At 42.3% G+C, this 72,089-nt stretch overlaps 1 protein-coding gene across 1 annotated transcript; it reads right to left on the bottom strand.

Annotated features, from left to right (window-relative positions):
• Positions 1-40,437: 40,437 nt before the first annotated feature.
• Positions 40,438-44,689, bottom strand: LOC139422080 (homeobox protein MSX-2-like). Its single transcript, XM_071173226.1, has 2 exons — positions 44,332-44,689; positions 40,438-41,745 (listed from the first exon to the last, which is right to left on the bottom strand). Exons 1-2 carry the CDS (start codon positions 44,687-44,689, stop codon positions 41,321-41,323), a joined length of 783 nt encoding a protein of 260 aa, XP_071029327.1. The 3' UTR covers positions 40,438-41,320.
• Positions 44,690-72,089: the final 27,400 nt, after the last annotated feature.

The raw sequence follows: 72,089 nt of genomic DNA on the forward strand, positions 1-72,089 counted from the left end.
TTGGTTAAATAAGAGAGGAAGAAAACAGCAGAGTGCAGTACCTCCCTGGCTGTGAGGGGCTGCTGAGGTCAATAGGGGTATATAGTCTTCCAAACTGCAGATAGTGAACAACAGGCTCACCACAGTATACAAAGCTCAACATCTTGGGCCAAATGGAGAGCAACGGCCACCAATAGAACAGGTTGTTTCACGAGTGAGGTACTATTTAGAATACTGAGCAGGTCGAGATAAGAGTTGTACCCTTGACAGTATGAATAACTCTAATAATGTGGGTGCCTGGTAGTATATTAACAATAGCCCATCACCCAGTTAGAGGAGAGATGGAGATATGGAGCCAAGTATTTACAGAGCAATTAGGGAGAGAGTTCAAAGAGCATTTAGAGAGCAGAGTTGCTGCAGTGCTGTGAGATTTAGTGGCGATAGTGATTTTCCAGGGTCGAGGAAATAGAAAACGATTATAGCAGGAATCAATGGCACTTGAGGTTAGCCCAAAGTTTTGCCCTCATCCATCTATTTCCTGCTGACCACTGAATTCTGTATTCTGTTTTCAGGCAGGACAAGCGAGGCTTAGGGGACACTCTCAGGATCAAAGAGAGAATTCCCGATTAGTGTCACTGAATGGTATTTAATGATGCTGTAATGGAAACACTGAATTCAGCATTCCTCGCTTTATTTATTGCCCAAGGGTCCCAATATCGACAGTGTGATGACCGGGGCAGGAAACCTAAGGTAAACAGTCATCTTGATCATTCTGAAACATTGGACACTGCACATAATCAGTCCGGTGGCATAGCATGTGCTCAAGATTAATCTGTTTCCCTCAGTTGCAGGGCCATGCACAGACCTTTCAGGGGGCAGGTGCTCAAAAGGAAAAAAGGGCACTGTCATAATTCATATCTCGATATTCATCGCATACTAACTGCCTCTGTAGAGATTTTATTAAGATTTAGATTTAGATTTTTTAGGCCTATTTATTTCTGCAAAAACACACTCACTCATCACAAATTATCTAAATGGCAGGCAGGCTTTCACACTGACAAACTGAGAATCTGAGATTTAAAAAAACAACATTGTCTTGAATCCATCAATAGCCTAGGCCTAGGTGTGTGGAGACACACATATTGTACAGTTTGAGGAGTAAATTATAATCCTAAAGACGTTTTCCAGTTTCACGGACTCACCCAATGACACAACTCACTCGCCGGCAATGATTCCCTCCTGCCAAAAGCCTCCCCTGTGTTGTTTAACTTTGTAAAACAATGTTCGCTCAATAGGCCTATTTGGAAATGTATCAAATATTTGAAAGCCTACAGCAGACAGATCAGAGTCTTCTCTTTTCAGCAGGAGCCATTTGCTTTCCAACCTGTGTTTTCCCACGATTGTACAATATTGCGAAAGGCCTGTTTTGCCTGAATGCTGTCCACCGACAGATTTGCTGCACATTCCCGACTGTAGGCTATGCCTTGTTAGTGTTAAGCTATTGATCCTCTGTGGCTAAGTTATAGGTCGCTATGCAAATTATAGGCCAATTCCAGCACCCTTCCCACGGTTATGATTCTATAGGGAAATAAATGATGAAATGTTGCTGCAAGTAGGCTTTCAGCCAACTGGAACGACGATTGATTATGATGTAAATCAAGTTTTATTAAGTCTTAATCAAGTTTTGTGTTGTTGTGGCAGCACTGTTGATATTTAAACTAGGTAGCTTGCTACACACACCCAACCGGTGATTACATTTCAAACCATGCATGTTTAGATGCTGCGCGTGCTTAAACTCCATAGAAGGTAGACTGGGGAAAAGGCACAACTGGGTGCATGTGAGCTCCAGACAGGACAGACCATCGGACAGGGTAGGGGTGGGAGTGGTGTACTTGGCGACATCACCACGACTTTGGAGCAGTTGGTTCAGAAGAAAAAAATAATCCTAATAATTATACCACCGCCCAAAAGGGCACTTGGCTAGTGGCAGGGCGAAGGGGCAGGTGCTCAGGCACAGGTAGACCTCTGTCTGTGCACGTGCCTGCTCTGTTGATGACACAGCAAGCAGCCAGTGCTGTCCTCAAAGCATTTTTTTTTCAGCATCAGAGAGAAGTCAAACTATTCAAACTATAATTTCTCACTTTTCTGTGTCTGTCACCCCCCCCCCCCCCCCCCCCCCCCCCCCAAAGGCCTCTCCACAATGTACAGTTTACTTTGAGGTCACTAGGATGTCAGGTTGATGCTGATGTTTCCTGACGTTGTTATTTTAAAGTCCTTTTTCAGTTTTTAGCATTTCCCATTTTCGTTTGTAACTTTGGAAGCTCCCAATGCTCTCTCAGAGTGAGTGCTTTCACATCTCAACAACAAACAACTTGCTGAAAAATTCTGTCCATTCTACGAATAAGATAAAATGCTTACTTTACAAGCCCTTTCCCAACATTGCAGACTTAAAATGAGAAAATAAAAACGAGGAATATGAAGCTACAGTGCATTCGGAAAGAAATCAGACACCTTCACTTTTTCCACATTTTGTTACGTTACAGACTTATTCTAAAATGGATTAACAGTTTTTTCCCCCCTCAACAATCTACACACAATAGCCCACAATGACAAAGCAAAAAATGAAAATGTAGCAAATGTATAAAATAATGTCAACTTCAATTTCACATTTACATAAGTATTCAGACCCTTTTACTCAGAATTTTGTTGAACCACCTTTTGCAGTGATTACAGTCTAAAGTCTTCTTGGGTATGATGCTAGAAGCTTGGCTCACCTGTATTTGGGGAGTTTATCCCTTTCTTCTCTGCAGATCCTCTCAAGTTCTGTCAAGTTGGATGGTCAGGGTTGCTGCACAGCTATCAGGTCTCTCCAGAGATGATCGAATGGGTTCAAGTCCGGGCTCTGGCTGGGCCACCATAGGACATTCAGAGACTTGTCCCGAAGCCACTGCTGTGTTGTCTTAGCTGTGTGCTTAGGGTCGTTGTCCGGTTGGAATGTGAACCTTCACCCCAGTCTGAGGTTCTGAGCACTCTGGAGCAGGTTTTCATCAAGGATCTCTCTGTACTTTTCTCCGTTCATCTTTCACTTGATGCTGACAAGTCTCCCAGTCCCTGCCGCTGAAAAACATACCCACAGCATGATTCTGCCACCACCATGCTTCACCGTAGGGATGGTACAGGCCAGGTGATGAGGGGTGCCTGTTTTCCTCCAGACCTGACACAGTTCAATCTTGGTTTCATCAGACCAGAGAATATTGTTTCTCATGGTCTGAGAGTCCTTTAGGTGCCTTTTGGTAAACTCCAAGCGGGCTGTCATGTGCCTTTTACTGAGGAGTGGCTTCCATCTGGTCACTACCATAAAGGCCTGATTGGTGGAGTGCTGCAGAGATGGTTGTCCTTCTGGAAGGTTATCCCATCTCCAATGAGGAACTCTGGAGCTCTGTCAGAGTGACAATGACCAAGACCCTTCTCCCTCGATTACTCAGTTTGGCCCGGCGGCCAGCTCTAGGAATAGTCTTGATGGTTCCAAACGTCTTCTATTTAAGAATCATGGAGACCACTGTGTTCTTGGGGACAATGCTGCAGACATTTTTGGTACCCTTCCCCAGATCTGTGCCTCGACACAATCCTGTCTCGGAGCTCTACGGACAATTCCTTCAAAGTCACAGCTTGGTTTTTGCTCTGACATGCACTGTCAACTGTGGGACCTTATATAGACAGGCGTGTGCCTTTCCAAATCATGTCCTATCAATTTAATTTACTACAGGTGGACTCCAATCAAGTAGTAGAACATCTCAAGGATGATCAATGGAAACAGGATGCACCTGAGCTCAATTTTGAGTCTCATAGCATAGGGTCTGAAAACGTATGTAAAAAGGTATTTTTGTTTTGTTTTTATACATTTGCAAACCTTTCTAAAAACCTGTTTATGCTTTGTCATTATTGGGTATTGTGTGTAGATTGATGAGGAACAAAAATAATTAAATACTTTTTAGAATAAGTCTAATGTATCAAAATGTGGAAAAAGTGAAGGGGTCTGAATACTTTCCGAATGCACTGTATATACTGTACATGGAGTCCCAGTACCATATCAAGGGTACGAGGTAGGTATATAAATTCAGGTACAGTATTATCACGGCACAGGAGAAGACATAGATCCAGACAGTTCAAAGTAACAAAAGTTTATTACAAAAAGAAGGGGTCGGCAAACGAAAGGTCAAGGGCAGGCAGAGGTCAGTAATTCAGAGCAGAATCCGAAAGGTACAGAGCGGCAGGCAGGCTCAGGGTCAGGGCAGGCAGAATGGTCATAACCGTGAAAACTAGAAATCATGGACTAGGGAAATAATAGGAGTACGGGAAAAACGCTGCTAGGCTTGACAAGACACGCACAAAGACAGGTGAAACAGATCAGGGTGTGACAAGTATAGGGTAAATTGACTGGACATCAGGATAGATAATAGTAATAATAGTTAAAAAGCAAAGTAGCAGCAGCATGTAAGATAAGCGTGTGTGTGCATTTGTGAAAGTTTGTGTGTACATGTGTGTTTGTGTGTGTTTGTGTGTGAGTGTGCATAGAGTCCTGTGAGTGTGCATGGTGTGAGTGCAAAATAGACTCCGATAGTGCGGGTCGCCATTTGATTAACGATTTAGCAGTCTTGGCTTGGGGATAGAAGCTGTCTCGGAGCCTGTTGATCCAAGACCCAATGCTCCGGTACAGCTTGCCGGACTGTAGCAGAGAGAACAGTGCTGGCTTGGATGGCTGAAGTCTTTGGCACCGCCTGAAATAGAGGTCCTATGGGCGGCCTGTCTGTTGGTGGCCCGTCTGGAATTCCAGGAGGTCCCAGGTTCCTGAGCTTGTTGATGAACTTTGAGGGGACTATGGTGTTGAACGCAGAGCTGTAGTCAATAAACAACATTCTCACATAGGTATTCCTCTTGTCCAGGTGGGAGAGAGCAGTGTGAAGTGCGAGATTGAGTCATCTGTGAATCTGTTAGGGCGTAATGCGAAATGGAGTGGGTGTAGGGTGTCTGGGACGATAGTGTTGATGTGTGCCATGACCAGCCTTTCAAAGCACTTCATGATTACAGATGTGAGTGCTTTGGGGTGATAGTCATTTAGGTATGTGGGGAACAGGAACAATGGTGGTCAGCTTGAAACATGTTTGGATTACAGAATTGGCCTAGGAGATGTTGAAAATGTTTGTGAAGAGACTTGCCAGCTAGTCTGTGCATGCTCTGAGAACGCACCCTGGTATTCCGTCTAGCCCAGCGACCTTCCGAGTGTTAACCTGTTTAAAGGTCCTACTCACATCAGCCATGGTGAGCGAGATCACATAGTCGTACAGAACAGAATGGCTCATTGTTGTTTACCTCGAAGCAAGCATAGAAGGCATTCACTTTGCTAGGGAGGTCTTTGTCAATGGGTAACTCATGACTGGGTCTCCCTTTGTAATCCATAATAGTCTGCAAGCCCTGCCACATTTGACGAGCATCGGAGGAGACGTTGTAGTAGGATTCCATCTTAATCCTATTTTGTCCTTTTGCATGTTTGATGATTCATCGGAGGTCGTAGCGAGATTTCTTATATGTGTTCATGTCCATGTCCCTTTCCTGGAAAGTGGTGGTTTTATCCATGGGTTTTGGTTTGGGTACGTACTTACAGCTACTGTAATAAACTCCTCGATGTCATTGGATGAGTCTGCTCCATCTGTCGGTCTAAGAATAAGTAGACCTATACAGAATAGAATGAGGTATAAACAAATAATATTTATTGAATAGAATATATTCTATAGAATCTTAAGATAAGTGAATATTAACATTAACATGAATAAGAAATTGTAGAAAATATAAAATATAACACTGAGCTTTGGCTCTGCTGCCTGGTAATTAGTTCAGTCCCAACAATATTATACAAATAGCTTTGTCTATGCAATGTAAACATACTGTAAGCCTATTGGCTATGGCTGCAGCTATATTTCTTAAAATAGTCCAATAAAACCTATACAGCTGTGTGATTAACTTTGGTTCCCTCTACAGCCTGGGCATTTTCAGCGTCAGCATGGGCACCAGTCTATCTGGACTGTCTGGAAGAAATTGAGGTAGTATATCACATAGTTAAGCAGTCATTTACACAAATGCACTCCTGCCATGCAATCTTAAATGTTACTAAGTGTGTAAACATTTCAATGTTTGAATTCAAATCTTACCATCGAGATATTCCTCTTCTGCACTTTCTTGAGGCAAAATCATCAATGATGTCATCACAGGACATGTGTTTCCCTACATCATGATTTATGCTCATGATGGCCAGACCACTCAAACGTTCCTGTGACATAGAAGACCTCAGGTAGCTTTTGATGAGCTTTAATTTTGAAAAGTTCCTCTCTGCCGATGCTACTGTTACTGGTAGGGTGACTGCAGTTCTTAGGGCTATCAAAAGGTTATGATAGAGTTCCTCCAGGTTTTTCTCACAGAGAAAGGAAAGCAGCTCAAAGGCAGTCATCTTATCTGATGGCAGATCAGGTAAATTCTGAATCTCGTGTGCCAGATCCATTCCACTGATGTCACATTCATCTCTGAAGTTTAGAGTGTTTTCAACTTTCATGCCGTGAGCCTTTAAAGATTCACTGGACATCTGTGAGGCAGTGCTGACGTTCAGCAGCATTCCATATTTGGTTTTCACCTGGTTGAGTGTTTCAAATCTCTCATCCATGGATGTCACAGCAGAGTCGACCACAATGCTGAAGTAGTTTTTCAGTGCATCAGTCACTGGTTCATCAGGAGCCTCGTAGCTGAAATGCCTCTTGTTGTTTCTCATTCTCCTCTCTTGCAGAACAGCCTCCACATTAATTTCTTCACAAATTATTTTGGCATATGTCTGGGCCTCAGGGAATCCAATTTCCCGGTATGTAGTATTGTGTCTTTGGCTATGCCGGATTAAGTGATATGACATGCTATTCTATAAAATAATTTCTCTGTAATTAATATTACCTGATTGAGCTAATCATGTAAATGTAATTAACTAGAGAGTCGGGGCACCACAAAATAATATTTATAGAGCTGTTATCTTCCGAATAAACTCTTAGACCTAGTAATATTATATCAATAGCAGTCAATATTAATCGTCACCTTAATTCAGTCACTTACTTCACTTGGTTATCTGCACGAACCCTGGCTAACAAGTTGAATCAGCAATACAAAATTGGGTTTATTATTTATTTACTAAATACCTAAATAATCACACAGAATTACACATACACATAATTAAATCATAACTTGATTACAAATTACGTCATAAAGGAAAACGTCTCTGGCGGGCGGAACAGATATGACAGCTGGTTACACAAAAGAAAAGGGTCTGGGTTTGAGTGAAAGAGCGGGAAGACTGAGGGACACAGGGAGAAGCTGTGCTATCGTAAATACAGATTCTTATGCATTCTAAATTACCGCCCATTTGGAAAAGGAAAATGCAATAAATATTTACTCTGAGCTGCGCTTCGGTAGGTTGGTGGTAGATGGAAGGCCGTGTTGCCCAACCGAGTCCTTTGTCCTTTGAGGAATGTCTCTGCTGGTAAATTGGATACGTTGTATTAACGTCGTTGTGTTGTAAACGGGATACTACTGTCTGTTCCTTCCTAACCTGCGTTTGCACCTGCTGTTGCTAACTCAAAGGCTAGGAGGTATCACTTCTGTAGTGAATAAGAATTCAAAGTTCATACCATTCACAACCAAAGCTCACGCTGATGTTGGCTTCGTTCTGTAGTTATTATCTGAACCATTCTGACATCGGACCGTCGTCCTTACATCCTCGGAACAAGAGGTTATATTGTAGTCAAGTATTTATATAGGAAGGGAGAGGAGGGCGTGTTTGAACAGTTTTGTAACCCATGTCCCTTCACAGGGGCGGGCCACTGATTGAGCAGAGCCGTAACTTTATGAAAACCCAAATCTCTCATTTGGAAGCTAAAATTACATTTCATCACTTCACCAATAATTTTATATTCAAACATTTAAATTGAACAACAATTCCATGTGAATCCGATAAATCTGATGTGTAGACTTTACACTGTAGAGTTTGTCATCTTATCATTGATGAGAATCATTGATGAGTCTCAGATGACAACCGAACTGACATCATATTCATTAAGTACCACTGCATATGTTCAATTGGTCGGATTACCAGAATATAGTTCATTTCCCCCCACATTCTGATGTTCCCAGAGTCTCTATGTTAACCAAGGGGTTTTCAAATGTAACATCAGGAGGGTAGAGAGAGGAAAAAGGGGGGAAGAGGTATTTATGACGGTCATAAACCTACCTCCAGGCCAACTTCATGACAGTAGTGTGGGGGGCCTTTGCATTTGAGATTTAATTCACTACGATATCCAACTGCATTGAGTCGGACTGGAGGTGCTTGTTCACCTTGTTTGTCATTGTCAGTATCTCACACCATACGACACAGCAAATCAAGAAGCGGTAGGACCCAACTTCCTCTGCAAGTGCTCGTGCCTACACTTTGGCCACAGGATCGTTGATCGTTTGTCTGGCTTCCAGTAATGCCTCCCGAACCTCAGAAGCCTGATACCTGATTGTACTTTGGAGCCTACTCTCCTATCTTGTCACTCCATGACTCCACGGTTATGTTCACGTGTTTCTTCAAAACACTCCATCTTTGTGTGCCAGCTGAAAATAAGGTGAAGAGCTTTTGCACATGCCCAAAAAACCCAACTGCATCTTTTGAAGATTTGGAAGCATCTGCAATGATAAGGATTAGAGTATGTTCTCCACATGGGATGAACACGGCTCTGGGATTTATTTTGAGCAGTCTGGCTTGTACTCCTTGGTGCTTTCCCTTCATGTTGGCCCCATTATCACAAGCTTGCCCTCTGCAATTTTCAAATGGAATTTTCAGCTCGTTCAGCTTATCTAAGATGACAGTGGACAGATTCAAGCCTGTTGTAAACTCAATATTCACAAAGTGGAGGAGTGCTCCTTGATCTCTGGCTTTCCCTTTAAATCCATGCTTCTCAGAACAATGTACATTTGCTCCTGGTCAGGTGTACAGTCCAAGATAATGGAGAAGTACTTTGAGTCTCTTACTTGAGTCACTACTGCTTCCAGAATTGTGTCACTCATAATCTGTGTCAGCTCAATCTGTGTGCACTTCTCAATGTAATGAGCATGTGTCTCTCCATCTTTTTAATTTTGCTGAGATGATTTTCCATAATGGGGTCAAATTTTGCCAGTAATTCAACCTCATTAAGGACGTTTCCATTATCTGGTTGGAAGAGTTTGTCTGATCAACCCCTGAATGCTAGGTTTCTTTCAGCCAGAGACAGGGTGATACTTATTAAACATGTAAGGACATGCCGCCATCTCTTTCTTTCAGCCTCCAAAATTGTCATTTGTGTTTTGTCAAGAGTCTGTCCCCGACTTAGGTGCAGATCAAGTTCTCTCCACTTAATCATATTGTTTGTGTCTTAAGGACTACCCTCATGGTGTTTCAGAATGGCGTTGATATTTGACCAGTCATTCACGCCTTCCTTTATTATGTTGTAGTCTTTTGTAGAAAAGAGCTAACAGCAAAAACAACATTGTTTTTGATTGAGTATGAAAGCCAGCTCCTGGTAATCACTTCCCCATTTAACAGCTGTGTCTATAATAAGCCTGAATGGAAACCTCTTCTAGACTTGTCTTTAGGGTAAGAAAAATCCAATCCTCATAAAGTCTGTTAAGACTGGGGGCCAATCTGCTGGGTCATTTGGTGGAGCAGCAACTGTTCTATTAGGGTCTGAGCTGCTTGTATCTGATGCTGGCTGTACACCTCTGGTTGTGCTAGTACTATCAGGAATCAAGGTAAGACCCAGATGCAGACACGTCGAATAGACCAATGGTTTAATATTCCAACAGGGGCAGGCAATAGACAGGTAAAGGCAGGCAGGAGTCCGTAAACCACAGGTGGGGCAACGGTACTGGATGGCAGACAGGGTCAGGGTCAGGGGCAGACATAATGGTCAGACAGGTGGGCTCAGAGTCAGGGCAGGCATGGGTCAAAACCAGGAAGGTGAGAAAAAGAGAGGCTGGGAAAAGCAGGAGCTGAGATCAAAAACACTGGTTGACTTGACAAACAAGACAAACTGGCAACGGACAAACAGAGACCACCGGTAGCAGGAGACAAAGGGCTGTGAGACATACAATACACATGAAAGGTGGGATGTATATGAAGGGTACGGGGTAACAGAAGACGAACAGCAGAGGGGCTAATAATCTTGGAGATGGGAAATGGGCCGATAAACCAGAGGGAAAGTTTGCGGGATTCCACCCGGAGGGGCAGATCACGGGGGGATAGCCATACCTTCTGCCTGAAACAATACCGGTGAACCGGGGTCCGATGGCGATCCGCTTGTCGTCAATACCTGGAGGTGGTCTTGAGGAGGGCCGACCGAGCTCTCCTGTAGGTAAGACGACAGCTGCGGACAAACATATGGGCAGAAGGTACGCCGACCTCTTCCTCTTGCTTGGGGAAGAGTGGGGGCTGATACCACAGGGAACACTCAAACGGAGATAGGCCCGTGAAAGAGCTGGGAAGGGTGTTGCGGGCGTACTCGACCCACACCAGCTGATGGCTCCTGGAGGTGGGGTTGGCGGAGACCAGACAGCGCAGAGTAGTTTCAAGGTCCTGGTTGGCTCGCTCCGACTGGCCATTGGACTAGGGGTGGAACACAGAGGACAGGCTGGCCGACGACCCAATGAGGGTGCAGAACGCCTTCCAGAACTGGGACAAGAACTGAGGCCTCGGTCGGAGACCATGTCCATGGGCAGTCCATGGATCCAGAAGACGTGCTGCACCATGAGCTGGGCAGTCTCCTTGGCCGAGGGTAGTTTGGGAAGAGGAACAAAGTGAACAGCTTTGAAAACCGGTCAAACACAAACAGGATGGCAGTGTTTCTGTCAGACGGGGGAGATCCGTGATGAAATCCAGGGATATGTAGGACCAGGGACAGTGAGGGACAAGCAGTGGTTGCAGAAGACCAGCCGGAGCATGCCGAGGAGTCTTATTCTGAGCACAGGCGGAGACAAACGCTGCGATATCCGGAACCATCATAGGCCACCAAAAGCATTGTCACACTAAGGCCAGCGTCCGGCGGGAGCCCGGGTGGCAGGAAAGCCTGGAGGAATGGGCGCACTCCAGGACCGCAGAGCGGACAGCATCAGGCACAAACATCCGGTTATCAGGGCCCCCCCCCCTCCAGGGTTCGGCTGGAACCGCTGCGCCTCCTGGACTTGTTTCCCTATACCCCAGTTGAGTGTCATCAACAGGCACAAGGTGGGAAGGATGGTATCGGGCTCCGGGATGGTACCTGTGGGGCTATAGTGGCGGGACAGTGCATCCGGGCCGGTACGAGAGGGTAGAAGTTGAACAGTGTGAACAGCAGGGCCCATCTGGTTTACCTGGAGATACTCCAGGTTCTTGTGGTCGGTCCACACGATTAATGGGTGTTCCACACCATACGGCCAGAGCCTCCATTCTTCCAACTCCATCTTCACCGCAAGATTCTCATGATTCCCCACATCGTAGTTATTTTGCGTGGCGTTGAGGCAGTGGGAGAAGAAAGTGCAGGGATGTAGTTTGAGATCCAGGGCAGAAAGCTGGGACAGGACCACCCCCAATCTGACATCAGAAGCATTGGCCTCCACCACAGACAGACAGAAACGCTCTCACCTTTCCGGGATCCATTTGCACAATCCCTGTGGTGATGATGAAACCCAGAAAGGGATGGTGGAACGATGGAACTCACACTTCTCTGCTTTTACAAACAGCTGGTTCTCGAGGAGTCATTGGAGAACCTGTTGGACTTGGAGCACATGTTCTTGGGTGGAACGGGAGAAGATGAGGATGTCATCTAGGTAGACAAAGAAGAACCAGTTCAACATATCGAGGAGAACATCATTGACCAGAGCCTTGAACACAGCAGGGGCGTTAGTAAGGCCAAATGGCATGACCAGATACTCGTAGTGACCGCTGGCCATGTTGAAGGCAGTCTTCCACTCATCCCCTTTCCATGTCAGCACCAAGTGGTAGGCGTTCCATAGATCCAGCTTGGAAAACACAGTGGCCCCCTGGGGTTGATCAAAGGCCGAGGAGATGAGTGGTAGCGAGTAGCGGTTCTTCACCATTCTGTCGTTGAGACCTCGGTAGTCGGGGCTTGTCCTTTTTCTCCACAAAGAAGAACCCTGTGCCGGCAGGAGAAGAAGGATGGATAAATCCTTCAGCAAGGGAGTCCCCAATGTGGGTCTCCATTGCCATGGTCTCTGGTCCCGACAGAGAGCACAGTCGTCCCCGGGCGGAGTCGTGCTAGGGAGATGGTCAATCCCGCAGTCATAAGGTTGGTGCGGCAGGAGCGAAGTGGCTCGGGCCGTGCTGAACACCTCCCAGAGGTCCTGGTACTCCGCAGGGATGGTAGAGAGGTCCGGGGCACCTTCCGGGGCCCCAGGAAGACATCCCGTTGCAGGTTGTGCTGACTTCAGGCAATGGGCGTGGCAGAACGGGCTCCAGCCCATGATGGCACCAGTAGACCATTTAATGAGGGGATTGTGTCGCTTGAGTCAGGAGAATCCCAATAACATGGGAATCTGAGGGGACCTGATGAGCAGGAACTGGATAGCCTCGCTATGGTTCCCTGACACACGTAGGTTGATGGGAGTGGGGTTGTGAGTGACTCGGCCTATAGAGCGCCCGTCCAGCGCTCTAACGTCCATGGGAATGGAGAGGGGCTGAGTGGGGACGTTCAGCTCAGATGCAGCTCAGATGCAAGGGATGCGTCCAAAAATCTCTCGTCGGCCCCAGAGTCAATGAGAACCCGGAGAGATTTGGACTGGGCTCCCCACAACAGAACGGCATGAAAAGGGGTGCAAGCAAGGGAAGCAGGAACGTTCTCCATATGGCCCACCAGAGTACTCGCTCCTACCGGTGAGCCTGATTTTTTTTTTTTAAAGGAAAAACGGACACGAAATGACCAAGAGTCCAGCAATACAGACAACTCTTCGTGTCGATCCTGTATTGCCATTCTGCTGGCGACAGCCCAGCTCTGCCAAGTGGCATAGGCTCAGGAAGCAGTGACTCGGCCGTCTTCGGCAGCCCTCGGGGCAGGTCGGGAAGCCTCGGGTTCTCTCAGCATCGACACCGTCGGGTGCTGCTGAGATGACTCATAAACAAGGTGGGATCCCTGGGCATACAAGCTAAATCCAATTTCCTCTCCCTCTGTCGTTCCCGTAGTCACCCGTCAATAAGGATGATCAAAGCGATGAGGGAATCGAGCTCCGTAGGTAACTCTCTGGCTGCAAGCTCGTCCTTGACCTCCTTCGAGACGCAATGCAGGGACATTTCGAACATTGACTCTTGATTCCAAGCACTCTCCGCTGCCCACCACATAATCAGCATTACTGCGGGAGTCCTGCCGAAGCTGGATTAGCTTCCGGGCGACCTCTTGCCCGGAGAACGGGGCATCAAAAACCTTCCTCACTTCTCCCACAAACCCCTCCAGACTAACGCATATGGCCGGCTGTTGTAGCTCAGGTGAGAGCCCTTCTGGACATGAGGTGGGCTATCTTGGAGCAATCCGAGGGAAAGGAGGAGGTCGGAAGCCTGAAGACAAGGGTACACTGAGCTAGGAATGCCTGACAGGTGATCGGCTCTCCATTAAAGCGTTCCGGAGGAGGTAAGCGGGGCTCCCGAGAAGGTGGAGTGGCAGCTGAGACGGCGCTAGCTGAGGAGCTGTGGGGTTACCACCGTGGTAGGCGGCCTCCCAGACAACCCGTGGAATTACTCCAGCAAACTGTCCAATGCCCGGCATTCAGCGAACGTTTGGACCCCCTCCACATGACCACGAAGCAATTCCTCGTGCCTACCAATGGTGGCTCCCTGAGTGAAGATGGCATTGTGCAGCTGGCCCGGGTCTGCTGGGTCAGCCATGGCCAGTTCGTACTATCAGGAATCAAGGTAAGACCCAGATGCAGACACGTCGAATAGACAATGGTTTAATATTCCAACAGGGGCAGGCTCATGGTCAGGGTAGGCAGAGGTCAAACAATCCAGAGGTAGGGCAAAGGTACAGGTCGGCAGGCAGGCAGGCAGGCTCAGGGTCAGGGGCAGGCAGAGTGGTCAGGCAGGCGGGCTCAGAGTCAGGACAGATAAGGGTCAAAACCAGAAGGGCGAGAAAAAGAGACTGGGAATAGCAGGAGCTGAGAACAAAAACAGAGGTATAAATACACAGAGGATAATGGGGAAGATGGGCGACACCTGGAGGGGGGTGGAGACAATCACAAGGACAGGTGAAACAGATCAGGGTGTGACAAGTACTTGCTGAGGCTGCCTGTACTTCACCTGGGTCTGTGTTAGTGTTTGCTGAAGCCGGCTGTACTGGGTCTGTGTTAGTACTGGCTGAGGCTGGATGTGGATCAACTGAGTATATGCTTGTACTGGCTGATGATCCAGCATCCCCTCTACTGACAAACCTGTAAATTATAGATAACAATACTATTATTAATTTTATCAGCTGCGTCAGGCCCATTTTAAACTGGCTCCCCCATATTTCCTTTTATACATTTTCAAATATAAAATACTATTAATAGTACAGATTGGTTGAATACTTGATGGTTAATATTTACTGAGAGATGTGCATCCACATTTTCCAGTATGCCCAGCTAATCAACGTTTTAAATTCAATATATAAATCAATAGTCAATGTCAATCCATTGCTTTCCATCTTGCATTAGTCCGGAGTTGTATCTAAACCTTGATTGAGAGACTAGATAATCATTGACTTGTTTTAAAATGATGTGTGCCTATGAGGAGTGCCATCACGCCCATATATTGTCTGGACTGGTCCCCACAGAGGTTGCTGCTGGAAAGCGCGAGTTCCATTTGTGCACGCGCATAAGAACGCATATGAATGCATGTTCAAGCGTGACGTGGTTATCTTTTCCGAGCTGCAGTTTATAAACACCATTGCCCATTGGCGTTTATCAAAAGTAATAAAAGCAAGACACATACCAGGGGATGCACTGCCCAGCAAGACAGACAGACTAGAGCTGCAAGCTAGCACATCAACTTAACGTTACTGTTATTTGCTGACATCAAACTTGGAGAGGAGAGAACACAAGTTTACCTGATTGCTGTTCCCGCAATTCACCATTTTCTTCTTCTCTTTTCGTGACCAGATGGATAGTTCCGTTTCATCCTCTCATCAAAGTTGTAAACATTGACACTCGCTTTGACACGAGGGGGAGGCGGGGCCCTTGCGTAATTTGAGGTGCCCTAGGCAACTAGAGGAGTGAGCGTATAGGGCCGCCCGACTCTGGGGCCTTTGATGCATTTCTGTGGGTAAAATAAAATTGGTCCATAGTTTTAGCTCCTCTTGTGGCACAGGAGACGTGTTGGTAAAACTTGGATAAAACGTTTGAACATTTCTCAAGTTAAAATCTTCATGGATGGATATGCGTTTCTGGGTGTCCGGTTTCATGTTTGTTTAGCCTGGTGGTGTTGGCTTCTGATGGGATGTTGACAGAAGTGATGAAAATAGATTAAATCTCTCGGAAGATGAGAGGGTCTGCAAATTTACCATGAAGTATTCTAGGTCAGGTGAGCAAAATACTTATTTTACACTGGAAGCAGCACACCAGTTGTTGTTGACAAAGAAATACATCCCTCCCACTGTAGATTTGCCCGAAGCTATTGTCTGATTGTGGGCGGCAAGTAGCCTAGTGGTTAGAGTGTTGGGCTAGTAACCTAAAGTTTGCTGGTTTGAATCCCTGAGCTGACAAGGTAAAAAGCTGGCATTCTGCTCCTGAAAAAGGCAGTTAACCCACTGTTCCTAGGCCATCATTGTAAATAACAATTTGTTTTTAACTGTCTTTCCTAGTTAAATAAATAAAATAAAAAATACAAATTGTGATGAAGCATGGAGAATGCACAAACTGTATATCCATCATGTCGCAGAGCCAGGTTAAGCATGGACTATTTGTTTTCTACGTCTCGTTTAAAGTGTACTCTCAATGACTCTCAATTTGTTTGTATTTGGGAAAATATACATAAATTCATGAGGTGGAAACAGCCAATATCACCAGTCACCCCATTTGGAATAACCCCACTTTACCTCCAGTGTTTAATAGCAACACCTTTAAGCAGAGGTGGGACCAAGTCATTGTTTTACAAGTCACAAGTAAGTCTCAAGTCTTAGCACTCATGTCCCAAGTCAAGTCACAAGTCAAGACAGGCAAGTCCAAGTCAAGTCTCAAGTCAAGACCGTCAAGCATCAAGTCAAGTCTCAGGTCCTAAACGTTGAGTTACGAGTCCTAAACAAGTCATAATGTGCTCTTCACCAAATGTAATACCATTTCATATTTAACAAGAGTAGTAGTATATTAAATGTATGCAAATCATGAATGCTATTAAAAATATATGTATTTATTACTTTCCAAATAAACTGTATATTTCCATTGAAATACAAGGGTAGCCATGAGAAAGATATCAATATGATAACAAAAACAAAATATAGTAGTGCTCTCTCTCTCTCTCTCTCTCTCCAGATATACTCTAGACACCTAAAACAATCCTGCCATAAAGTTACAATAATTTATTCAAAGGTACATCAAAACAACTGACACTGAACTTCAAGTAGGCCTACAATTTGAACACCGGCCTGAATGTCTGAGAACAAAATACAGATCCCAAAGATGGGAGATAAAACCTGAACATGAAGACTACGTGTGTGTGTGTGATGCATATACAGTTTCATTTTTTCTCTTATCTCAGGGCCCAATGATGCATTGCATTTGCAAAAGACCAAATTCGCTAAAAGTCTGTCAATCATTTGTGCATGATAAGGCCCACAGTATGATGCCACCATGCCTGAAGACACACGCCAACGGAGCACTGGACGCACTGCCAAGACCCTAATGGCCACACCGGACAGTGAAGGAAAAGCCTTCCTGTTCATTGCCCAGAACAAGAGGGCATTCTGTCCTTCACATATGTCAATGTAGTAGTGCTGGAGTGGTCCCAACAGCTTTCTTCTGCCTCTTACAGTGTGCTGCAAAGAGCCCTTCTTCTTGTCCAAGACTATGGTCCGCTCGCTCTTCCTCATCAACAAGAGGCACAGCTTGTTCAGTCCCTGTAGCATCTTGCAGAATCAGTTCTGGCAAAACATGTAAAAGCATAGCAGAAACAGAAAGGCCGGTATTAGAGTATTGGTGATGCAGTGGGTTAAACTGAACAAGTATTATTGTTGCAGTCAATTGGATTAAATTATGAGAAAAAGTTATATTAAACTCAATAATATTTACCTTTCACTCTTTCTGCCACCTCCTCTTTGACCTCCTCCTTGACCAGCACATGGTGCTCCACCCACATCAGAGAAAAAAACGGATCCAAGGTAGCTGCTTTCAGGTAGACTGTATCTGAAAAGGGGGCAGTGATTCCATTTTGTGTCCTGGCCATTTTCACATTGATGAAGATTCCAATAAATCTTTTGTTCAGGGATGCCTGGAGACTTCTGACCAGGCCACTTAGGAAATGGACTTGAGGCTTCCGCTGCTCCAGGTGGTGATTCAGGGACAGGACCGAGGGAACAACAGAACTGATTGTGACTATCTTCTCCCTCTGTGTCATATCTGTTGCTTCTCCAAATGGCTTCAGGATGTCCACCAACTCCCTCAACTTATTCCACTCCCGTACTGTGAACAACAACTCCTTGTGCCCAGCCTTTTCTAGAACATGACTGAGCTTTAGATGGTCACACTGGATAACTGCTTTCACTTGTCTCAGTGTTGAGTTACATCTTGTGTTGACAGCCGCAGGGATGCCTCTTTCACCAAATTCAGCCTCTAACACCTCTTTGAATGTTGTGCTTGTATGTAGCAGTGAGCTGATTTTTGATAACTTTGAAAGAGAAGGAGTCATCACTTTCGTTTCTTTCAAGCCATTTCCCACCACCAGCTGGAGAGTGTGGGCAGAACACTGCAAGCACTGTTTTTTTTTTTGCAATAGCAGCATCCACTGTTTGCTGGTCTTCCAGGGTTAGGTCATTCCAGAGCTCTGGGTCATCAAGGTGATCTTCTTCATGTACTTCATCTTCTTGTTCAAATCAAAAATCAAATCAAATGTATTTATATAGCCCTTCGTACATCAGCTGATATCTCAAAGTGCTGTACAGAAACCCAGTCTAAAACCCCAAACAGCAAGCAATGCAGGTGTAGAAGCACGGTGGCTAGGAAAAACTCCCTAGAAAGGCCAAAACCTAGGAAGAAACCTAGAGAGGAATGGGGAAGCACACTGTGAATGCTTTTATCATGTTGGCAGCATTGTCACTAATGATAAAGTCCAATTTATCTTTAATGCTGTACTCACCACATATGGCCTCAAATTGCTCACAGATTCTTTTGGCCGTGTGTGGGCCTTTGAAGCGGTCACAGGCCAAGAGATTGGACGAGCTGTGTCCTCTCTCCGTCTTTCTCCATACAGTGCACAGTGACACCAAGGAACCCCCTCATCTTTCGGTCAGACCAAATGTCCACTGTGACTGAAACATAGTCTGTGTTGCTCAACTGAGTTTTCAGTTTTGAACATCTCTCTGTAGCAAGGTTGTCTAAGTGACGAAAACTCTTGTTTTCCACAATAGACAGAGGCAAGTTGCAATCGATAACCAGGTCGGACAGTATTGCATTGTTGAAAGCTTTCTGCTGTACTGCCCTACACGGGTCTCCATGAATTTTGAGATTGGAGACTGTTGTGGTTCACTTGTGACACTTGTGTTCATCTGGTATTGTTAAAATCTGTAAGCATATAAAACAAATATTGAGCGGGGCTGTAGCACAATCTTGCCTGGTCTCAATCTTGGGTGCAATGATCACGTTCCCGCACTGGCTGACTGTGTGGAGGTTCATTGATTTAACATACTAGCAAAGTTATATATATTTACATATATATATATGTATGTGTTATCATTTCATTGTGTCTAGGAATTTATATCCATCCATCTCCACGAATATGTCTGTTGGGAAATGTAAATAACGGTGATCTCAAACAGAGAAAGTTTTGTAAGCTAGGTCTCATTGCTACAATTTTTTTTTATTGCTATAAATTGGATAGCCTCATATTCACCCTCAATATCAAACTGGAGGACTGCACTATCTAGCCATATGGATTTTGTATATTAAAAGTTAAACAAAAAAACAACATTTTTGACAAAATGTTGAAATCACATGTTGATCTTCTTGGGGAATGTATTGTATCGTGGGTGTTTTGTTTTTGTGTTATTTTGTGGGTTGCTATGGAAAAACAGTAAATTGTTCCCCCCAAAAAAGGATTCTGTTGATCGGAGCTAATCCATCTTAATTCAAGTGATTGCACATTTGCCAATAAAACCGAGTGCTGGATGATTTTCTCTACATCTCAATCTAAACAAGACGGTAGCCCTTGTCACCTTCTTGGGTAGTCCGTAGAGGGGAATAGGGTCCGCCGTAAACAAGGAGTCCAGAACAGCTGAGTGGAAATCGGGCTTAGTAGCTGACGATCTGATGTCCAAAGTGCTTGGCGGTCAACAAAAAGTAAATATTAACATGAAAAAAGTTGGGCCGGAACTCTTAAGAGGTCTCTTGAGTCTATACTCCTTAGAGAAGGCTGGCTCTCAAGCAGGCTTTGACAAAGGGCCCATTTTCCATCAGACTGTTTAGTTGTAATAACCTTGGTGGAGGTAGGAGGGCTTTGGTGCAGAAGGTATCAGAAAGGCCATTTTTATGGCAACATCAGATCACGGCTCTGTCTGACTCATCCATGCCTCAGCTGTCCATTTCGTCTAATTTATCAACACAGCAAATCTCTCTCACATGAGATTTGCTGTAGGCTGACTGCCCCAGGTTGTGAGCCTGAGGTTCATTGGGAACTACAACCTACTCTTCCTCCTACAACTGAGGAGATCAATTAACTGCTCTGTCTGCAGCTATCGTTGCAACTGCCAGTCAGGAGGGGGCAGGTAGGTAGGCTGGAATAAATTGTGAGGGCCTTCTACACCTTCAGAGAAGGCCTAACGATTAATACAATAATGGTTGTAGTTTATAAAAATACATTTAGTTAGAATTCATTTTCAATAATATTTCAATAATATTCTAATTATATGATTATTTTAATGAAATTCTGATTAATCTCTTCAATTTTTGTTGGAAAGGAAAGCGTTAATGCTGATGAGAAAAAAATATCCAATCAGGATTTTTTGGGGTGGTCTGGAGAGGTAAATCTAGCTAGCTAAGTCAACCATTGCCTAGGCCTTCAGTAGCTTAATATAAGGCATCTGCCATTCAACTGTATTAGAGCTAATTCACATTTTGACTTGTAATGGGTGCGACCATTTTTACCAAAAGTATGGAATCTTTTGACTTCTCGAAGGACAACAGGTCACTGAGCAACAACAAGCTGTAGTTCTCCCAAGGTCTAACTAGCTAGCATTTGTTGTAGGCTACTGTGCAGCGGCTGCAGCAGGTGTTATCGAAGAGGATGTTGTTGCTAATTTGTTAGCTTTGCACTTTTCAGATTAACAGCAAGAAATTGGGATTCAAAAGATCATCATCTGTTGAGTGGAACAGTTTTTTCTGTTATTGAAGCTCGCTTGCTGTTGTTAGCTATCTCTTTGAAGATATCTTATAGTTGAAGTCGGCAGTTTATATACACCTTACCCAAATACTCAGTTTATCAGAATTTAATCCTAGTAAAAATTCCCTGTTTAAGGACAGTTAGGATCACCACTTTATTTTAAGAATGTGAAATGTCAGAATAATAGTAGAGAGAATGATTTATTTCAGGTTTTATTTATTTTCTTCACATTCCCAGTGGGGCAGAAGTTTACATACACTCAATTAGTATTTGGTAGCAATGCTTTTCAATTGTTTCATTTGGGTCAAACGTTTTGGGTAGCCTTCCACAAGCTTCCCACAATAAGTTGGGTGAATTTTTGCCCATCCCTCCTGACAGAGCTGGTGTAACTTAGTCAGGTTTGTAGGCCTCCTTGCTCGCACTCGCTTTTTCAGTTCTGCCCACAAATGTTCTATAGGATTGAGGGCAGGGCTTTGTGATGGCCACTCCAATACCTTTACTTTGTTGTCCTTAAGCCATTTTGAAACAAATGTGAAATTATGCTTGGGGTCATTGTCCTGACTGATGTCTTGAGATGTTGCTTCAATATATCCACATAATTTTCTTTCCTCATGATGCCATCTATTTTGTGAAGTGCACCAGTCCCCCCTGCTCAAGAGCACCCCCACAACATGATGCTGCCACCCCCGTGCGTCACGGTTGGGATGGTGTTCTTCGGCTTGCAAGCCTCCCCCTTTTTCCTCCAAACATAACGATGGTCATTATGGCCAAACAGCTTTATTTTTGTTTCATCCGACCAGAGGATATTTCTCCAAAACGTACGATTTTAGTCCCCATGTGCAGTTGCAAACCGTAGTCTGGCTTTTTTTATGGCGGTTTTGATGCAGTGGCTTCTTCCTTGCTGAGTGGCCTTCAGGTTATGTCGATGTAGGACTCGTTTTACTGTAGATACTTTTGTATCTGTTTCCTCCAGCATCTTCACAAGGTCCTTTGCTGTTGTTTTGGGATTGATTTTCACTTTTCGCACCAAAGTACGTTCATCTCTAGGAGACAGAACGCGTCTCCTTCCTGAGCGGTATGACAGCTGCGTGGTCCCATGGTGTTTCTACTTGCATACTATTGTTTGTACAGATGGACATGGTACCTTCAGGCATTTGGAAATTGCTCCCAAGGATGAACCAGACTTGTGGAGGTCTACAATTTGTTTTATAAGGTCTTGGCTGATTTTGTTTTATTTTCCCATGATGTCAAGCCACTGAGTTTGAAGGTAGTCCTTGAAATACATCCACTGGTACACCTCCAATGGACTCAAATTATGTCAATTAGCCGGAAGCTTCTAAAGACATGACAATATATTCTGGAATTTTCCAAGCTGTTTAAAGGCGCAGTCAAGTTAGTGTATGTAAACTTTTGATTCACTGGAATTGTGATACAGTGAATTATAAGTGAAATAATGTGTCTGTAAACAATTGTTGGAAAATAATTACTTGTGTCATTCACAAAGTAGATGTCCTAACATACTTGTGAAAACTATAGTTTGTTAACAAGAAATTTGTGGAGTGGTTCAAAAATGTCTATGTAAACTTCCGACTTCAACTGTATGTGTGTGAAACAATGTTTTTTTTTTTTTTTAACTTTAGATCACTAGTTACTTAGTGTTCTGAACGTGACAAAGATGTTTGAAATGAGAAGTAATATTTCGATTGGGAAATGCTTGGCCTAATGGTTCTGTTTTTGTATTCCTATTATGTCTGAGTGAATTGGCTGCTTACGCTTTAAAATCATGCTGTGTGTGACAGCTGTCAATCTATTGGCCCTGTGTGTTTTACAAAATGTGTGCTCTTCAACTAGGAGTACACTGTTATTATGGTCAATGTCCTTACAGCATCACAAGCCTGTCACACTCACATGTCATATTTGACAATAGTGTGATTGTTCATGTTTTTGTTTTTTCTCTTGATTTTTGAGTTTGGTAAAAACGTGTTGGAAGACTTTTTTTCTAATAGCCACGAATCACCACTGCAGACATTTCTCATCGATGCTTGAATCTTTCTGCCTTGCATGTTTGCAATCTGGTAATGGGTTCAGGGAGTAGTCTCCCCCTGCCTCCTGAGCCAGGAGTTCTGATCCGTTTTTCTAATAGCCACGAATCACCACTGCAGACATTTCTCATCGATGCTTGAATCTTTCTGCCTTGCATGTTTGCAATCTGGTAATGGGTTCAGGGAGTAGTCTCCCCCTGCCTCCTGAGCCAGGAGTTCTGATCCGTATAAACCAGATCAATTTACTCTCTGCCTGCCTGTCTAAGCATTTGTGGGAAATTTAAGAAGCAGTTGGTGCTCTCAGAAATTATCTCTCTCTTGAACGATGACTATAAAGTGATCACTGCATGAAATAATGTAGAGTCATGATGGTCTTTCCTCTTAATATTTTTGAAAACGAGAACGAAAATGATTTTAATTACTTTATTGTTACAGTTGTGGGTGTGTTTAATATCCTCTGGCCTTCTCTCGGCCCAGTAGTGCTATTAAAAAGTTATGATGTAAGATTCTTTGCTGATCTAGCTACTGTACTCTAATACCCCGTGGGACTCACTCGTACTTAAAAAGCATATCATTATTAAGACATGCAGTTTGTGTGGTAAAGTGGACGGAATAATTTTTCCCTGGCCGTTCATCCTTAGGGGAGAAAGTGCTACGTTGAGGCATTTTTTTACATTCAGCGTCACACATTCTATATGGAACGACTGTGTGGAAGAAGGTGAGGACCAAGATGCAGCGTGGTAAGTGTTCATCATTATTTTAATAAGCTGAACACTAAATACAACAAGGAACAAAAGAAACAACCGAAACAGCTCCGTCAGGTGCAAAACACACTAAACAGAACACAGGGTGTGACAATATATCTACATATATTTCAGGATATTGTGTATCCCTGGAAATAATCAATTAATGTAAAAATAACAGTTTTGAAAGCATAGTCCCCCAAAAAAGTGTTCTCTTGAAACTACTTACCCTGGGTATGTTGAAAATAGCGTTGGGGTAAGTGGGTGTCCTGTGATGGTGCTGGTAGGTCAAAGTTTAATTCAGGGAATGGGGGTGTGGTATATACTGTATATGCCTACATTCAGATATAGATCTCTCTGTTCAATATCACATACCCTTCCATTTCTTTACCAGTTGTCTGGGACAGGGATGTTGTTTTGTGGTCCTCTGTGGTGCCTCCACAGGTTGAGTTGTCAACTAACCTGAATTCAACATGAAATCAACCAAAAATGTCACCGTGTCATTGGATTTAGGTTTAAAGTTGGGTGGGGAAAAAAAATGAAAGTCCCTTACGATGACGACTATTTTCAAATCCAATCAGATCCCCGCGTTGATTGAACGCCATCACGCTGATTTATTTTGTCATCAGACCTTGTGTGTCACTGCTGCTCTGCCAGAGCCTCTCTTTCACACAGGTTCATGTTCGTTTTCTTCTTTGTCAATGTACCGCTTCAGTGTCATTCAGTCCATGTCTTCATCCATTACTGCTGCTCAAATGGACTTCTTCCCTTCTCTCACTTCCTTGGCTGTTCTTTTGCATTTGTAGACAAGGGGCATGATGATGTCTGCTCTGTAACAATAACAATGCAGTTAAGTCCATATGCATGACACATTGCAAAAATACTATGCATATTATGCTTAAAACTGACAGTAATCATTATTTGTATGGGGTATTGTGGCCATTGGCTCAACCTTCCCCAGGGCAAACATTTTGTCTATATCAGCCCACACAGCTACAGAGCTACAGAGAGAGCACATCGTAGCCCCAGCTGATGTACAAAACAATCTTAAAAATATCTACTTTGGTTTAGATACAAGCGTCATGAAACCTACAACACAATACATTTATTTGACTTGGTCAAAATCATATTTTTGTACCTAACTTGCTTACCACTTTTTCAGTGTTGGTTCTTCCTTCACAGACTGAAATTATGACCTCTTGCTAAATATTTGGTAGCATTAATCATTTTGTCTGGTGTTTCCTAGAAAAAAGGGGTGGCTCAACTAACCCTTTAGCTCAACTTACCCCACTCCGCCCTATCATAAGCTACTTAAATGATCCATCATCGACTGATACCTCACGTATTCCTTTCTCTTTATTTCTCATTTCGAGACCCATTTCCATTCTAAGAAGCAGGAAGCAACTCTAAGTTATTTATGTTAATTATGGATTCCTGCCTTCCAATTAAAGTGCCAGGTTTGCCTCTGGCTACCCTCCTGACTTGACACAATTACAGCAGAGACGGTTTCTCCAAAGAGATGGGCACATCTTAGGTTGTGTTGGCTATTTCACTTTAAGTGATGTCAAAGACTTCACATTTGCATGGATAAAGCCAGCCAGGCAATGAGAGATGTATTCTAATGCCTCACCCCACATTAATAATACCTGCCTGGGAGCAAACAGCTCTTAAATACTGCCATAGAGCAAAGCAAGCACCGCTATTAATTATACATTATACATAATGACAGTGGAAAAGGTTGCTCTCTAAACGGACACAATCTCAATGTGACAGATGGGGAGGCATGGGGGCACAGAGCAGGGAGCACCGTCATGGTAGATAATCCAACATGTGAGACCACTGGCATGCCGATGAGATCTGACAGCTAGATTAGTGCAGGACTTGATTGTGAGCTCAGGATTGACCCCTAAAGTAGGACCCTGACTTCTTGGGTCAGTCATGCGGGAGGGAGAATTATCCTGCCTCCTCGTTTAATGACTTACTTCCTGTGTTGAGAGTGGAGGGGAGGTATGTGACAGACAATGGTTGCATCTCAAAGAGCACCCTATTCCCTACAGATGTAGGATCTTAATTTGATCACCCTGATTCAGGAGAAATGTCCTGCAATGCAGAAAATGTCAAACTTGTAGTGTATTTGAGGTTTAAAAAGGCTTCTGAGGTTGTAATTTCCACTTTGAAATTTCAGACTTGATTTTCCTTTACGAAAAATGTATCAACCCCTACACATTTCTGCATTAATTATAATCCAAATAATAATTCACATTTGCTGTTGCTGTAGGATTATTTTCCGGCTTAAGCAAACTGGCTCAAATTAAGATCCTACATCCTGTATACAGTCACTAATAGGGTGCCATTAGGGATGAAGACAGCTACTGTGTCCCTGGCAGTTAAGGAAGAGGAGTAAACAGCTATTCTAGCCTGTCTATAGGTAATCCAGGACACAATAGGTTAAAGGCTTTTTATTAAATCCAGCCTAAGAAAATGTCCAAGAAATTCTCACCAAATCCCATTCTATACCATACTTCTGTGTGGGTGTACCTTTTTTATGAAAATAACTTTCTATGGTGTAGAGTGTGTACCAAGAGCAGAGAGTGGGGGAAAAATCTCTTACTTATGAGAGTTCCATTTATCAGGTGAAGTTTTCTCCCGCCCTCTGTATGGACTGTGTTTTCCAGCCACCTTGTAAAAGCAGTGAAATACTTGGCAGTGACAGACCATAAGGAACAATGACCTCTAAGCTCCTTTCATTACATAGGCCTGTCCATTGCTTTAAGAGTTAGATGTCCCTTACAAAGAAAATACATGAAAAAAAAATCTGGTCTTAATTTTTCAAAAAAAAAATTCACATGTTTATTTTTCACAACTTCCAGCTACATCTTGTCTCCCATCCAGGGACCAACCAGGACAGACCCTGATTAGCTTCAGAAGTAAACCAGCTGTGGGATGCAGGGTGCTGTATAGGGCCATAAGCAAACAAGAAAATGCACATTAAGAGGTGACACTCCTAGTGGCCGGTGAAATAAATGACATTATTACGTGCTCCTCATGACTAAATGTCCATATGGGTTGTGCTATGTAGCTAAAACCTTTCGTTCTCTCAAACATAGAATTAGTGAACATAAAAGTTCAATCAGGAGAAACGACAGAAGTACATTTTAATGACCTAAAACATGACATTTCTACCTTTAAATTTTGTGGCATAGAGAAAGTTAAGATATCAGACAGGGGAGGTGATATAAATAATACTCTGAGTAAAAGAGAATGTTTTGGGATTTTCACCCTCCAGACATTATTCTCAAAAGGTCTTATTGATGAAATGCCCATGCATGTCATGTTTAAAATGTGAACATGAACTAATGCCTTGTCATTAACTGACAGTTTGTTCTTGCACTGTACCCAATGATTTATGAAAACATACTTGATAGGGCCTCATTGTGAAAAACAATCACAGATTTTCACATGTGGAGTTTTCTTACATTCCACATGTGAAAGTGAGAACTGCATATCCGATTTTCACATGTGAATGTTTTGAAGGTGTGAAACTGCAAATTTCACATGTGAAGCTGCAATTCACATGTGAGGTGTAAACATGTTATTCTCCTCACATGACAATGAGGCATTAACATGAGCTCTAAATTTAATACGTGGTGTCACGTGCGAAATTTAAGCTCAACATGTGAAATTAGCTAATTTCACATGTGAAAATGCAGGGTAGCAGTTAGTCCAGCAGTTAAGAGCGTTGGGGCGAGTGACCGAAAGGTTGCTGGTTTGAATCCCGAGCTGATAAGGTGACAAATCTATCGATTGTGTCCTTGAGCAATACACTTAACCGTAGGTGCTCCTGTAAGTCCTTCTGGATAAGAGTGTCTGGTAAATGAAAATGTGATCTTTGTAAGGGGTCATTTATGTGGATAATAAAAACAACCCCTACAGGAGATTGTGAATCAAACATTTCAGTTAATGTTATTCCATTATGCAAATAGTTTAATTCCATGTGGTGTAAAACTAGGAAGCTGGCATCTTCAATATGGTAATAGTGTTATTTTACATGAACTTGAATGCAATCTGGTCAGAGTTCATTGTGGGCTGAAAAACAACGCAACAAACGAGAATAACAATACCACTCTCGTCTCAGTCAAACTGTCTGATTAAAAATGAATATGCAACATATGAACTTGCATCGAATCCGATGCTGACCCACGATATCTGAGTCACACAGCCTTCCGAGAAAGGCTGTGTGACTCAGTATCGACAGGTGGGCGAGGCTTCAAGAGGTCAATCATCACCAGAACTCAGTCATCAATGCTTTTGTGCTGTCAATCCGCTGTCCATTATATTACGGCTTGATTACATGGACGTTCTCCACCTTTCTACGGTCTCTTTCTTTGTTCACATGCCGCGTGGCCAATGTAGCAGTCATAATCCACATTGCATGTGACAAACTGCAGTTCTTCCTCTATTATTGTCTCTACCAAGAGTCAGAAGAACTGTTCCTACTGTTTGAGTCCGTATAATATTTTTATGTTAGGGATTACGTTGCGGCCTGTGGTCTTTTCATGTGCAAATTCAGAAAATCCTGCATACATCCTTTTGCATTCATTTTCATATTTTGTGGTCTCCCTTCACCTCCAACACTGTATAATGAGAGACAGGGTAAATCCATGTGAAAGAATTCATGGCTCGGGGAAGAGGAAGAGTGTTATGAAGGGTAATCGTGTAAAAACATACATACTGTATGGGTCTAAAAAATCAGATTCTCGGAGCAGATCGAGAGTTTGGGACTACAAGATTCTTCAGTAGCTGCATTTTTGTCCAAATGTAGTTATTGACATAGCCTTGTTCGGTTCAATGTTCTCTACCTACATAGTACTCTAAATCATGCTGTTAGGTTCAAAAGAGTACAATATAAAAATTGCTGACACCATTTAAACCAATGAGGGGGTCAGAATTTTAAAGCCAATTATCTCATAATCACATTTTTGCAGTCTCAAGCTCTCGATATGGCTTTGATACTGGCGAGTACATTTGTGTGGACATAGTACATACAGGAACATGTGTGATCGTTGCATTTCAAGCATATCGCGAAAACAAGAAAGATTCAAACAGTTCAATTCTCTAGCAGTGTGTAATGTCAGTGTGTGAGCCTGTTTAATACCAGTCTATTAAATGCTAATCAGTCTCCTATAGTGCTGTACTTGCAGCCCCCAGCAAGTGAGAAGCCCTCCTTCTGCAGCATGGTGTGCAGTGCCAGGCCTGACCTTGCATCGTAATGTCACACTGCATTTGAGTGACATCAGTGATTGGAGAAAGGGCTCTGCCTGAGAGCACATATGGCACTTTGATCCATGTCACGCTACAGAGGGAAAGTGCCTTCTGCTGAGGAGTGTGTCTAGCTCCCCAGGTGTTACATTGGGAGTTTAAGAAGTAGAAATAAGCCTTGGTATATTTTTCAACATAGCATAATTTGCATATTTATAGATACAGTCATTTACATTTCAAAATCTTGCACAGTAATCCAACCTCACACGTACATGCTCCCAAGAAGGTAATCAGTCGTTTGTAATGGATACGACTGCAAGCCCTCGTCCGAAAGATCATCTTATCTCATTTGCAACTCATTGATGATTCATTATTCATTCATTTGCTGTTTTTGGAAAAAGCAACATTTTATTCATGTTTGATTAACAAACTCAGTGGTTCTCTGATGTCTGCTGGCTGGAGCCTCCTTCACGTTGTTTACTCTTGTTGTTCTTCTGCCATCTACTGGTCAAACAGTGTTACGCCACCATACATCTCCCTGAGCGTTGCACAGTGTGCTTGCTGCGTTAGCAGCGTGGCACCATGGAAGATGTTGTCACCAGTCCATACAGTAGATGACACCTCGTATTAGACCTTCACATCAGTGAAATCAGTGGTGTATTTGTGGGCGTGTTAGCATAAGTGGCCAATTAGCCAGTCCCTCAGTCCACATCCTCTGCTGTATCTTTCACACCTCCCTCTCCATCCACCAATGTCCCAAAGGTCCATTACCACCTCACATTGAATTCTGGGAAACATTATCTCTGTGCATTAGTTAGGTAGTTCTTCTGTTGACAATTCTAGTAAATCTATTTCAAATGGACAGTGTCCTAGAAATGAATCAATTCATGTCAAATCTTTCCGCCAAATTATTTGGAGAAAGAACTAATTAAATGTCACGGCATCAAATAAATCAGGTTTGACATTTAGGTTGCCTACGCAGCAGCAAGGGGAACTGCCCCTCCCTACCCTCAGGCTATGCTCAAGTCATACACCCCAACCTGAGCAGTCTGTTCTGCCACCTCCGGTCTCTTGACCCTCCCATCACTAAATCAAATCTAATTTTATTGGTCACATACACATATTTAGCAGATGTTATTGTGGGTGTAGTGAAATGCTTGTACGATGGGGTCAGCTCCCGCTCAGCCCAGTCAAAGGTCTCCTCTGTCCTTGAATCCCAATGGTGCTTCCCTGCTCACCTTCTCAACCTCTTCACCTCTTCACAAAGTATCTTGATTAATCCCACAGCACCAAACCCCCATTCACCCCCCCCCCCTCCCCGCCTATAAGAAACAACAAAGACTAACCCTTGCCTTTCTTGCACTTCACTTTTTCCTACTAGCACTGCCTTTGCTGATAGCTACTTTATTGAGGAAAAATGCACTTACTATAACTGAGGTATGTGGTTGTCTCACCTAGCTATCTTAAGAATGTACCAACTGTAAATCGCTCTGGGTAAAAGCATATGCTAACTGACTAGTGTCAATGTAAAATGTGTAAGGAAATGCTATACAATAAGTTCCATTGCATTCCGCCTCTGTGAGATGTATTGTATAATCCCATGCGTGTGTTTAATTGAGCACTGAGGGGGGTTAAGTGGTGAGTGAGTGTCGATAGGAACCTGACATACCAGAGCATGGTATAATTACAAGGATTTGTTCATTTTCTCTAGAGAAAGAGAGGGAGATCTGCATTGGTTTTCAATTCTTCCGAGACTGAATAAAGCTAGCAACCATTGGGATGGTTCCCCTCTCAAAACCCTCTCCAAGCTTAGTGCCATGACATCTTGAATCATCTCTACATTAAATATGATTCATTGTATATTATGTTACAATATTACACCAATTAAGCCCTATGCACTCTGTCTGTACAGATCATGAGCTCATTTTCCTGTGATTTGCATGATTTTTATTGATTTGAATTATATTTTACCTTTATTTAAACTAGGCAAGTCAGTTAAGAACAAATTCTTATTTTCATGATCAAGACACAACACCAGTAATACCAGTAACTTTACTGAACCATGTGGATCGTGATGAAGTCACACTCAATCTGGAGTGTTTGAATGAATTATCAGGCTCGAGGTTCCTGCATATTTTTTAGTTTGTTGTTGAAAGTCTCCAAACCACATCTGCGTCAGAGTTTGGCCAAGCCTGTCAGATAAACTGTCTCCTTTCTCAACAAAAGCTATACTAGACAACCAATATTTTATGAAATGTTTTGTGCAGCGATGTCTCCCTGTGCTGACATTGTTTACACAGACAAGTTAAGTGCAGGGCTTGGCCTTATATACCTTTCTTTTTTTTTAAATGTAAGTGCCCATGTACTGTACAAAAGAGAACATAAGAGGAGTCCTGTTGGGTTTAGAATATGTTCTGTTCAGAACAAGTCTGTCCACTCAGAGCACAACTGGCCTGTTTTTTTCCCCAGCACTCCTGGGCTGACACTGATAGACTGTCTTCACTCACACTGGTTCTTGGTTGTGTGTGAGACAAGCTGACTGACCTTGTCTATGTTTTTTGGGTGCCCAGGAGAACCAGACAATTTCAGTAGCAGATGCATTGATTTAAAGAGCCTGGGGCTGGGAGGATGAGTGGGAGAACCAAAGGTTCAAAAGCTGCTTGGGGACACATCGACAGAACATCCCTGTAAGCCACGACAAGCCTACATCTCTCTCTGTGAATGAGTGTTTTCCATGAATTCCATCATACTTTAACTCTGTGAGACCCTAGCATAGATCCAAATAAGGAAAATAATCTAATACCCTTCACCAATAATAGACCTCTGATTATGAAAATAATACCTTTTTAGAATTTCAAGTTTGTAGAATCATTTTATGGAAACGTTTCAAAAATGCACCTCAATGGTATTATTTGGTAATAAAACGTTGAAATTCTATTCAAATCACATCCAAAGGGATCAAAATAATCATTATGATAATATATACAGAACCAGTTGAAAGTTTGGACACCTACTCATTCCAGGGTTTTTCTTTGTTTTATATTTGAGATTCTTCAAAGTTGCCACAACACAACTGATTAAGAATTAAAGAAATTCCACTAATTAACTTAGCAAGACGTACCTGGTAATTGAAATGCATTCCAGGTGACTACCTCATGAATCTGGTTGAGAGAATGCCAAGAGTGTGCAAAGCTGTCATCAAGGCAAAGGGTGGCTACTTTAAAGAATCTCAAATATAAAATATATTTTGATTGATTTGATTACTTTTTTGGTTACTACAGTATGTGTTATTTTATAGTTGTTGATGTCTTCACTATTATTATGTAGGAAAATAGAACAAATAAAGAAAAACCCTTGAATGAGTAGGTGTGTCCAAACGTTGGACTGGTACTGTATATACTGTACATCTGAAATTAAGTCGTATTTTGTCTAAAACAGCTAAATTGATTAACTTGATCTATCAAAATGTTTGTATTTTACATTCAAAAACAAATTTTTGAAAGGATCAACTATTTTGTGTGTTTTCTATGTATGGAGAACATTCAATTATTTTTTGTCATATTTGGTTGTCCTTTCGGGTTTAATTTAATGTCAATGGCAATACTCTGACCACCATGGTTTTTTAAAAGATATTTAATATTTTTTACTCCTGAAGTATTTGGTTGTCCATATTTACATTATTTGGAAGGGAAATAATCTCTCTTCCTATCAATATAGGAATGTGGCCATATGTCTCAGTTTGGCAAACCTTTAAGCCCAATGATGTGTTTTGGTAACTCTACCTCTAGCTCTGGCTCAGAATGTTTGTCTCTCAATTTCTTTTGTTATTCATAATCATTACATCTTAGAGAAGACAGGTAAAATGTTTTGTCATATACAGATGTAGAATCTTAATTTCATCAGTATTTTGTTGCTGTGAATTTTCCTGCACGGTAGGAAATGCAAACTTGTAGTGTATTTTAGTTTTTAAAAGGCTTCTAAAGTTTGAAATTTCCACTTTGAAGTTTCAGACTTGATTTGCCCCAACAAAAAATGTATCAACCCCTACAAAAAAAATCCATTAATTATAATCCACATAATTATTCACATTCTCTGTTGCTGCAGGATTATTTCCATGCTGGTGCAAACTGGCTCAGATTATTAAGAACCTACATTTGCACTTGCATGGGTGGCTAACAACATATGCTTGTGTATGGGACAAGTGCGGTCTCAGACGAGCGGACAGGTTTCTAATGTTTCAGAGGTTACTGATGCCACAAAACCATACTGACACACCAAAAAATGTATACGGGTAGAGCTCGAAAATTCAAGCTCCTTGGATGCTGCCATAGACTTACATTAGAAGTGCCTATCCAAAAAAAAGGCTCAAGGTCATTGGCCACAGATAAAATGACGTCCAATCACGTTATATCTATTGTAGCGTTGATTGCACTGATCAAATCAAGATCATACTTTCAAAATCTTAGGTAGAAAGCTAAACAAGCAGTTATCATCGTGCATCAAGTCAGCAATCTACTGGCAAATCCTTTTCAATCCTTGTCATATGAAGAGAACTTATAGATAAAATGTATCGGACATAAACATTACACAACAAGTTGGAAATTGCAAATTTAACAATGGGTGCTAAAGTGCCACTGTTACAGCTGGGTGTGACTGGGTGACCCATGAGGCGGCACACAATTGGCCCAGAGTCATCCAGGTTAGGGGAGGGTTTGGCCGGCCAGGATATCCTTTTCTCGTTATACTCTAGCGACTCCTTGTGGCGGGCCAGGTGCCTAAGAAGCTGACTTCGTTAGTCAGTTTGACAGTGTTTCTTCCGACACATTGGTGCGGCTGGCTTCCAGGTCAAGAAGCAGTGCGGCTTGGCTCTCAACCTTCGCCGAGTCCCTAGGGGAGTTGCAGCGATGAGACAAAACCGTAACTGCCAATTAGATATCACTAAAAAGGGGATAACGCCATGGGCCAGAAGAGTTTAAATACATTGGCCATGCTGTCAATCCATCATGACTTCTGCCTCTTTCAAAACAACTGGAAACTCAGAACTGGGAAATCTCAGACTTAAGTGAGTTCAAGACAACTGGAAACTTGGATAAAACTAGTTCCGACTGGGAAAATACAGAAAATCATTTTGAATGGTCACCCAACTCGGAATTCCATGTCAGGATTTCGGGCCTCTTTCTAGAACCCACAAGAAGGACTGCCACGCCACCTTCCTTTTCAAGTGAGCACAGCACAACAAGGTGAGTCCAAAAATGTCTTGTATGCTGTTGCATAAATTATGTAATATGCCAGGAAGATATGTATACTGTAGCCAAGAAAGTAATACTAAGAGTATGTTGTGTAGTAAGCTGTTAGTAGCCCATGTGCCTCAACCTAATACTTTGGCCCCTTTACCCCTCATAATTTGGCCTACTGTTCTGATTTGGTGGTGAACCTGTAGCCTATACCCTGTTTTAGAGAAATTTCATCATCGAATATTGTAAGAGCTTTCATTGTCTGCTTATATGCCCCTTTTATCTATCCTACGGTTCTGACTTGGTGTACAGGGAGAATATTGTAAGAACGGACTGAATTCTGAATTCTGAATTCTGTAGCGTGCATTTGTTAAAGTGCTGAACAAATAGGTATACTGACTTTGTCCGTCCTAGCTCGCTCATTAATGTCTTAATTGAAATTATGGATTGTCTCTTATCCACTAGTCTTCCCCATATGCCATAGTTTGTACATCTCAATTCTCAGTAGAAAACACATTTGCTTAAGCAAGTCTGCCATATCAGCTATGTTTTTTAAAAGGTAGTAAATTAGGCTGAATGAACTGTTTTGCTTCCAGACAAGGCTCTGCTGATAACCATGTGCATCAGGTTTCAGTTATGACCCAGATGCAGACAGTGTTGAAGTAAGAAAAGTATATTTCTAGTACAGGGGCAGGCAAACGACAGGCCAAGGGCAGGCAGAGGTCAGTAATCCAGAAAGGGTGCAAAGGTCCAGAACGGCAGTGTAACGATATTCGTCGTCAGAAGATAAGGAATCATCGAACCAAAGCGCAGCGTGGTATGTGTTCATGCTTTCTTTATTAAAACTGAACACTATAACAAAAATAACAAAGAGAATAATCGAAACAGTCCTGTAAGGTGCAAACACTAAACAGAAATTAACTACCCACAAAAACCCTGTGGGAAAAGCTACCTAAGTATGGTTCCCAATCAGAGACAACGATAGACAGCTGTCCCTGATTGAGGACCATACCCGGCCAAAACAAAGAAATACAAAAACATAGAAAAAGGAACATAGAATGCCCACCCAAATCACACCCTGACCAAACCAAAATAGAGACATAAAAAGCTCTAAGGTCAGGGCGTGACAGGCAGGCAGTCTCAGGGTTTGGTCAGGCAGGGGTCAATAATCCAGAGAGGTGTGACAAGGTATAGAACGGCAGGCAAGCTCAGGGTCAGGGCAGGCAGAAAGGTCCAACCCGGAAAAAAACTAGAAAAACAGGGACAAGAACAGACAGGAGCAAGGGGACAAATGCTGGTAGGTTTCATGAAAAAAAACGAACTGCCAACAGACAAACAGAGAACACAGGTATAAATACACTGGGGACAATGGGGAAGAGGGGTGACACTTGGAGGGGGTGGAGACAAGCACAAACACAGGTGAAACAGATCAGGGTGTGACAATGTGTAGCTGTGGTAAGGTGTTTGGACCCTGCTTTTGGGATAGTTTGTGCCCACAAACAGTTTGTCACTGTATTAGTCCAATTAATGTATTGTTTGGTGTTGTGTTGTGTTCTGTTGTGTAGTGGCTTTGCTAGCATGCATCACACAATTTTCAGAATGTTTGCCCCACAAAGATGTACATGCTAAAATCGCCATTGATTTTGATACTACGGGCCACAATTGATATGTTGAAAACAATGTGTGGGGGGGCAGAGGCACAGAAACTCACATCAATACCTTTGTCAGATAACACTGATAACAAAGAATTTATGCTATTGCAACCAATTAAGAGTGACTAACTGAATGATTAAAAAACTCCCCGGCTTATGCTCTCCAAATGGACGTTAGTTATGAGGACCAAGATGTCTATGCATTGACTTTTGTTTGTTATACATGTCGGGGGGGGATGCTATTAACGAGGACATATTGTTCTGTCTCACAATTCCCGATCATGAAACGGCATAACGGATGTTTAGTGTGCTGATTCCTTATGGTATCGAATGGTGGGCTTTTGCACAGATGGGCTCCATCTATCACGGGAAGGCGGGCCGGCCGCTACACTCTAGTAATGAACATGTCTCCTTCTGCCATATGGATTCATTGTATGATACACCGAGAGCAACTGGCGGCAAAAGAGCTGAACACAGAAATCAGAGATATACGGCAGCAGGTAACTTCGATTGTACACCACATCCACTGCACGCACGCCTGATGCAAAACTATGTGGATATATGCGATCTAAGCATGACAATGTTCTATTTCACATTGAGGCTTGGTGGTTATTAAGGGGGAGGGTTGGAAAGAGTTTTCGAATTGAGAGAGGAACTGTTGTCGTTCCCAATGGATGACTTTCTGTGTAATGAAAAGAAAATAACAGAAAACAGCATCAGTAAGTCCCACACGAGTGATGACTGCTCACCTCCAATGTTTGGAAGAGCACTTTGGGACGGACCCACTTCCCAATCCATTTGACTGTGATCCTGGCTCAGTTGACATGCCGGTAAGTGAAATCGAACAGTTGATCGAGCTGTCATGTGACAGAATGCTGCAGACAACGTATTCACGGGTCACTATGGAGGAATTTTGATTCCTGACTCAAATGGAATACCCTGCCATCTTCCTCTGAGCATTAATGCTGCATTCAAAACTGCATGGCAAACTCGGAACTGGGAACTCGGAAATCTCTTACTTCAGAATTCAGTGCTTTCAAGACAACTAGGAACTTGGAAAGAAATGAGCTCCGACTGGGAAAAATCTTTTGAAAGGTCATCCAACTTGGAATTCCAACTCGGGAATTCTGACCTTTCGACCTTAAGATCACTGATGTCATGATTTGACCTCGTATGTTTCAGAGTTCCCAGTTGTCTTGAAAACACCATAAAACTCATGGTAGGCTACCCATCACCAGCTCATGTCTGTGTGAAACTAGATTCAGTGCTCTCGTCTACATTAAAACCAAGTATCGATCCAGGTTGGATGTGGCAGCAGAGATGAGGTGTGCACTGTTGATCATGCCCCCTGACTTTGAGAAGCTCTGACGCAAAATGCTTCAAACACATCCATCTCATTAGTAGTGGTAAGATAAGATACATTTCTGTATGTCAGACTAATTCACAATTGACTGCCCCACTTTAACAGTATGAGATGGTGAGTTGTGAAGACAATCAGAAATGCTGCTAGAATGTTTTTCAATTGACTGCCATAGCCCCAAATTAAAAAAAGTAAACATTGACTGTTAATTACATGGGTGGGGTCTCGAGAATTTTCAGATACTAAAATTGGGTCGTGGGCCTAAAAGGTTTGGGAACCCTTGCTCTACAGTATGTAGTGTTTGACATTCATTTTTACGTTTAGGATGCAATTTAGGCAGCGTTGCATTTTTGCAACAGTAGGTCTCACAGGCTTAATAGTACATTGCGTGTACATGTTTTTTGACATACTCTCTTATTTTTCAGTACACATTTCAAACATAATATAGAGACGACTTGATTCCTCACATCAGCTTCCACAAGGATGAAGAACATACTACTAATGAATTGGTAGCGTAATGGGAGGTCTTGTTCCTTGCCTAGTTAATTATATCATGACAATACACACTTTTACATGATGTACTACAGCGTTTCCCAAAATCGGTTCTGGGACCCCAAGGGGTGCACATTTTGGTTTTTGCCCTAACACTACACAGCCGATTCATCAAAGCTTGAAGATTAGTTGATTATTTGAATCAAACTGTGCAGCCCTTGGGGTCCTGAGGACCGAGTTTGGGAAACCCTAATGTACCATGTAGAATACTCCCAGAAGCCAACACAATCCCTTGGTGGAAAATCAATGTGTATCTGGTTGGTCAAAGCCCCTTATTTGCTAAGCAGACGGCCTCTCTCTGTCCATAGTGGTGGAACCAATGAAATCCCCTCACAGAAGGGAAAAATCCATGGGCATGGCAGCACAAGGGATTGATTCTTTATATCCATTTTCCATGTTTCCAGGCCCAATCTTTTGGTCATCAGAATGTGATGTTCAAACAAAGGCTAGCTCTGATCCTCTCTGTTCCTCTCTCCAGCTCCTCTCCTCTACGATGCAATGAGATGGAGGGGGGGGGGCACCTCGTAGTAAATCATTTTAGTGGCCCCCCCTCTTGATGGAGGAGGAAAACATTTATTTTTTAAAGTTAATTTCCTGTAATTCTACACATTTTGCCATGGGGCGTAGAGAAAACGTAGAAGTTTTCAATACATTTTTCTACATTTCTGCACATTTTGCCATGGTGCGGAGAGACATTCTTACAGCTTTAAAGCATATTTCCTGCAAATCTACACATTTTGTAATGACTTATGCCATGTTAATATGATATCTGAGTGAAAATTACTAACAAAACCAAAGGGGGCCTCCCGGAGGTCTGGGCCCCTGGGCACATGCCCTGAATACCTGGTAGGTATTCAGCCATAATTAGTACACGTTTAGATAATGTAGCTGGCTGGACTAACTACCAATCTAACAATTGTTAGCTTACATGGATAATTGAGTGACTGTCAGTGACTGACATAACAAGAGAAAAATTGCTGATACACAACCAAATGTCAAAATTGCAGGTGGTGTATTCTACTTTTCTTATTCTCAATAGTAAGTTGAGACCCCCGACTGAGTTCCCCCTGCCTCAAAAAAAGGGCTTATGCCTGGAACCGACCCTGAGATAGAGAGATGACATTAAAAATACATTGGAACAATGTGTGCTCTGTTGTGTGGAAGAGTGCCTCTCAGACTAATAAACAGAGTACACCCTTATGTTTCCCGAATGCTGGGCTTGCAGCTTCCTGAGGTTCTTCACCAAGAGGAAAGCAATGGGCTCATAAAGTTTTTATGAAAACAAACACAAGGCAACGGCCAATTCTAACTTCTAAAAGTTCTTCAAAATACTTATTTCTGACTTAACGTGATGTTATGAAGAAAAAAAATAGAATCAGAATATTCAAGAATGCAACCGGTCCGCCATTTGTACACACATATACAGTATGAAATACATTACATGCAAATGCAAAGTGTGTTTTGTTTGTGAGAGTGAGTGAGTACGTGCGTGTGGGTGGGTGTGTTTGTTGCCATTCTCAATTGACCTTTTAGATTGGAATCATATAGCACCACCTACCGAGAACCTTGGTCATGAACTCCACCCAAGGTGCCATATCCAACACCACCACTAGAGGAAGTATAAGTATACACTCTCCTTGGTTGAATGACAAGTTCACAAACATTGAAATGTCACACATCCTCTGCCTCGAGAGTTGTTTAACGTTACATTGATGGTCAACGTGTCAAAAGAGCACAGCATCACAATAAATCACAATAATGGTTAAACCCTTATTTTAAATTTGTATTTCTTATTTACATTTTTTTGCTTCAGTTTATTTGAGTAAATACGTTCTTCACATTGTTGGTTAAGGGCTTCACTGTTAGGGCTACACCTGTTGTATTCGGTGCATGTGACAAATACAATTTGATTTATTTAGTACAAATATAGAGCATTGTTTCAATAGCTAAACAACTACTCACAAGTAATATAGCACCAACCTGACATTTCCAAACAGATCCTCAAACATCTCTGCCAATCTGCTGTTCATTAAACTGATTGCTTGACTGCGCTGAGGGTTTGCCTCGCTGCCTTGTTTTGATTAGAGGGAAGCTCATAAATAAGAGTGCTGCCTATAAATGATTTCCTCATTACATCAAAGTCACACGGAAATTGTAAGCAGCTCTTACAATTGCCACAAAGGCAGCTACCTTTATGGGATTAGTCCCCTGATGAATGATATATAACAAGGCAGGAAGGAGGACCATAAAACATGACCAATCTGGCTCTCCAAACCAATGGTGTTTCCCACAATTGGAAGTGCTGTGGAAGCCGGATAGTTGACTAAAACCAATAACATTAAGGTCAATTAGTCCCGAGAATGCTGCTGGGGAAGTAATAGGCCTACTACTGCCATCTAAAACCTGGCGAGTTTAAATTGCAGTATTCCAACAACTTTTGTCATTGAAATAACCCAAAGGTATGACGCACTGCATTGTTTGATGAGACAGGTACAGCTTTACTTATCGTTCCACAGATTATTGCTGAAGTTAGTGCTTTAGTGCTTTCAGAACATGAAGGGCTGAGGTGAGAGGAGAGAGATGGTATAGTGTAGATGCTATGGTTTGGGACTCTGTAGTTCTCCATTTCAACTGACATTAAACACAATATGTCATATGAAATGAATTCAATAATATTACTTACTGGGAGCAGAACCTCGCAAATATCATCAAACATTGTTTTAAAACGGCATTCACTGACATGGTTTACAAAAGTGTTCTAATAACTGGTATTATCTGAATAGCTGACTTTTTAGTGCTTACATGAGGGTTGTCAAATATTGACATTAACATTAGAAACCATGCAACCATACCACACCATGCAACCACATGACAAAATGTAGGTCATGTTCAATTTCAAAGATGTCGACACGTAAACAACATATTCTTACTTACATGATATCTCAAAAAGCAAACATGTTTTAAAAGCCTGTTTAATTTTGGTCCATGCAAATGAGATACATTGCTGATATTAGAAACATTTAGAAAACTACATACTGTAGCTCCTTGCAATGGAACCTTCAGATTAAAGTATAAAAGGTATAAATAACATTTTGGTCAGAAACTTCTGCCACATTTGAGCTACATGTTATAAATACGAAACATGAATCACACAATAAATTCATTTCCTGCATAAACATTTTCGAGTGAAAGTATAATAAATAAGTAGACACAAATTAAACTAAGACTACACATGTCTTATGAAACAGAAGTGCTGAATATAATTTGTTGCTAAAGTCAAATCTAATGTAAAAATAACCATTTGGAATGTGTCAAAATATCAACAATTTTGAATGAGTTGACTTTGAGTTGAGATTCTGAAAAAACCAAGACAACCCTTCAGTATGGAATGAAAGCGGTCTAAAATCCAACCTATCGGTCTGTTGTCAAGGAGAGGTGAAACAAGGCAGACCTGAAGTCAGACGTAAGCTGAATCTTCTATGTTAGATACTGACAAGTGTAATGACAGTAATACAACAACATTTGATCAATACCACAGAGACAATTGGATAAAGGGAACATTTGCATTGGAATATATGACATAAAGTAAAACAGAACCACTAGTTGACTTAGCCTGGATAGCCAAATTGTTATCCATCCACAGAAGAAAAATAAGAAACCAGCAAAACAATTCATTGAGGTCTTTAAGGCTCTTTGGTGAGTGAGGAACTGTATTTTCAGGTGTGTTTATGAAAGAAAATCATCTCCATTTCAGTGTTGTTTTTGTAGCAAGGAGAAAAAGATAGCATTATAAAGAGTGATGTCCAAGTGTCCAACACTAATATCAACAGAACAAGGTTATATTCCTCTCTATTTTCATGTTAGGTGATACATGCTGTATCCCAGCGGCGTAGCGTACAGTCCCATAGGTGAAAGGGGCAGCATTGGTCGGTGGTAGGGGTAGGACTGTCCGTACAGGGAGACAGCTGTGTGAAGTTGGACACCCAGGGGCATGGGTAACGTAAAGCCCGGATGCAGCACAGGTTTGGCAGCCATTTTGAGCTTCTCCAGCTCGGCTTCCTGTAGTCTCTTGGCCTTGGCCCGGCGGTTCTGGAACCAAATCTTGACCTGAGTCTCAGTCAGGGTCAGAGAGCTGGAGAACTCGGCCCGCTCTGCGATGGACAGGTACTGCTTCTGACGAAACTTACGCTCCAGAGCCAGCAGCTGGGAGGTGGTGAAAGGAGTACGAGGCTTTCTATTGTTCTTGTGCTTTCTCAGCGGACAGGTAGGACTCACCTGCCCTGGAGAGAGAGAGAAAGAGACAGAGACAGAGACAGAGACAGAGACAGAGACATTGACAGACAGACAGACAGACAGACAGACAGACAGACAGACAGACAGACAGACAGACAGACAGACAGACAGAATCAGAGTCAATACTGATTTAATGTAACAAATGGATACTTGAGTGAGAAAGTAAATGTACTTAATATCCTGGTAGCCCTAATACTCTGATAGAAAATCTGTAGTATCATTCTGATACGTAAACTAACAATGTTAGAGAGAAAGCTGTTTGAGTGGGCCCAAAGTTATTTGGTTGGAGGCTGATAGCGATTTTAAACTCTAAAACGTAGGCTTACTAGTTTACCCAAGCACTGTACAAGTGAATGACCATGCATGAAATGAACTTCTTCTTTGCATAAAATAGACTGATTTTGAGCAGAGATTTAATATCTGACGCAGTCAACTATTTAGACTTTAAAATGGAAATGGTCAAACATTGGAATGGGAACACATATCAATGGAGGAGATTAGTGTTATTTGTTGGAATGATTTTAAGTACTTTCAATCGCACTCCACACTGCCCTTTCCCACTTGACAAAAGGAACACCTATGTGAAAATGCAGTTCATTGACTACAGCTCAGCGTTCAATACCATAGTGCCCACAAAGCTCATCACTAAGCGAAGGACCCTGGGACTAAACACCTCCCTCTGCAACTGGATCCTGGACTTACTGACGGGCCGGGCCCAGGTGGTAAGGGTAGGCAACAACACATCTGCCACGCTGATGCTCAACACAGGGGCCCCTCAGGAGTGCGTGCTTAGTCCCCTCCTGTACTTCCTGTTCACCCACGACAGCGTGGCCAAGCATGACTCCAACACTCTCATTAAGTTTGCTGACGACACAACAGTGGTACGCCGGATCACAGAAAACGATAAGACAGCCTATAGAGAGGAGGTCAGAGACCTGGCAGTGTGGTCCCAGGAAAACAACCTCTCCCTCAACGTGGGCAAGACAAAGGAGATGATTGTGGACTACAGGAAAAGGAGGGCCGAACACGCCCCCATTCACATCGACAGGGCTGTACTGGAGCGGGTCGAGAGTTCTTTGGGGTCCACATCACCAACAAACTATCATGGTCCAAATACACCAAGACAGTCATGAACAGGGCACAACAACACCTTTTCCCCCTCAGGAGACTGAAAAGATTTGGCATGGGTCCACAGATCCTCAAAAAGTTCCATCTACTGCACCATCAAGTGCATCCTGACCGGTTACATCACCGCCTGCTCTGCATCTGACCGTAAGGCGCTAGAGGATAGTGCGTATGGCCCAGTACATCACTGGGGCCGAGCTTCCTGCCATCCATAACCTATATACTAGGCGGTGTCAGAGGAAGGCCCAAAAAATGTCAAAGACTCCAGTCAAGTCATAGACTGTTCTCTCTGCGCCAAGTCATAGACTCTCTGGCCCAAGTCATAGACTCTCTGGCCCAAGTCATAGACTCTCTGGCCCAAGTCATAGACTCTCTGGCCCAAGTCATAGACTCTCTGGCCCAAGTCATAGACTTCATAGACTGCTCCTTAACAACTTCAACCCCCAAGCCATAATCAAATGGCCACAAGGACAATTTACATTGATCCCCCTTTGTTTTACACTGATGTTACTCACTGTTTATTATCTATGCATAGTCACTTTACCCCTACCTACATGTACAAATGACCTCGACTAACCTGTTCCCCCCCACATTGACTCGGTACCCCGTATATAACTTCGGTATTGTTATTTTATTGTGTTACTTTTAATAGAATTCTTGTTTTATTTGATTTTGTAAATATTTTCTTAACTCTATTTCTTGAACCGCTTTGTTGGTTAAGGGCTTGTAAGTAAGCATTTCACTGTAAGGTGACAAACACAATTTGATTTGAATTACACACAAACCACATAAACAAACATGTATGTGGATATACTAATAAAACACACAAATCAATGTAAGGGTTTGAAGACCTGCCTGATATGCCCATAAAGATACATAGAAATACATCTTATTATCCCAAATAAAGAGTACAAATTGAAAAATTATGTTTCATGATAGACCCACAGTAAGCCATTTATTAACTAATTTATTAACTCAACTAATGTTGTAAAGACCCAGGCCTGTTTTTCCTAATACTTCTTTTTCACATATTGTTTAATAAATTGAACGTCAAGACTTAAATGATCGTACTTTTTTTCTCTACAACAAGCATTCAGATATAGCCTAATTAATTAGGCATATACATAAAAGTTATTATTTGCAAAAGGCTTTTTAGTTGACACCCTGTCAAATAAATTGAATGTACAGCCATGCAATATTGTGAGACAGCACATACCAACCAATTCAAATGGGTCGATTTGATTTGTATTAAACCATATGATATATATATATATATATATATTTTTTTTTTTAAATCTCTAAATAACAAATCAGTTATGATAAATAGTGAGGTAAGAAGTACACGTGTATACATATTCCAAAATGTGTTCCAATTACTTAAAAGAAGCAGATTTGTATATCTTAATTTAAATGAAATTCTTTCACGTGAGTCTCCAAAAGTTACTCACGAGTTTGCGCTGAGAATCTTGGGCTCATAACCCAGGGAGCACAGTCATCCGGCTCGGAGGACTCCGATTTTACGGGCGATGGTGGAATAAAGTGCTTTCGGATTCCCTCGGGAGGGCTGTATGTCTCTCTGCACAGGTACGGAGAGTTCTGAGTCTTTGAAAATGTAACCACAGAGACATTGTCGGGTTTGCTTGTAAACTCACTGTGAGTCTTTCTACCCGACATTATAGCCTCTACACTGAAGGGATGATGGTGTGTAGTCACTTGAGTTTTGTGGTCATCCATCGTGCTCTCCCGCTCGGGTCGGCTGTCCTCCTCGGATGAACTGCTATCCCTCAAACTCACATGGGTAGACATTTCCCCCTAAGTATGTCCCAATGGCACTCGGCAAGACTGGCTGACAGTCGTAGCTACAGGTGGCGTTCAGATATCAGGACCCAAGCTGTCAAGTGTGGGAGTGAGTAAAAGAATCACGTGACGCCAGTGGAACTTTCGGCCAATCGCAGCGCTGCCAAAATGTAGGAGATTGGTCATTGATTGGTCTCTCACACAAGAGTTCAAAATATATGTAGTATATCACATGCATTTACTGTGACGGATAACTTCAAACCTAACCTCAAGAGAAGTAAACACAGGCCCCATGCAGATAATTATGGAAGAGATATACACAAATTAACAATCTCCATTAGAATATGCCTTTTCCTGATTGCAAAACGTTGTTGGTGCCTCAATTCAGGATACACACATTTGGTGGGAAAATGATTTCTTGCAGCCCTAGTCTGTATCATGCTCTCTTAAAGCTGCAATATGTCACTTTTTGGGCGACCCCAACAAATCCACACAGAAATTTTTGTTGTAGATCTGTCATTCTCATTGAAAGCAAGTCTAAGAAGCGGAAGCGATATGTTCTATGTATGATATTTCTATGTTTCTTGTTCTTAAGTTTCAAACAGCTGAAAATACAATATTTCTGGTTATGGAAAAGATAATGTATTTCACAGTAGTTTAGATGGTACAAAGACTCTCTACACTATGCTTGCTTGTTTTGTCACAAAACTAAAATTAAGGGAACTATTAGAATGTTAGCATCCAGGAAATGGTGGAGCGATTTCTACACTGTGCATCTTTAAAACTAGAATCCTTAGTTGCTAAATCCATTTTTTTTAAACTTTTGAATTAATTATATATAACTATTGATTATTGAAGAATGTTGTACCCCATCAGATCCCAAAATATAAGCTTATTTTACTGTTTGTAAACAATGTAAATGTAAAGAAAAAACACGTTATAGCCACAAAACATGGTTAAAACTATAATTTTGATATCATGGATGGTCAGTCCTTGCATCCATAGCGTTGTCTATTACGTGTGGTTTCATTTCTCCAGGCCTAGCCCTCAGCGTTTTTATTAAAATGCTTTGTTATTGTTTCAATTAAGCATTCTAGCTTTAAACAAAGTAGGCCTAGTTATTCTTCATCAAATATGCATGACCTTTGAAGAAGTGTGAATACCCTCACATATTTTTTGGGGGACAATTTTTAGAGCAGTCTTGAATTAATCTACTAGTAAAAACAGCTATTGGAAAGTGATTCTGAGACTCAGATTTGTCACTTTCAAATGTATTCCAAACAAAAACCAATGATTGCAGAGTTAAACAAACCATAGAACTCTATGCACATTGACTACTTTTAGCAATGTCCAATAAACATTTGACAAAAACACATTTACTTGAAGAACAGTGCAGATGCAAAGTTTGTTAACAGAAGGACGGTTTGTGCTGTTTGTCCCATCATTTGTATCTGCACTGTTCTTCAAGTAGATGTGTTTTTGTGCAATTTTCTGTGGAAATTGTTAAGAGGTCATTTTGCATAGAGTTGTATGGTTTGTTTTAACTTTGCAATCATAGGTTTTTGTGAAACATCTGAATCTCAGCATCACTCTGTCACCATGGAATTGCCTTATTTCATTTTGACTTCAATTTTATCACTGTTTCATTATTCAAGCACATTTTTGAGACTGCCAAAATACTTATTTATATTATATATAAAATACTTATTTATACTTACTCATAGGCAGATTTTGTGTTTTTTTTATTTATTTTTTACATCAGACTTTCTGATTTCTACTAAATGTTTCTGTAAAAATCATTGATCCCTACAGTAGGCTGTGTTGAAATGAAAATGACTTTACCTATAACAGCTGTACCTATGATAATACAGTAGACTACAGAATTTGCTCAGTGCTAAAAAAAATCTGTCACTTTGGTTATGTTTTCAAGATTCACAGCCCTGATTCCAATAGCCAACTAAGTTAGTGTGATGAAACAAAAACTTTAATCAAATTCCTGACAATAATGAACTATGATCAAATGTGTTTCTCTTATTATGTAACATTACATTTCCACACAAAAACCTTTGCAAATTGTTCCGCGGGAAATAAACAGCCACTATTTGAGAATCACAAGGTCTATCCCAAACTCAGCTGCCCAGTTTGACTGGTAAGAGCAGTCATGCATGCGCTGGGGGCCTACAGGGCTGGGACTGAGCGAGGGCGCCGTTCCCATGAGGCTGTGCGTTATTAAACAGGGTGATTTCACAGATAATCTGAGGTTTGCGAAGGCGCCAGTAAGCGGGCAGATGAAAGCCTCGCTCCTCAGGGGAGAAACTGTTGCAGTTTTGCGGCTCCACTCAGGAGCCACCTCCCCACTTGCTCTGCTCACGCCCCCACCCTCAGGCACCTTGTCGATCCCGGGCCCTGCTACACACAGCCTGTCATAGGTTTAAGTGGTAGTGAGACATGTAAACTACACATAGCCTATAGTCAGCTCAATGCAATAATGCTGTGGAAACTGATATGTGAGTAATGAAAAAGAGTGACTGAAGCCGTGTACAAACCGAACATAGACCAAGGTGATTTTCAGCAGGAGGAATCCCCTTGAGTGTCGGTAGCCTACGGTCCTCAGAAAAATCATTCCTTTTAACATAATCTCTTTGGGTTTGATAAAAAAAAGGGGGGGGGGGGGGAACAATCTCCCTGAAAAGCGGAGGAGGAAAAACACCAGAAAACAGCTTCTGGTTTTGTTGGTATGTTTGGACACACCTCGAGCATTGTAATTACAGTCTGCACTTTGAAGTGGTGAAATGAAGGACTGTGTAATAAACTGGGTCTCTTGCACTCACAGCCATTGGGCCCACTTTATGGACACTCTGACACAAAAGCACACTAAGTACATACTGATACTTTAAAGGATTCTCAATAGATAAACTAATGTGTAATGTTGGAAGATTGGTATAGTTTTTAACGTGTGAAACAGTGGAGGCTGCTGAGGGTGGGACTGCTCATAATAATGTCTGGAATGTGTTTGATACCATTCCATTAACTCCATTCCAGCCATTATTATGACCCGTCCTCCCCTCAGCAGCCTCCACTGATGTGCAAATAGGAACGTACCATATTATTAGGAGGTTCATCTCTCTTGGTAGGTTTGTTGCTGTGCCAAAATACTTAAATACTTCACTTTACTGTCGCTATCGTTGCACAGAAACATACATCTTGCAAGCTAAGAAGTGATGATTTTTGATAGATCAAAATATAACCCTGAACTAATATTTGAAACTATGGGGAAAAAGGGGGGACTTTACATTGACACACCATAAAGTGGTAATAACATGGAAAGAGTGTTGTTACAAGTGACATATCGAATATGAATACATTATTTGCCCAGATATCACTTATTTCCAGTATTATCCTTATTCTCACATACCGGAAAATGTATTTACCTGACTTAAGGTGCATAATACATGACAATAATACTGCATATTGGCCTGAAAAACAAGTCCTGTGTAGAAGCCCTCTCTCTCCAGAAAGGCACCTCGTCAAACTCGCAGAGCACGTTTAAATGAAGGGCGCTCAGTTAAGCCAATCGCTGTCATCACATTGTTTTCCTTAACACCTTAATGTTCAGGAGCCCTGGTCTTTCAAACAAAGCTTTAGCTGCAATGAACCTAAATTACTACCTTCAATAGGTGAATGGCTCCAGCTCCTATTAGCTGCAAGCAGAGGAGACTGCTATTCAGCAGGCAAAGAATGATTCTGCAATGTAAAAAAAAAAAAAAAATGGATACTCACTTTGCTAATGACATCTGAAGATGTAATCTGTTGTTAGCCTCGGCTCCATTGTTGTAGTTAAGTCAGCTGCTGGTTGCAGGGCAACAATCAGCTGTTTTTTTTATATTTTTAATTTGCCTTATTCATAGCTGTAAAGGTGATAAAGAAACAATGCACATTGCCAACAAAGAGGTAACTCTTAGTGGACTTGTGGCAAAAGCTCTCATGTAGTATTTTGGCAAACTTGTTCTCTCAGGGAAATAGTATTCCTGCCAAGCGTCACCTCAAATCATTTCTGTAACTCTCCCTGACAATAGAATACTGTGGTACTGTGTAAGTCACTACCAATTAAGGTCCATATCTTTACTACACACCAACAGCTCCAAACCCATCATTATCAGACATTACAACCATTTCATAAATTAGCTTTTGTACAGGGTTCAGAAAGTTAGGGCCTTTAAATAGAACATCTACTGAAACATCACTGTCCAACATATATAAAAGGTGTGCATTCTTCCCTTTACAGACTAGTCATTACCCATCGCAATTACCGGTTCGAGGTGTTACAGCAAAGAGCTCAGCGAGTGTAGGCCTTTACAGGCAACTCATGACTGATAGGCAACCACTACCAGAGTCTGCAGAGACAATGGTCCAATGTTAAAATTAATGAGTGAAGATCTATAGGAGGGAAATGCCAGTGCCAAGAGGCCTCAAGTCAACCCAAGCAGGGTTCCCATTCCAAACAAAAAACATTGTTGAGGAGTGGAAGGTATGGGCCCCTAGCTAGCTCCTTGGGCCTGGGCTGGAGCCCTCATATTAAAGGCCTGGAGATCTGCCATGCTCTGTAATCAGGGCACGATCAGAGCCCAGCCGCTGCGTCCCGGCTGATGGAGCCATTAGGTTTTATGACTCACCGTGTTCATGACTCCAGTTTCCATGTCAGCCAGGGGGAGGGAGGAGTAAACCAAGGGGCCTCTCTCTCTCTCTCTCTCTCTAACATCCTTTGATTCCTGAGAGACAATGTCTTGATGATGTGTGACGGCTCTTCATTTACGACAAGGGTAGAAAACAAAATAAAGCGATGCTTGTTATTTTGTAGTGGTATTGAGATGGTGTAATTGTTTTTAAATGGGCAAGCAAGGATGAATGTTGGTGAGGCAGTTTCCAGATTTCAGGGAAATGTACCTCTAAACAAAAAAAACAAAAAAACAAAGCAGGAATCTCTGAAAGAGAAATCATAGCATCGTTAAAAGTCGATGGTGTATGATGGTTTGAAGGGCCACAACTTTCCCAGCAGACAAACCAACCATACCCCTTGACTGCTCAGAAGATGTAGTCTCAACATCCTAGCTTAGTATCCTAGTCTCTTTATCGGTTTTCAGCTGGCCCACACTCTAAAATGAAAAGGTTCCTGGAGTATCCTTTAAGGGTTCTTGAAATTGAAACTGTGGCAAACCCCTATATGTTATTTGAAGAACCCTTTAAATGAAGAACCCCTTTTAATGGATCCTTGAAGAACATTTTGAAGAACCTTTTGGGGTAAATTTTTTAACTGCCCCCTCTCCCCTATTATTATTGTTAATAATCATACACATAACAATAATAACAATAACAACAATAACACAATATTTTAGTTCTCAGTGTTTATTGTGATTTTAGTTGCAAAGCAGAATTCAAAATTCAAATATGAGGTAAACTCCCAGCAGAGCCACAAGTCCAATGGGTATATCCTCTGGTATGTTGATGTTAATGTGTTGATGTTCTCCGTATCCATAGCCAGAATGATTTTGCATTGCGTGGTGATCAAACAGGTTTCCTGTGAAATGAATCCAAAAAAATCTGTGAGTCCAAAAAATAGTAGTTATACAGATGATTAACAAAACACGCACACTGTTTTGATCATGCTTTTCATACGCATACCTTGTCCATGTAGAGGCCTATGGGATATTAATTGAAGACGTAAGGGAGGAGGATGGTAAATGGGATCTGCATAACATAACGTACCAATAGCAATTGACATGCCTTTGTATGCCTCCTCGTCTGTATACCTGCAGACACAGGCACAAAAGTGAGCAGTTCTGTCGCTACACGCTATACAGCAAGCCGTCAACATATTCTTATAGCCTACAGTACATATTTTTACATCTGTGTTGATTCATATCTGTTTTTAGAAAGATTTGCACACGTATGAAAAGATAGATGATGTCATCATAAAACAATATCAGTTTAGATCACACAAGGGACAAACGGTACCTTAAATTCAGATCTTTACATTTTTCAGTTAAGTGCCTGCACCTGCTGTCCTTTCAAATCAAAATGTCTCAGTTGGGCAGTTAGGCAAGAACCCCCATCAACTAAGGAAGTTTCTCTATGAACCCCACCTTCTATGGGTCATTTTCAGTGCCAAGAACCGTAAGGTTCTTCGAAGAACCCTTGTTGAACCCCTCATTTTTTAGAGTGTATGGTTGGAGGGGGGGCTCTCCTTTAGTCCAAAGGTAGGGATTTGACATGTGCTGAGTGGTTCAGAACCATAAAGAAAGCACTTAAGAGAATAAACAAATGACTCCAGCAAATAAGGAAGACAAAACATCAATTGTATCTTCATGGTTTAGGCACCAATCATAAAAGAGACTAAAGGGACGCAAAATGAGGTGCAAAACCATGTCATCTGACACCCGGACAGAGAGCGTCTCTGTATTAATACGATCCTTCCTGCCCCCTGGCCAGGGCAGACGTGCACCTCTGACTCTCCACTGTTTAATGAGAAAGAGAGACGCCAGGCACAGTGGGACCAGCCCCAGTTGACTGGACGCCCCTCTGCCCCCGTCCCCCCTGTACCCCGCCCCCCTTTCGTCTCCACCCGGCCCCCACAGGGGCCTGGCCGGGACCCTCCGCCCACAAGTTCAAATGTCAGGGCCCCGGCGCGCGCCTTTGAAACAGGGGACACTGGGGCTGTAATTGATTGGCAGCTCTGCAATTACCAATGCCTTGCTTTTACGGCCTCACATAGGACCCCAATACAGAGAGCGTTAAGATTTCAAGGCTGTGGGAACCTTTGTATATGTTCCTGTTGTAGCTTAAGATGAATGCTATCTTCTCTCCAAATAGTTGCATTATTCATCTCATTAAGTTTGCTTGGCCTACTTGTCGCAGTTCTACACTGCTCCTCAATTCTCCAGAGCATTGAAGAGGTTATAAAATGTAATGCTAGTTCAGTCTCATCCATTTCCTTTGTGGCAGCCTGCGAGGCTGTTTGTTTGTGTTGGTGGTGAATGTGATTATTACCGTTCCTGTCTGTGGTAAAGCTGAGTGGTGACAGTGTGTTGTGTTAGTCCTCTAAAGGACAGTCAGGTTGATTTCATTACGGTGATAGGACACATCTGCCCCCTTTTCATCTACTGGTTTCCCCCCTGCAATTTCAGGCCTTTTAAGTACTGCTGTCTCCTGATCTGAACATAATTGTTCACTGTAATACTATCCAGGAAGTGGGCTGATCAACTCCAGATGCACAAACAAGGAGAGAGGGAGAGAGGGAGAGAGAGAGAGAGAGAGAGAGAGAGAAAGAGAGAGAGAGAGAGAGAGAGAGAGAGAGAGAGAGAGAGAGAGAGAGAGAGAGAGAGAGAGAGAGAGAGAGACTAACCTAACCTCCACAATTAAAGGTTTCAACGCGATTTTTGAATTCATAATTCATAGAAGATTGACCTGTGAAAGTCATGCCACGTGTCCCGGCAGTTATCTATACTTGTAGTCATCGATGCCAAGGACAATATTTGCCTTTTGATAAAAGTGATAGACCTAACATGTATTTGACTGTTCTTGGTAGTAAGTGTTTGTGTTGCACTTACACAGTATTTGCTTGTAATCACCTAGTTTGTACATATTGGAGTGAAATTACATGGTCTACACAGGCTGACCTAAAGAGGCCTAAGTGAGTGACACTGTTTGGCTTTGGAGTAATGGGTGTCATTAACTAAATTATACTGTAGCTCTGGCAAAACACATCTGATTCCCAAAGCCTCTCTCCCACAGAAAAACAATATGCCCCCGGTGCCTTATTACAATCAATTAGGCTGATTACAAGCACTATCTAAATGTCTTCAAAGGAAGCTATTACGGGAGTTCAGACCCACTGTCTCTTTGCGAGACTAGGCTGTGTTGGAAGTCTGGTGTTTCTCTACATCCAGAACTATTGGCTAGTTTTTTTTTAGAGCCGACTTGACTGTAGCGCGCGTTAAAAAGGGAGGACGGGGAAGTTGTTTGGTTAGCTGATCTCAGCATTATGCCAGCTAGATATGTTCATGCTTCTCGGCGTATAAACAGATGTGTCTTTATATGTAATACAATAATCTGACAGTTACCAAGAGCATTTCATCTTCTCTCATGTTTTCTTCGGAAAAGAAGAGAACACAATGCGAAGCGTTTTTTTGTGAATTTCTTTTTACTCTAATTTTTGTTGATTGAGTTTGAAGTTGTTTTCAGGGCCAAACAATAAAATGAGAGAGGGTGTGGTGGGGTGGGGGGGGGGGGAGAGAGAGAGGGAGAGAAAAGGAGCGAGAGAAATAGAGAGAGACACCAAGTCTAGACCCTGTATTTAGGGCCCCTCCCTGATTGCTTTGTTCTGTGCCATGTCTGTGCAGGTAATTACCTCCACACGACACACACACACAGCATCCTGGGAGCTTTGCTTAATCTGTGAGAGAGAGCAAGAGAGAGAGAAAGATGGAAGGAGAGAGAGAGACATAGAGAGAAGGAGTGAGTGAGTGAAATGGAGAGCGAACATTTTTCCCCAAATAGCCTGACACCGTGCCACTGTGATAACAAGCGGATATTGACAATAAATGTAATGACATCCCATTATTTTAATCTCTGGTGCTCTATTCCTATGTGATAAACAAGCCAATGTATTGTTGCTGGTGGTGTCAGTGTGGACACACTATGCAAATAGCAGCCATATCTAGCTATACCATTAAAAAGCACATAATCCTGATATCGATGAAGATTGGATATCATGGAGGTGCAAGTTGTGATGAGCGGTGAGGAAACTGTCCTTTCATAAACTGATATGTTCGACCTGCGCTTTATCTTACTCATAATGGAAAGCACTGTGGCATGCTACTTGAAAAATAAAGATGGATGTGATATGGAATATAACTGAGGGTTATAGAACAGCGGTGAGGTGACACCTTGTTTGAATCTCTTTGTTCTGGTTGACTCATCATGCTGGTACAATTAGTGTTATACATTTGACTACTACCGTACTTGCACACCCACGTATACCAATACGTTACAGATCCACTAAACAATGACTCTATAAATGGGCTAAATGCAAAGGGAATGTACTGTATGTGCGTGTCTCTTCTGTTATTCCATTTGCTTAAGATCACAAGTAATCACACCCATTGCCTTATAAAACTCTACCAAAGGATAGCATTTTGGGTATGTAGTGGATGAGGGGAGTTCTCCCTGCCTACACAGCGACTTGAGCACTGGTAAGGTGAGTTGAAAATCACCAGGTGAGTTGAAAATGGCTTGTCTTTGCAACAGATTGTGCAGACATGTTTCCGAGGGGTTATTCCAGGAATGTCAATATTAACTGTACCTTCTGTTCACCTCCGTATCACTAAATAATCAGTGTCACTATAAGGGATGGTTTCATGTGGCTTTAAATCATTACCCAGCTAGCACATCACGTTCTGAGAACCATATGTTTCTTAGAGCTTGGTGAGAGCGTGGTTGTCCTACATTCTCAACGCATTTAAGGAACTTGACAAAAAAAAACAATTATTTTCTTGGCATTTCATTAATTTAACAGAATGTTCAAACATGGTTACGTTTCATTTCAATTTTGGTAATGTTCTAGGAATATTCTCCAACTAGTTTGACATTAGGAATGTTCTCAAATAGTTCAGAGAACATTAAGAAACAATGTTCTTCTGCGGGAATTTCAGCATAAGTTTTCTATACTGGTTTCCTCATGATTCTATTTAAAGTCATGTTCCCAGAACATTAAAACCACAATTTTTTTTACTAACATTCAGAAAAACAATCTGAGAATGTTATTTAAAAACATATACATTCCAGAGGAGGCTAGTGGGAGGAGCTATAGGAGGACTCTCATTGTAATGGCTGGAATGGAATCGTATCAAGCAAATGGAAACCGCATGTTTAACTCCATTCCATTAATTCTCCTCCAGCCATTACAATGAGCTCGTCCTTCTATAGCTCCTCCCACCAGCCACCACTGATACATTCCATTCTCAGAGTCAACAAAACTCTTTCTTTTCTCTGTCTTTTTAAGTGTGTTCAGGTGTGTTGGCTGCGCCCACTAATTGGCCACACCTGATCTTAATGAGTGCTTGTTTCCTTTGAAAGGGGTTTGTTTGAATAGACTAAAATGAACAGCTTTGTAAAAGTAAAAAAAAAACATGGTATGCTAGCTCCATCCTGGTGGCGCAGTGGACTAATTCCATGGATAAAGAACAGAAAATCATAGGTTTGACTCTCACTGATGCTGTGCCACAATGAAAACATTTGTGTTTGCATGATTAATGCCTAAGTAAATGAATTTCCATTTGTCCTATCTGTGCTAGCAGTGTTATTAAAAGGGAACTTCCTCCTAGAACCACCTTATCTGGTTATAAATGGCCTATGTGGCATCAATACTATCAAAGTGTAAATAGGATAGTTTTGGTCATAAAGTCAGTCTAGTCCAAATAAGATTTGGAAGTGAGTGTGTCACGACGGGTATGGATGGGTTGGGTATTGATTAGTTACATGCCCAGAGACAACAAGGTGTGGTCCACCCCCAGTTGCTTTGTGAACATTTTGTCAAGTCGCAACACACACATACTTGAAAAGCAAAGGAGGGAAGATATGCTTCCATAAAGTTGGTGCCACATTCTAATGCATTCAACAATATTGCTCAGGAATGGATTACATACAACACACATACAACATGATGACCGTGACTAATGATTTGCCAACTAGCTATGAAACTGTGATGTAATTAGCTAAATACATAGCCTCTCCCTAATATGTAATATAGATAACGTCATAGACAGGCAGATTTGCATAGCTAAAGTTGCCCCTGACCATACGGTTTGATAGGATGTAACGTTAGCCAGCTTGCTATTGATAATGTTTAACTGGCTAGCTAAGATGATCCCTATGCTAGCTAACATTAGCTACCTAGCCAATTCATTTAAACTTGGACAAAGATATTTATAACTAACCCAGATTTGCAAGTTAGGTAGTTAGCTAGTTTTATGAAAATAGACATTTTGTTTGGGTTAACACTTGCCCTCGATAACTTAGACCCTGGTGGCTATCTGGCTTTACTGTGATGGAACTGGGAGTCATTATAAAGGGCTAAGTTAGTTAGCACTAACTAGCTACCTAGCATTTCAGGGGCTTCGTCTTTACTAGTACTAAAAACAACATGACTGTTCTCATAAAATTCTATTTTGTATAGGACAAAACTAAATGAAGTATGCTACTTGTCTAGCCTGAATACCAGTCTTTTTAACTAACGTGATACAAATATGTGTCAGCAAGCAATCAGCCTTGATTTGAATGTGTGACACACACAATGTATGGTCAGTCCTCCAAGGTTTCGCCATTGTGAGGCATTTATACTACTGTTGGCCAGTAGTGGGCAGTGAGATGTGTTCGCTTCACACTGGGACTATTGGCGATCCTGGACCTGTGTGTTCTCATAATTGAGAGAACCTTTGAAAGAGAAGCCACGTTCTCCTGTTTCATCATTTATCCTGTGTTACAGGAACTATTATCTGCTGCACCAGTCCCAAATCTGGGACCTGCAACCAGTTTTGGGGGGCTCGTCCTTGATAGGCGCCACCTGTTGGGCGGGAGCTGATCCAGTGATAGATAACATCTGGGACCAAGACGGATCTGCTGCTGAAATCCATGTTGCGGGCAGTCTGATGTGAGCAGAGACAGATTCTTGATTCTGGGCTGTGTTGACCGTTCATAAGGAAAAGGAAGAAGTTACAATGTCAGACAGTGGGAAGAAGAGCCTGGTGTGGGACATCAGGAAGAGCCTGCTCAGCCTGTCAGCAAAGGAACTTTTTCAAATTGCCAATACCATGGGTCAAGTGCAAGACAAAAAACCAGTCAGAGAGGGTGATCATGAAGGTTGCTTTGAGTACATCGGCACCTTTATGTACAGTAAGTCATTACTTGAGTCAGAGGATGGCGGCATGGTTGAATTGTTGGTTTTGAAAGATAATGTTGATACTGTTATACAGACTCATAATATAACATCTATGTTCGACCCAAGTGATAATATTGAGCCATGTGACACATTAACAGTCCCTCCACTTACTGAAATAGCTCATGCAGTCACAGCTAGCACAGTCAAAACGACACCAAATACTGATTTACATAGAGTGCTCGCAAATTATGAGGAGCTTAGCAAGACACTTCTCCAACATTTTACCATACCTACCTCACAGCCGATGTCCACACCGCCCTCTACAACACAGTACAGTGACACGCTATGCAGAAGCCTGCAGTCTGGGCTGACGACACACCCAAAACACGAGAAGGTGATCTCCTTAAGAGACCTCTCCTACCTCCACCATAGGGATTTCAAAATACAGGGGGGTCAAATCGGTGACTACACATCAGACATCACCTACAACAGCGTGTGTAAGCAGATGGAGTAAGGAATCAAAGAAGACTTCAGTGATTCGGAAATGGTCAGAGGCATGCTCAGAAATGACAATAGCGGAGTTCAAGGGGTTCCTCCTGACCCACTTAAGAGAAAATAACAGTACTGAACTATTCCAGGAGTTAATGTACGCTAGACAAGATGAGCAAGAGACACCACAACAATTCCTCTACCGTGTGATAGGACTAAAACAACGAATCCTCCCCTATAGAGTCAGGTTTTGCGGCCGGAGTCCGCAACTTTATGGGGGGGGGGGGGGGGGGGTACTGTCAGGCCCTGACCTTAGAGATCTTTTATTCTCTATTTTGGTTAGGTCGGGGTGTGACTAGGTTGTGCATTCTAGTTTCTTTATTTCTAGGTTGGCTTGGTATGGTTCCCAATCAGAGGCAGCTGTCTATCGTTGTCTCTGATTGGGGATCACATGTAGGCAGCTTTTTCCCACCTGTTTGTTGTGGGATCTTGTTTGTGTATAGTTGCCTTGAGCACTGCATAGCTTCATGTTTGTTTTGTTCTTTATTGTTTTTTGCCGGTTCACGTAATAAAGATGATGAACCCAAACCACGCTGCCTTTTGGTCCGATTCTTACAACAACGTTCGTGACACTTGTTCTCATCTAAATTAGCTGATGCAGGCATAAAATACAGTGCATCCACTGTTCAAGATATTTTCCTACACACTGTGCACCAGGGACTTGGGCGTAAATACAGAGAACTAAAACCCCTACTCTCAGGTAACGATGTCAGTGACGAGACAATATTGAGATGTGATGAGAATAATGAGTGAGGAAAGTGAGAGACAAGGAAGGCTAGGCCCCATGCCTTGTCAACACACGTCACATGCATACAATTCAGCCAAAATAGATGCACTCACCAGCATAATCCATTAAATTAAACAGTCAATACCACAATGGCAATCAGATCATCTGTGCCGATGTTCTACGAGTAGAACAATGCAGCCTGGAAGAGATAAACCTTATGTCTGTACCAAAATGTGTCGAACAGGGTCCGTCTAATTGTAGTCATTTCTTATTTTGCGGTGAGGAAGGTCACAGGGCCTTGGGCTGTCTAAATATACCCAAAGTGCCAGGGAAACTGAAGCCGGTCACTGCAAGGGCCCAGTGACCGGGCCCCGACAACCGTCCCAGGCTAATAGTGTCCAAAGAACTGAGCTTATTACAGAGCCATGTAGTAATACCAATACTCCTCTCTGTATCACGCCAGAAGTAGTCAACGTACAACAGATTCGTAGGCTGAGTAAGATCTCCACTTTTCCACTTCACTAGATCCATCAGCTGCTAAAAATGAACATTGTTGCAAGGGAAAGAGCCCTGACCCAATGTAACTTGAATGGCTTAGCAGTGAGTGCTTTGCTTGACACAGGAGCTCAACTCAGCATGATAGATCGTATTTCGAAAGACAAATACCTACCTGATCTTGATATTAAACCACTCATTGATATCATTAATGGTGATGAGCTAGATGTGTATGCAGTAAATGGAAACCTTGTCCCTTTCGATGGTTGGGTTGCCATAACAGTAAACTTACCTGGGAATGAGAACCCCAGCCTGTCAATCAAAATCCCTTTCCTAGTGAGTAGTCTACCACTGGAGAGGCCATTGCTTGGTTTCAACGTACTTGAAGAACTGGTCCAAGGGCAACCAGAGAGACTCATACCTACCCTCATTACCCTACTCTGTGGGGCCATCTCTGTCCAGATTGACAAAGCAAAGACCATTGTGAGCTGTATGCAGACCATAAAACCGAATGTTCAGCAAGAACGCCTGAGAGTTGGCCAACAGGCCACTGGCCAGGTAGCTTGGGTTAAGTGTAGAGTTCCGCTCAGTATAGACCAATCCGACACCCCAGTGTTGTTTGAGCCAGATGAAAAGAGTATGCCACTACAGCAACTGGATATGGGTGAAGGCTGGCTAGAAATCCAGGACCCAAGGAGGCCATATGTAGCAGTGCTGGTAGGCAACAACACAACGCTCAGCATCCACCTGCCACGAAAGACAGCTCTGGTCAGTATTCAGCCCATCCAGAAGGTGGTTGAAACAGACTCATAATGCAAATTAGGGTTCAATGTGGAGGTCAACAGTCTTACCACCCCACCAGCTGATGGAAACCCGTCACTGTGGCACCTGCCAGTTGACATCAGTCACCTAGGCGACAGGCAGCAAGAGACAGCCAATAAGACGTTATATGAAGAATCGGTAGCGTTCGCTCGAGACAGCAATGACCTTGGGTGTATTCCAAGCCTGCAAATGTCACTCAACCTCAAAGATGACATTCCTGTGCAGAGAGCGTACTCACCAGTCCCGAAGCCGTTATTCCAATAAGTTAAGGGGTATATTCAATATCTTCCGATGAAGGAGTGGATAGTGAAATCTAAGTCTCTTTACTCCGCGCCTGTTGTGTGCGTCCGTAAAAAGGATGGAACGTTGCGCCTCTGTATTGACTACCACCTGTTAAACCAGAAGATGGTACCTGACAGGCACCCATTGCCCAGAATCCAAGACCTGATAGACACCCTTGGTGGCTACTCCTGGTTCAGCATCTTAGACCAGGGTAAAGCCTACCATCAAGGTTTCATAGCAGAGGGTTCCCGACATCTCACAGCCTTCATCACCCCTTGGGGACTCTACGAATGGGTGAGAATTCCATTTGGACTCTCCAACGCACTCGCAGCATTGCAGAGGACCATGGAAGAGGTGCTGAGCTCCCTTAGGGACAAATCCTATATTCCATACCTGGACGATTTCCTTTGCTACACAAAGTCTTTTGACGAGCATGTGGATGAAATCCGCAAAGTCCTCAAAGCTCTCCAACATCATGGAGTGAAACCCCGGCCAGAGAAGTGCAACCTCTTCCGGGAGGTCCGATACGTGGGGTGCCTCGTGTCTGGCCGAAGGGGTGAGGATTGACCCTAAGGACCTGGATGCATTGCTGTCCCTGAAAATCAAGACGCCACAGACAGTGGGCGACATCAAGAGGATCATTGGTTTCCTCAGCTACTACAGATCATACTTCCAGGACTTCTCTGGAATAGCCAAGACACTCTATGAGCTGCTCCAAGTGAAATCTGGAATGCCACAAGTTCAGCCGCACAGAGAAAAGACCAAAGGCCCCCAGCTGTCCTCCAGGACACCTGTGGACTGGACAGGCGAACACCAGAGCACACTTGTTGTGTGTGCAACTTGGGAAGGGAACCAAGCGGCCCAGAGGAAGGATGTGGCCTGGATCGCTGCCCTCCACATCTCCTCTGTAGACTCCAGTCAACAGCCCAGTGCACTTCTGCCAATAATAGGTCATGACGAGCTGGTGAAAGCCCAACGTGAAGACCCAGCCATTGGAGAGATTGTACAGCTTAAGGAGACTGCTCCAGTACTTGCTGATGAAATGAGAGAAGTGGTGAACAGCGTCACACGGAAGATGTTCTACGAGTGGAGCAAATTGAACCTGGAAAATGGGCTCCGATATAGACGGACCAATGAGAGACAACATCTTGTCCTTCCTGTAAAGTACAGACCCGGTATCCCTTAAACATCTCCATGACGACATGGGGCACGTTGGTACCTGAAAGAGTACTCAACCTTGCGAGAGAGAGGATCTACTGGCCATTTATGAAGAAGGAAATCGAGAACTATGTCACAAGGAAATGTCCGTGCATAAAGCAGAAGAAACTCACCATGCATGTGCTAGCACCTATGGGTAGCATCACGTCTAGCTCACCAGTGGAGTTAGTCTGTATTGATTACTTACATCTGGAGACCAGCCGAGGATGTTATGAGTACATCCTGGTGGTGGTTGATCATTTTACTAGATTTGGATACCCCTCAAAACAGCATCATGATCAGGGTTGGGAGATTGAGAATGAGAATGAGGTGTTCCGTTCCGTACACTCCAGCAGCTGTCAGGGATTGTCCATTCCCGAACCTCACCATACCATCCCCAAGCTAACCCAGCTGAGAGATTTAACCGCACCTTGCTACAGATGTTGCGAACGCTGGCAGACAAAGAGAAGTAGAGAAGGAACACGCATACAACTGCACCCGACATGAGTCCACTGGTTACTTACCCTACCATCTGCTCTACAGTCATCATCCACACCCTCCAGTAGACCCAGTCACACACAAGAGATATGCAGAAGAGTAGGCAGGAAGAATGACTGAAGCATATTGGATCGCAAACAAGAACAGAAAGCAGTCAAGTGGTAGAGGCAAATCCTACTATGACCAGAAGATGAAAGGGGTAGTTCTGCAAACTGGAGATCGTGTTCTGGTTAGGAACCTCAGTGAGCGGGGAGGGTCCAGGAAGCTAAGATCATACTGGGAGAAAGTGATCTACTTAGTGAAGGAACAGTTTGCAGACAATTCGGTATACATAGTACATCCCGAGGTTGGAGACAGGCGTAAAACCAAAACACTCCCCCGAAACTTGTTACTACTTGTGAATGACTTACCAGTTGAACCTCCACCACTGTGTCCAACTAAATTGGCACCGGAGAAGCGATCTATGCAGAGAAACAGACAGTCAAGAGTCGGTGATGTGGAAGAACACACTCACAACAGGGATACATCTGACTCGGGTGATGAATGGACAGGAAGTTATTGGTTAAGGAGACCAGTGACTAGGACAGAACAAAGAGCTCCAATCCAAGTACCTGCAATACCTCCCATGATACAAAGAGATACAGTCTGAGTACCTGTAATGGAAGAACAAAGACAAGCTGAGAACGAACACTTATCTGATCGAAACGAACCAGAGCCAGAGAATGAGCACGAGGAGCATTTAGAACATGAGCAGGAAGAGAGACCCAGGACCTCCCCTGTAGTTGATGTGCACACTGCATTGAAGGTTGACCAAGTGTCTCATATGTGAACATTTGCTTTGACCTTCTATCTCTAGTAGACCACCCACTCTCAATCACACCATAAAGTTAACACACTCGATGTAACATTCAGTGCGACTTACTTACCAGAATGGGAAAGACCTTACTACATTCTTCCACCTTACTGACTTGCACCTTACATGCGGCCCACTTACATGCTGTACACATACACTATATATGTTTATTGATGAAAAATAAGTTTTCAGATTTTGAGGTTTAGATTTTGAGTTTTGGTTATGTCAGGATCCATTTAATTTTTTGTCAGGGAGTGTGTGACGCACACAAAATGTATGGTCACATTTGTGTTTATGAAGTGTTTCTTTGTATTGGCAAAGAATGCTTTTACTGAAATGTCAGTCCTCAAGGACGCTTTTATACTACTGTTGGCTAGTAGGGGGCAGTGAGACGTGTTCGCTTCGCACTGGGACTACAGTTGAAGTCGGAAGTTTATATACACTTAGGTTGGAGTCATGAAAACTTGTTTTTCAACCACTCCACAAATTTCTTGTTAACAAAGTATAGTTTTGGCAAATTGGTTAGGACATCTACTTTGTACATGACACAAGTCATTTTTCCAGCAATTGTTTAGAGACAGATTATTTCACTTACAATTCACTGTTTCACTATTCCAGTAAGGTCAGACGTTTACATACACTAAGTTGACTGTGCCTTTAAACAGCTTGGAAGATTCCAGAAAATGTTGTCATGGCTTTAGAAGCTTCTGATAGGCTAATTGACATAATTTGAGTCAATTGGAGCTGTACCTGTGGATGTATTTTAAGGCCTACCTTCAAACTCAGTGCTTCTTTGCTTGCCATCATGGGAAAATCAAAAGAAATCAGCCAAGACCCCAGAAAAAAAATTAAGACCTCCACAAGTCTTGTTCATCCTTGGGAGCAATTTCCAAATGCCTGAAGATATCACGTTCATCTGTACAAAAAATATTACGCAAGTACAAACACCATGGGACCACACAGCCATCATACCGCTTAGAAAGGAGACGCGTTCTGTCTCCTAGAGATGAACATATATTGGTGCGAAAAACAGCAAAGGACCTTGTGAAGATGCTGGACGAAACAGGTGCAAAAGTATCTACATCCACAGTAAAACTAGTCCTATATCAACATAACCTAAAAGGCTGCTCAGCAAGGAAGAAGTCACTGCTCCAAAACCACGATTTAAAAAAAGCCAGACTACGGCTTGCAACTGCACATGGGGACAAAGATTGTACTTTTTGGAGAAATGTCCTCTGGTCTGATGAAAAATAATTATGTGGATATATTGAAGCAACATCACAAGACATCAGTCAGGAAGTTAAAGCTTGGTCGCAAATGGGTCTTCCAAATGGACAATGACACCAAGCATACTTCCAAAGTTGTGGAAAATGGCTTAAGGACAACAAAGTCAAGATATTGGAGTGGCCATCACAAAGCCCTGACCTCATCCTATAGAACATTTGTGGGCAGAACTGAAAAACCGTGTGCGAGCATGGAGGCCTATAAACCTGACTCAGTTACACCAGCTCTGTCAGGAGGAATGGGCCAAAATTCACCAAACTTATTGTGGGAAGCTTGTGGAATCTTATCTAAAATATTTGACCCATGTTGAACCATTTAAAGGCAATGCTACCAAATACTAATTGAGTGTATGTAAACTTCTGACCCACTGGAAATGTGATGAAAGAAATAAAAGCTGAAATAAATAATCCTCTCTACTATTATTCTGACATTTCACATTCTTAAAATAAAGTGGTGATCCTGACTGACCTAAGACAGGGAATTTTTTTACCAGTATTAAATGTCAGGAATTGTGATTGTGAAAAACTGAGTTTAAATGTATTTGGCTAAGGCGTATGTAAACTTCCGACTTCAACTGCACATGCGATGCTGGACCTGTGTGTTGTCATAATTGAGAGAACCTTTGAAAGAGAAGCCACATTCTCCTGTTTCATAATTTGTTTGTGTTACAAGAACTATTATCCGCTGCACCAGTCCCGAAACTTGGACCTGTAACAAATGCGGCAATAGTAATGGCGTCAGGGTTACTGGCCTGAATCTATTCTGTACTTACAATCACTCTATTAGTATAATTACTTCCAAACTAGAGACATTTTTACTATATGTTTATTGAGTGATGATATTTTATTTCATTCACAGTCTACTTGCAAAAGCTGGTGGATTTGTTGTCCATCAGTGTCTGGCCAGGCACCAGTCCCAGGTTGGTCATATTTGTGACTCACCACCTGGATTCAGTATTACAGTGCATTGCGAAAGTATTCGGCCCCCTTGAACTTTGCGACCTTTTGCCACATTTCAGGCTTCAAACATAAAGATATAAAACTGTATTTTTTTGTGAAGAATCAACAACAAGTGGGACACAATCATGAAGTGGAACGACATTTATTGGATATTTCAAACTTTTTTAACAAATCAAAAACTGAAAAATTGGGCGTGCAAAATTATTCATCCCCTTTACTTTCAGTGCAGCAAACTCTCTCCAGAAGTTCAGTGAGGATCTCTGAATGATCCAATGTTGACCTAAATGACTAATGATGATAAATACAATCCACCTGTGTGTAATCAAGTCTCCGTATAAATGCACCTGCACTGTGATAGTCTCAGAGGTCCGTTAAAAGCGCAGAGAGCATCATGAAGAACAAGGAACACACCAGGCAGGTCCGAGATACTGTTGTGAAGAAGTTTATTAAAGCCGGATTTGGATACAAAAAGATTTCCCAAGCTTTAAACATCCCAAGGAGCACTGTGCAAGCGATAATATTGAAATGGAAGGAGTATCAGACCACTGCAAATCTACCAAGACCTGGCCGTCCCTCTAAACTTTCAGCTCATACAAGGAGAAGACTGATCAGAGATGCAGCCAAGAGGCCCATGATCACTCTGGATGAACTGCAGAGATCTACAGCTGAGGTGGGAGACTCTCTCCATAGGACAACAATCAGTCGTATATTGCACAAATCTGGCCTTTATGGAAGAGTGGCAAGAAGAAAGCCATTTCTTAAAGATATCCATAAAAAGTGTCGTTTAAAGTTTGCCACAAGCCACCTGGGAGACACACCAAACATGTGGAAGAAGGTGCTCTGGTCAGATGAAACCAAAATTGAACTTTTTGGCAACAATGCAAGACGTTATGTTTGGTGTAAAAGCAACACAGCTCATCACCCTGAACACACCATCCCCACTGTCAAACATGGTGGTGGCAGCATTATGGTTTGGGCCTGCTTTTCTTCAGCAGGGACAGGGAAGATGGTTAAAATTGAAGGGAAGATGGATGGAGCCAAATACAGGACCATTCTGGAAGAAAACCTGATGGAGTCAGCAAAAGACCTGAGACTGGGACGGAGATGTGTCTTCCAACAAGACAATGATCCAAAACATAAAGCAAAATCTACAATGGAATGGTTCAAAAATAAACATATCCAGGTGTTATAATGGCCAAGTCAAAGTCCAGACCTGAATCCAATCGAGAATCTGTGGAAAGAACTGAAAACTGCTGTTCACAAACGCTCTCCATCCAACCTCACTGAGCTCGAGCTGTTTTGCAAGGAGGAATGGGAAAAAATTTCAGTCTCTCGATGTGCAAAACTGATCGAGACATACCCCAAGCGACTTACAGCTGTAATCGCAGCAAAAGGTGGCGCTACAAAGTATTAACTTAAGGGGGCTGAATAATTTTGCACGCCCAATTTTTCAGTTTTTGATTTGTTGAAAAAGTTTGAAATATCCAATAAATGTCGTTCCACTTCATGATTGTGTCCCACTTGTTGTTGATTATTCACAAAAAAAATACAGTTTTATATCTTTATGTTTGAAGCCTGAAATGTGGCAAAAGGTCGCAAAGTTCAAGTGGGCCGAATACTTTCGCAATGCACTGTATGTAGCAAAATTGGAAATAGTGTTTTTTACATTAGATAAAAGTAGAGACTCAAAGCTACAAAATGGTATATCATACACTACATTTGAGGAACAATGGGAAAGTAATTCTGCTTTGAAATATAATCAACTTGTGAACTCACATTTGAGAAAATCGCCTTTGAATGTTTTGCTGTCTAGTGAAGAGCTATTCTTTGTCTACACCCATTCAGCATCGTTCCCACCCTCTTAATATTAAGCTATAGCCCCTCCCATCTCGTTTCGCTCTCGGAGCGCACACTTGACGCTCTGGCCGATGATTTGTTTACCTCTGGATAACATGAAAACAGCCTAACCAGCTCTGCTGGCAACAATTTCATAACGCTTTTTTGCAGACGTTTACTGACACCGGCCATATTCAACGGGTGTTGTACACACATCACGTAACGTTAAGTGAATGAGCCAGCCAGCTAACATTAGCTAGTTAAACAACAATGAAAAGTGCCAACAATGCCACAGTGATGTGAGATAACCAACCATTTTCAATATTAGCTAGCTAACATTAGGCTTTAACTAGAAAAGCGAACGTCTCTGGGAAACAAATAATGTCAGCTAGGGAGCCAGCCAGCTAGCGTTAGCTAGTTAAACAACAATGAACAGTGCCAACAAAGGCCACAATGCTGGGAGCTGATCAACCATGTTCAATATTAGCTAGCAAACATTAGGCTCTAACTAGAACAGCAAACGGCTCTGGGAAACAAATAGTCAGCTAGGGAGCCAGTCAGCTAGCATTAGCTAGCTAACAGTACACTTTAGGTTAAACCATATAGCTAGCAAGGTTAACAAAGTGTAAGTTCACACACGTCACGTAACGTTAGCTAGTTAAACAACAATGAACAGTGCCAACAATGCCACAGTCCCCAACTACCACATTTTCCGCCAAGATAGAACTGTAAAGGGGGTGGAGTTGCAATCTACTGCAGAGATAGCCTGCAGAGTTCTGTCATGCTATCCAGGTCTGTGTCCAAACAGTTTGAGCTTCTACTAAAAATCCACCTTTCCAGAAACAAGTCTCTCACTGTTTCCACCTGTTATAGACCCCCCTTAGCCCCCAGCTGTGCCCTGGACACCATATGTGAATTAATCGCCCCCCATTTATCTTCAGAGTTTGTACTGTTAGGTGACCTAAACTGGGATATGCTTAACACCCCGGCCATCCTACAATCTAAGCAAGATGCCCTCAATCTCACACACAATCTCAAGGAACCTACCAAGTACAACCCCAAATCCGTAAACATGGGCACCCTCATAGATATCATCCTGACCAACCTGCACTATCAATACACCTCTGCTGTCTTCAACCAGGATCATAGCGATCACTGACTCATTGCCTGCATCCATAATGGGTCTGCTGTCAAACGACCACCCCTCATCACTGTCAAATACTCCCTTAAACACTACAGCGAGCAGGCCTTTCTAATTGACCTGGCCTGGGTTTCCTGGAAGGATATTGACCTCATTCCGTCAGTAAAGGATGCCTGGTTATTCTTTAAAAGTGCTTTCCTCAACATCTTAAATAAGCATGCCCCATTCAAAACATTTAGAACTAAGAACAGATATAGCCCTTGGTTAACTCCAGACTTGACTGCCCTTGACCAGCACAAAAACATCCTGTGGCGTACTACATTAGCATCGAATAGCCCCCACGATATGCAACTTTTCAGGGAAGTTAGGAACCAATATACACAGGCAGTTAGGAAAGCAAAGGCTAGCTTTTTCAAATAGAAATTTGCATCCTGTAGCACAATCTCCAAAAAGTTATTTGACACTGTAAAGTCCATGGAGAAAAAGAGCACCTCCTCCCAGCTGCCCACTGCACTGAGGCTCGGAAACACTGTCACCACCGATAAATCTACGATAATTGAGAATTTCAATAAGCATTTTTCTACGGCTGGCCATGCTTTCCACCTGGCTACCCCTACCCCGGTCAACAGCTCTGCACCCCCCACAGCAACTTGCCCAAGCCTCCCCCATTTCTCCTTCACCCAAATCCAGATAGCTGATGTTCTGAAAGCTGCAAAATCTCGACCCCTACAAATCAGCTGGGCTAGACAATCTGGACCCTCTCTTTCTAAAAATCTTCTGCCACAATTGTTGCAACCCCTATTACAAGCCTGTTCAAAATCTCTTTCGAATCGTCGGAGATCCCTAAAGATTGGAATGCTGCCGCGGTCATATCCCTCTTTAACTACTTGGTGACAGGGGGCAGTATTTTCACGTCCGGATGAAATGCATGCCCAAATTCAACTGCCTGCTACTCATCCCCAGAAGATAAGATATGCATATTATTAGTAGCTTTGGATAGAAAACACACTGAAGTTTCTAAAACTGTTTGAATCTTGTCTGTGAGTATAACAGAACGTATTTACCAGGCGAAACCCAGAGGACAAACCATTCAGATCTTTTTATTTTGAGGTCACTCTCTTTTCAATGGATTTTCATTGGGAATACAGATTTCTAAGGGACCTTCTTGCAGTTCCTACCACTTCCACTGGATATCACCAGTCTTTAGAAATTGGTTGAGGTTTTTCCTTTATGTAATGAAGAAGTACGGCCATCTTGAACGATGGTAACTTGAAGTGTACTGTTAGATAGAGGAGAGTGACCAGAAAGCATGCTACAGTTTGTTTTCCTCCTGTATTGAACACAGATCATCCCGTCTTCAATTTTATTGATTATTTACGTAAAAAAATACCTAAAGTTGTATTACAATAGTAGTTTGAAATGTTTTGGCAAAGTTTACAGGTAACTTTTGAGATATTTTGTAGTCGCAAGTTGGAACCGGATTTTTCTGGATCAAACGCGCCAAATAAATTGACATTTTGGATATATATCGACGGAATTAATCGAACAAAAGGACCATTTGTGATGTTTATGGGACATATTGGAGTGCCAAAAAAAGAAGCTCGTCAAAGGAAAGGCATGAATTATATTTTTATTTTTCGTTTTGTGTCACGCCTATAGGGTTGAAATATGCTTCTCTCTCTTTGTTTACTATGGTGCTATCCTCAGATAATAGCATTGTTTGCTTTCGCCGAAAACGCTTTTTGAAATCTGACATGTTGGCTGGATTCACAACAAGTGTCACTTTAATTTGCTATCTTTCATGTGTGATTTAATGAAAGTTTGATTTTTATAGTAATTTATTTGAATTTGGCACTCTGCATTTTCCCTTGCTTTTGGCCAGGCGTCCCACATATCCCAGAGAGGTTAACTTCTTGGTGACAGGGGGGCAATATTGAGCAGCTTGGATGAATAAGGTTCCCAGAGTAAACTGCCTGCTACTCTGTCCCAAATGCTAATATATGCATATTAGTAGTATTGGATAGAAAACCCTCTGAAGTTTCTAAAACTGTTTGAATGATGTCTGTGAGTATAACAGAACTCATATGGAAGGCGAAAACCTGAGAAAAATTCAACCAGCAAGTGGGAAATTTTACGTTTTTAGTTTTTAAACTCTTTGCCATTCCAATATACAGTGTAAATGGGGTCATATTGCACTTCCTAAGACTTCCACTAGATGTCAACAGTCTTTAGAACCTTGTTTAGGGCTTCTACTGTGAAGTGGGGGCAAATGAGAGAGGATTGAGCCAGGTGTCTGGCAGAGTGCCACAGGCTCGTATCGCGCGGTCACAAGAGAGTTAGCTCTCATTCCATTGCTTTTCTACAGACAAAGGAATTCTCCAGTTGGAAAATTATTGAAGATTTATGTTAAAACATCCTAAAGATTGATTCTATACTTAGTTTGACAAGTTTCTACGACCTGTAATATAACGTTTTGAACTTTTCGTCCGACGTTCGGCTGGACGCCCTAACAAAAGAAGCTATTTGGACATAAATTATGAACTTTATCGAACAAATCAATCATTTATTGTGGAACTGGGATTCCTGGGAGTGCATTCTGATGAAGATCATCAAAAGTAAGTGAATATTTATAATGCTATTTCTGACTAATGTTGACTACACAATATGGCGGATATCTTTTTGGCTGCTTTGTTGTCTGAACGCTTTACTCAGATTATTGCATGGTTTGCTTTTTCCGTAACGTTTTTAAAAAATCTGACACAGCGGTTTCATTAAGGAGAAGTATATCACCATAACACTTGTATTTTCATCAAAATTTACAGAGTATTTCTGCACAATCACCGCATGTTTTAGAACTACTGAATGTAACGCGCCAATGTAAAATGAGAGTTTCTTATATAAATATGCACTTTAGCGAACAAAACATACATGTATTGTGTAACATGAAGTCCTATGAGTGTCATCTGATGAAGATCATCAAAGGTTAGTGATTAATTTTATCTCTATTTGTGCTTTGTGACTCTCTTTGGCTGGAAAAAATGGCTATGTTTTTCTGTGACTTGGTGGTGACCTAACATAATTGTTTGTGGTGCTTTCGCTGTAAAGCCTTTTTGAAATCAAACACTGTGACTGGATTAACGAGAATTTTACCTTTAAAATGGTGTAAAATGCTTGAGGAATTTTTTGAGGAATTTTGATTATGAGATTGTTGTTGTTTTGAATTTGGCGCCCTGCGCTTTCACTGGCTGTTGGCGAGGTTGGACGCTACCATCCCACATATCCCAGAGAGGTTAACCTCTAGCACTTAGCCATCCCGGATCCAGGATCGTGAATACAGCCTCAAGCTCATTACCATAACGCAACGTTAACTATTCATGAAAATCGCAAATTAAATTAAATAAATATGCTAGCTCTCAAGCTTAGCCTTTTGTTAACAACACTGTCATCTCAGATTTTCAAAATATGCTTCTCAACCATAGGAAAACAATCATTTGTGTAACAGTAGCTAGCTAGCGTAGCATTTTGCGTTAGCGTTAGCGTTAGCATTCAGCAGGCAACATTTTCACAAAAACCAGAAAAGCATTCAAATAAAATAATTTACCTTTGAAGAACTTCAGATGTTTTCATACGGAGACTCTGTTAGATAGCAAATGTTCAGTTTTTCCTGAAAGATTATTTGCTCCGTCTGGTGCGTCACGTTTGTCTTCCAAAAAAAAACGAAAATCCAGTCATCAAAACTTTTTTCCAAATTAACTCCATAATATCGACTGAAACATGGCAAACGTTGTTTAGAACCAATCCTCAAGGTGTTTTTCACATATCTCTTCGATGATATATCGTTCGTGGAAGTGTGCTTTCTGTTCTGAATCACAGGAGAAAATGCCCGCAGCTGAAGATTACGCACCAATTTAGACAAAGGACACCGGGCGAACCCCTGGAAAATGTAGTCTCTTATGGCCAATCTTCCAATGCCTACAAATACGTCACAATGCTGCAGACATCTTGAAGAAACGACAGAAAGGGCAGGCTCGTTCCTGGTGCATTCACAGCCATATAAGGAGACAATGGAAAACAGAGCCTCAGAAATTCTGCTCATTTCCTGTTTGAAGTTTCATCTTGGTTTCGCCTGTAGCATGAGTTCTGTGGCACTCACAGATAATATCTTTGCAGTTTTGGAAACATCAGACTGTTTTCTTTCCAAAGTTGTCAATTATATGCATAGTCAAGCATATTTTTGTGACAAAATATTGCGCTTAAAACGGGCACGTTTTTTTATCCAATAATGAAATAGCGCCCCCATAGATTCAACAGGTTAAAGGGGGAGACACTCTGGACCCAAACTGTTACAGACCTATATCTATACTACCCTGCCTTTCTAAAGTCTTCGAAAACCAAGTTAAAAACAGATCACCGACCATTTTGAATCCCACCGTACCTTCTCTGCTATGCATTCTGGTTTCCGAGCGGGTCATGGGTGCACCTCAGCCATGCTCAAGGTCCTAAACAATATCATAACTGCCATCTATATAAGACAGTACTGTGCAGCTATCTTCATCGACCTGGCCAAGGCTTTCAATGCTGTCAATCGCCACATTCTTATCGACAGACTCAACAGCCTTGGTTTCTCAAATGACTGCCACGCCTGGTTCACCAACTACTTCTCAGATAGAGTTCAGTGTGTCAAATCGGAGGGCCTGTTGTCCGGTCCTCTTGCAGTTTCTATGAGGGTGCCAGAGGGTTCAACTTCAGGCCGACTCTTTTCTCTGTATACATCAATGATGTCGCTCTTGCTGCTGGTGATTCTCTGATCCACCTCAACGCAGACGACACCATT

Source organism: Oncorhynchus clarkii, chromosome 12 (genome assembly GCF_045791955.1).
Source record: "Oncorhynchus clarkii lewisi isolate Uvic-CL-2024 chromosome 12, UVic_Ocla_1.0, whole genome shotgun sequence".
Classification (NCBI taxonomy): Eukaryota; Metazoa; Chordata; class Actinopteri; order Salmoniformes; family Salmonidae; genus Oncorhynchus; species Oncorhynchus clarkii.

Coding starts and splice junctions, on each gene's coding strand:
- LOC139422080 (XM_071173226.1), bottom strand. CDS start 44,689: ATGTCTACCCATGTGAGTTTGAGGGATAGCAGTTCATCCGAGGAGGAC. Junction 41,746..44,331: donor AAGATTCTCAGCGCAAACTC/GTGAGTAACTTT, acceptor CTCTCTCTCCAG/GGCAGGTGAGTCCTACCTGT.